We start from the raw sequence: 72089 nt of genomic DNA, 5'->3' as shown, positions 1-72089 counted from the left end.
TAAGTGTGCTCCATGTAGAATAAAAACTCTTAAAAAAGGAAGCCAAATGGAATGAATATCAGTAAATAGTGAAAAATAAATATCTGGAAAAATGGTTGATTAGGAAGCACCAGAAATCTGTTTTCCTAGCTAGATAACAATTGCACTGGCAGAATCTGTCTGATGTAACTCTTTTGGAACTCTGGAGTCTATTGAGGGCTTGCAACCTCCAGGGGAAGGCTTGATCCATAAGTTGTGGTTAATTTCAGGCAATTCCAGCTCTTACTATAGTAGCAGCTACCCATCCTTCCTCCCCAAATGGAGGCAGGCAATTGTGCACATGTTCATGAAGCCACCTAAGCATACTTTGTGGGAGCCAGAGTAGGCAAAAAGAACCATATCCTCCAAATAATAGGAATCTGTGTCCTGATCACGGACTGCATCTTATGATCACAGATTCAGACAGAGTTGGGCTGCCATTGATGTTGCACCTGCCCCCATTGCTGCAAGCCTCTCTCCCTGCAGCTGAAGTGACTGCCAGGAGATTTAAAGGAACTGTGCTCCTTTTACCTCTTTCTTTCTTTCTTTCTTTCTTTCTTTCTTTCTTTCTTTCTTTCTTTCTCTTTCCTTTTCTTTCTTTCTCTCTTTCTTTTTTCTTTTGAGATGGAGTCTCACTCTGTCTGTCTAGGCTGGAGTGCAGTGGAGTGATCTGGGCTCACTGCAACTTCCACCTCCCTGGTTCAAGCAATTCCCCTGCCTCAGCCTCCTGATTAGCTGGGATTACAGGCACACACCATCAGGTCTGGCTAATATTTTTTGTATTTTTAGTGGAGATGGGGTTTTACCATGTTGGCCAGACTGGTCTCAAACTCCTGACCTCAGGCAATCTGCCTGCCTTGGCCTCCCAAAGTGCTGAGATTACAGGCATGAGCCACTGTGCCAGGCCTCTTTCTTTCATTTTATAAAATTTTTTTGACACCTCCCCATCCACCTTTATTTCTATCATTTTCTACTTCTAGCAGCCAGAAATTAAAGAAAAACACGTTAAGACCAGGCATGGTAGCTCATGCCTGTAATCTCAGTACTTTCAGAGACTGAGGTGGGTGGATCACTTGAGGTCAGGAGTTCGAGACCAGCCTGGCCAAGATGGCAAAACCTTGTCTCTACTAAAAATGCAAAAATTAGCTGGGAGTGGTGGTGTGTGTAGGTAGTCCCAGGTACTTGAGAGGCTGAGGCAGAAGAATTGCTTGAACCCAGGAGGTGGAGGTTGCAGTGAGCTGAGATCATGCCACTGCACTCCAGCCTGGGCAACAGAGTGAGACTGTCTCAAAAATAAAAACAAAAACTAGGACATTCAAAATCAACTGTATTCATGGGGTAAATTAGAAAGTACCTGTGCATACCCAGAGAATGGCACAGGCTCATAAAAAACCTCCAGTTTATAACTCAGGCTGATCCTTGGCACAGAGACAGCAGACAGCAGACAGCAACAAAACAAAAACAATAGCAAAAATAATAACAAAAAGTAGCAAACTCTGGGGAAAGGGGAAAATCTGATTTCTAGAGTTATCATATTATTAGATTCCAGTATTCACTTTTCAACAAAACATCACAAGGCATACAAAGAAACAAGAAACTATCTATTCAAAGGAAAAAATATAAATCAACAGAAACTGTGAAGAGGGCCAATGGAAGATCTTCTGGATGAAGACTTTAATACAATATCTTAAAGATGCTCAAAAAAACAAAAGAAGATGTGGTAAAAGTCAAGAATGCCATATATGTAATATAAATATTAATAAAGAGATAAAAAACTTAAAACCAAAATGAAACTCTGAGCTGAAAAGTACAATAACTAAAATGAAAGATACATTAGAGGGGCTGGGCACAGTGGCTCACAGCTGTAATCCCAGCACTTTGGGAGGCTGAGATGGGTGGATCATTTGAGGTCAGGAGTTTGAGACTAGCCTGGTCAACATGGTGAAACCTATCTCTAGTAAAAATACAAAAACTAGCTGGGTGTGGGGGCAGGCACCTGTAATCCCAGCTACTTAGAAGGCTGAGGCAGAAGAATTGCTTGACCCCAAGAGGCAGAGGTTACAGTGAGCTGAGATCATGACACTGCATTCCAGCCTGGGTGACAGAGTGAGACTTCATCTCAAAAAACAAAAACAAAACATTAGAGGGATTCAAAGACAGATTTGAGGAGGGAGAAGAAAAAAAATAGTGAGTTTAAATATAAGACTGTGCAAATGGTCAAGTCTGAGAAAAAGAAATATTGAGGAAAAGTGAACAGGTCTGAGAGCAGTGGCTGATACCTGTAATCCCAGCACTTTGGGAAGCCAAGGTGGGTGGATTTTATGAGCTCAGGAGTTCGAGACCAGCCTGACCAGCATGGTGAAACCCTGTCTCTACTAAAAATACAAAAATTAGCTGGGCATGATGACACATGTCTGTAATCCCAGCTACTTGGGAGGGTGAGATAGGAGAATCACTTGCCCAGAAGGCGGAGGTTGCAGTGAGCAGAGATTGTGCCATTGCACTCCAGCCTGGGCAACAAGAGCAAAACTCCATCTCAAAAAAAAAAAAAAAAAAAAAGAATAGAAAAGTGAACAGAACCCAAAGGACTTGTGGAATACCATTTTACAGATCAATGTATGCATTGTGGGATTCCAAGAAGGATTAAAAAAAAGAAGCCGAACACATATTTGAAGAAATAATGGCTGAAAACTTACCAAATTTGGTGAAACTCATGAATATAAACATCCAAGAAGCTCAATGAATTCCAAATAAAATGAACCCAGATATGGACAAAGGCACATTATAAACAAACTTTTTAAAGAGAAAGGCAGAAGATAAGTAAGAGAAGAGAGGACTTCACAAATCTACTAGATGTAACAGATGTATACAGAACATTCTACCTAACAACACAGGATAAACCTCAAGTGCACATGGAATATTTTCCAGAATAGACCGTATGTTAAACCACAAGTTAAGTCTTTTTTTTTTTTTTTTTGTGAGATGGAGTCTCACTCTGTCGCCCACGCTGGAGTGCAGTGGCACAATCTCGGCTCACTGCAAGCTCTGCCTCGCAGGTTCACGCCATTCTCCTGCCTCAGCCTCCCAAGTAGCTGGGACTACAGGAGCCCGCCACTACGCCCAGCTAATCTTTTATATTTTTAGTAGAGACGGGGTTTCACCTGTGTTAGCCAGGATGATCTCGATCTCCTGACCTCGTGATCCGCCTGCCTTGGCCTCCCAAAGTGCTGGGATTACAGGCATGAGCCACTGCGCCTGGCCAACAAGTTAAATCTTAATTGATTTAAAATGAAAGATACCATACAAAGCATTTTCTCTGTCCAAAACAGGTTAAAATTAGAAATCCCTAACAGAAGTAAAACCAGAGTATACACAGATGTTAAAGCAACGTTTATCAAAGAAGACATCACAAAGGACATTAGAAGGTATGTAGTCTTCAGTAAAGTTTCAGTGTTTAAAATCAATATACAGAAATCAGTAGCATTTCTATACATCAATAACTTTCAAACTGAAAGCCAAATCACTAACACAACCGCTTTTAAAATAGCCACAAAAAATACTAAGGAATATATCTAGCCAAGGAGGTGAAAGATCTCTACAAGGAGAACTACAAAGCACTGCTGAAAAAAAAAAAAATCATAGATGACACAAACAAATGAAAAAACATTCCATCTTCATGGATTGGAAGAATAAATATCATTAAAATGGCCATATTGCCCAAAGCAATCTACAGATTCAATGTTATTCATATCACACTACCAATGTCATTTTACACAGAATTGGAAAAAAATGTTCTAAAATTTCTATTGAATCAAAAAAGAGCCTGAATAGCCAACACAATCCTAATCCAAAACAACAAAGCCAGAGTCATCACATTATTCAGCTTCAAATTATAAGGCTATAGTGACCAAAATAGCATGGTACTGGTGCAAAAACAGACACGTAGACCGATGAAACAGAACAGAAGACCCAGAAATAAAGGTGCAGACCTGCAACTATCTGATTTTTTGACAAAGCTGATAGTAACAAACAATGGGAAAAAACTTCTTATTCAATAAATGATACTGGGATAATTGACTAGCCATACGCAGAACACTGAAGCTGGACCTCTATCTTTCACCATATACAAAAATCAATGCGGGCCGGGCGTGGTAGTTCACGCCTGTAATCCCAGCACTTTGGGAGGCCAAGGTGGGCGGATCACCTGAGGTCAGGAGTTCGAGACCAGCCCAACCAACATGGAGAAACCCCATCTCTACTAAAAATACAAAACTAGCTGGGCGTGGTGGTGCATGCCTGTAATCCCAGCTACTCGGGAGCCTGAGGCAGGAGAATCACTTGAACCAGGGAGGTGGAGGTTGCAGTGAGCCGAGATCACTCCATCACACTCCAGCCTGGGCAACAAGAACAAAACTCCATCTCAAAAAAAAAAAAAAAATTAATGCAAGATAGATTGAAGACTTAAATGTAAAACTTAAAACTATAAAGACTCTAGAAGAAAACCTAGGAAATAACATTCTGAACATTGGCCCTGGCAAAAACTTTATAACAAAGACTCCAAAGCAATAGCAACAAAAACAAAAATTGACAAGTGGAACTTAATTAATCTAAAGAGTTCTACACAGCAAAAGATCAACAGAATAAACAGACAAACTATAGAATGGGAGAAAATATTTTCAAACAATGCATCTGAAAAAGGTCTAATATTCAAAACCTAGAAGGAACTTAAGCACATTAAGAAGCAAATAATAAACTTTTTCATTTAAAAATGGGCAAAGGACATGAACAGACACTTCGTAAAAGAAGACATGCATGCAGCCAAAGATTATATGAAAAAATGTTCCATATTACTAATCATCAGAGAAATACAAAATAAAACCACAATGAGATAGCATCTCACACCAGTCAGAATGGCCATTATTAAAATGTCAAAAAACAAAAGATGCTGGTGAGGCTTGCAGAGAAAAAAGAATGCTTCAACACTGCTGGTGGAAGTGTAAATTAATTCAGCCTCTTGGGAAAGCAGTCTGGAGATTTCTTAAATATCTGAAAACAAAACTATCATTTGATCAGCAATCCCATTACTGCCTATATATCCAAAAGCAAACAAATCATTCTCCAAAAAGATACATGCACTTGTATATTCATTGCAGCATTATTCACAATAGCAAAGATGTGGAATCAATCTAGGTACCTATCAATGGTAGATTGGATAAAGAAAATGTACATGTACACCATGGAATACTAGGCAGCCAGAAAATAGAATGAAATCATGTCCTTTGTGGCAACATGGATACAACTGGAGGCCATTATCCTAAGTGAACTGATGCAGTAACAGAAACCCAATATCGCATGTTCTCACTTTTAAGTGGGAGCTAATCACTGGATACTCATGGCAGTAAAGATGACAACAATAGAAACTGTGGACTATTAGAAGGGACAGTGAGGGAGGGAGGGAACGGGTTGAAAAAATATTGAGTAGTGTGCCCACTACCTGGGTGATGGGATCAATCATCTCCCAAACCTTAGCTTCACACAATATGCTCATGTAACAAAACTGCACATGTATCCCCTGAATCTAAAATAAAAGTTAAAAAAATATGAGTAGAAAAAATTAACAAATACAAATTAAATTAAATTAAAAAAGAAAATTTTTAGATACAAATGAAGATAAAAATGCAACATACCAAAATTTATGGGATTCAGTGAAAGCAGTGTGAAAGGAAAAACTTAGAACCATAAAGACTTACATTAAAAGATAAGTAGAATCTCAAATCAGCAACCTAACTTTACATCCTAAGGAACTGGAAAAAGGGCAAGCAAAACCCAAGGGTAGCAGAAAAAATGACATAATAAAGATTAAAGCAAGATAATAGAGAATAGAAAAACAATAAAGAAAAATCAATGACCAAAAGTTGGTTCTTTGAAAAAATCAACACAATTGACAAACCTTTAGCCAATTGAACTAAGCAGAAGAGAGAGAGGCCTCAAATTGTAAAATCAGAAATGAGAGTGGGATATTACTGATTCTCCAGAAATAAAGAAGATTATAAGAGAGCAATTATATGACAACAAATTGCAGAACTTAGATGAAATGGACAATTTTTTAGAAACACAAAACCTGCTAAGTCTAAAAAACAAAGATATAGAACATTTTAATAGACCTATAAGTAAATATGTAAGTAAGAAAAGGAAAGTAAGAGAAGAAAATGAATTAGTAATCAAAAATCTGACAAGGGAAAGTCCTGGATCTCAGGGCTTCACTGGTGAATTTTACCAAACATTTAAAGAGCTAATATCAATTCTTCTCATACTATTTCAAAAAATTGAAGAGGAAGGAACACTTTCCAACTCATACTGTGAGGCCAACATTACCCTGATACTAAAGCCAAAAACACTACAACAGAACAAAACTGCAGACCAATATCCCTTATGAACATTGATGCAAAAAGTTTCAACAAAATACTTGCAAAATTGAATTCAGCAGCAAATTGCAAGGATTATCCACCATGACCAAATTGGATTTATAGCTGAAATGCAAGAGTGTTTCACATATGAAAATCAATCAATGTAATATGGCACACTAACCGAATGAAAAAAATAAAAACACACCTGATAACCCCAATTGTTGCAGAAAAAGCAGTCATAGTATTCATGTATTTTCATAATAAAAACACTCAACAAACCAAGAATAGAAGGACATTACCTCAACATGATAAAAGCCATATATGGAAACACGCAGCAAATATTGTACTCAATGGTGAAAGATGGAAAGCTTGGCCAGGCACGGTGGCTCACGTCTATAATCTCAGCACTTTGGGAGGCCAAAGGGGTGCGGATCACGAGGTCAGGAGTAAGAGACCAGTCTAGCTAACATGGTGAAACCCTGTCTCTACTAAAAATACAAAAATTAGCCAGATGTGCTGGCAGGCGTCCATAATCTCAGCTACTCAGGAGGCTGAGGCAGGAGAATTGCTTGAACCCGGCAGGCGAAGTTTGCAGTGAGCTGAGATGGTGCCACTACACTCCAGCCTGGGTGACAGAGGAAGACCCCATCTCAAAAAAAAAAAAAAAAGAAAAAGAAAAAAAGACTGAAAGCTTTTCCTTTAAAATCATGAACAAGGCAAGGATGCCTGTTTCTACCACTTCTATTCAATGTTGTACTGGAAGTTCTAGCCAGAGCAGTTAGGCAAAATATAGAAATAGAAGGTATGCACATTGGAAAGGAGGAAGTAAAATAATCTCTGTTCACTGGTGATAAAATATTATGTGATAAAACCCTAAAGATTACACCAAAACCCTGTTAGAATGAATAAATGAATTCAGCACAGTGCAGCACAAAGTCAATGCACAATAAATCAGTTGTATTTCTATACACAATTAGCAATCTCAAAAGAATGTAATAAGAATAGTTTCATTTCAAATAGCATGAAAAATACTGAAATAAAAATTATCCTAACCAAGGAGGTGAAGAACTTGTATAATGAAAATTTTAAGACACAAATTAAAGAAATTCTAAGACATAAATAAATAGAAATACATTACATGTTTATGAATTGGAAGGCTAACTATTGTTAAGATGTCAATACTACCCAAAGCAATCCACAAATTCAATAAAATTCTTACCAAAATCCCAATATATATAAATATATTATATATAATACAGAAATATATAATATATACATATATTATACAGAAATATACAATATATACATATATTATACAGAAATATACAGTATATACATATATTATACAGAATTATACAATATATACATATATGATACAGAAATATGCAATGTATACATATATGATACAGAAATATGCAATGTATACATATATGATACAGAAATATGCAATGTATACATATATGATACAGAAATATGCAATATATACATATATGATACAGAAATATGCAATATATACATATATGATACAGAAATATGCAATATATACATATATGATACAGAAATATGCAATATATACATATATGATACAGAAATATGCAATATATACATATATGATACAGAAATATGCAATATATACATATATGATACAGAAATATGTAATATATACATATACAGAAATATATAATATATACACGTATTATACAGAAATATATAACATATACACGTATTATACAGAAATATATAATATACATACACGTATTATACAGAAATATATAATATATACACGTATTATACAGAAATATATAATATATACACGTATTATACAGAAATATATAATATATACATGTATTATAGAAATATATAATATATACACGTATTATAGAAATAGAATATATACACATATTATAGAACTAGAATATATACACGTATTATAGAAATAGAATATATACATGTATTATAGAAATATGTAATGTATACATGTATTATAGAAATATGTAATATATACATGTATTATAGAAATATAAAATATATACATATATTATATGTACATATATAATGTACATATCATTGGACTACACATGCAAGGCTGTATTTCTGGCTATTTTATTCCATTTGTCTATATGTCTGTCTTTGTGTTAGTACCACACTGTTTTGATTACTGTAGCTTTGTAGTAATTTTTGAAATCAGGAAATGTGAGTCCTCTAGCTTTGGTCTTCATTTTCAAGATTGCTTTTGACTATTTGAGATCCCTTGAAGTTCCATATGAATTTTAGAATTAGTTGTTCTATTTCTGCATATATATATAATATATATGTATCTATATAAAGCATATGTGTACATATCATATATATATGATATGTACATATATCATATATATGATATATGTACATATATAGATATATGTACATATCATATATAGATATATGTACATATATCTATATATGATATATGTACATATATGTATATAGATATATGTACATATATGTATATATGATATATGTACATATAATTTATTTACATATATTAATATATAATGTATATATAATATAATATACATATATAATATACGTATCTAATATAAGTATATTAATATATTTATATAATATACGTATATATATTTATATAATATATGTATATAATATAAATATATTTATATAATATATAATATATGTATATATAATATATAATATATAATATATGTATATATAATATATAATATATAATATATGTATATATAATATATAATATATAATATATGTATATATAATATATAATATATGTATATATAATATATAATATATGTATATATAATATATAATATATGTATATATAATATATAATATATGTATATATAATATATGTATATATGTACATATAATATATGTATACATATATACATATGTACATATATACATATATTATATGTACATACATCATATATACATATGATTATATGTACCTATGTTATATATACATATATTATATGTATATATAAATATATGTATATATGTATATATAATATATGTATACACATATATTATATAAATATATTATATATACATATATTATATTATATATACCTTATATATTAATATATATACATATATATCATATGTACATATATTATACATACATATATATCATATGTACATATATATTATATATACATATATATCATATGTACATATATAATATGTACATATGTCATATATACATATAGTTTATATGTACACATATACTTTATATGGATACATATATATTATATATATATGCAGAAATGGAACAACTAATTCTAAAATTCATATGGAACCTTAAGGAATCTCAAATAGTCAAAAGCAATCTTGAAAATGAAGAACACAGCTAGAGGACTCACATTTCCTGATTTCAAAAATTACTACAAAGCTACAGTAATCAAAACAGTGTGGTACTGACACAAAGACAGACATACAGACAAATGGAATAAAATAGCCAGAAATAAACCCTTGCATGTGTAGTCCAATGATTCTTGACAAAAATGGCAAGACCATTCAATGGGGAAAGGATTCTTTTCAACAAAAGAGTCTGAGGAAACTGAATATTTATATGTGATAGCACGAAGTTAGACCCTTACCTAATACCATGTACAAAAATTAACTCAAAATGGATCAAAGACCTAAATGTAAAATCTAAAACATTTAGAAGAAAATAAAAAAAGCTTCTTGACTTTGGATTTAGCAATGATTTCTTGGATATGACACCAAAGACATAGGCAACACACAAAAACAATAGACAAATTGGACTTCACAAAAATGAAAAAGATTTGTGCACAAAAATACAGTATCAATAATATAAAAAGGCAAATCACTGAATAGTAGAGTATATTTGCAAATCATATATCTGATAAGGGATTAATATCCAGAATATATAAAGAACTTCTGAAAAACAAATAACCTGATTCAAAACTGAGCAAATGACAAATATATATTTTTCCAAAGTAGACATACCAAAAGCCAATAAGTACATGACAAGGTGTTCAACATCACTAATGATTAGGAAAATGAAAGTCAAAACTACAATCAGATGCCCCTCACACCCACTAGGATGGCTACTATTAAAAAATAGAAAGTAACAAGTATTGGCAAAGATGTGGAGAAATTGGAACTCTTGTGTACTGTTGTTAGGAACAATGTAAAATGGTACAGCTGCTGTGGAAAACACTACAACAATTCCTCCAAAATTAAAAACAGAATTACCATATGATCAGGCAATCCAACTTCTGAGTATTTATTTAAGATTTGAAAGCAGTCTGGAAGATATATCCATACACTCATGTTCATAACAACACTATTCACAATAGCTAAAACATGGAAGCAACCCAAGTGTCTGCTTTTTAAAAATTTTAAATTATTTAAAAAATCTTTTTGGCTGGGCATGGTGGCTCATGCCTGTAATCTCAGCACTTTGGGAGGCCGAGGTGGGTGGCTCACCTGAGCCCAGGAGTTTGAGACTAGCCTGGCCAACGTGGCAAAACCCTGTCTCCACTAAATATGCAGAAATTAGTGGGGCATGGTGGCATGAGCCTGTAGTCCCAGCTACTCGGCAGGCTGAGGTGGGAGAATTGCTTGAACCTGGGAGGCAGAGGTGGCAGTGAGCTGAAATCATGCCACTGCACTCCAGCTTAGGCAACAGAGTGAGACTCCATGTCAGAAAAAAAAAAAAAATTTGTGGGCACCAAGTGTCTATGGATGGATGAATAAAAAAGCAAAATGTGGAATGAAATATTATTCAGCCTTAAAATGGAGGTAATTCTCTTTTGTTCTTGAATATTTTTAGTTTAAGTTCAAGGGGTACTTGTACTGGCTTGTTGATATGATTTGGCTGTGTCCCCACCCAAATCTCATGTTGAATTGTGGTTCCCATAATCTCCACATATTGTGGGAGGGACTTGGTGGGAGATAATGAATATAATGAGGGTGGTTTCCCCCATCCCGTTCTTGCGATAGTAAGTTAGTTCTCATGAGATTTGATGGTTTTCTAAGGGGCTTTTCCCCCTTTTGCTTGGCACTTCTCCTTGCTGCCATCAAGTGAAGAAAAATGTGTTTGCTTCCCATTCTGCCATGATTGTAAGTTTCTTGAGGCCTCCTCAGTCATGCTGAATGGTGAGACAATTAAACCTCTTTCCTTTATAAATTACCCAGTATCAGATATGTCTTTATTAGCAACATGAGAATGGACTAATACATTTGTTACATGAGTAAATTGCATGTTGAAGGGGTTTAGTGTACAGATAATTTTGTCACCTAGGTATCAGCATAATATCCATACTTAGTTTTTCAATCCTAACCCTCCTTCCATCCTCTACCCTCAAGTAGGCCCCAGTGTCTTTTGTTCCTTTCTTTGTGTCCATATATGTTCAATGTTTAGATCTCACCTATAAGTGAGAACATGCAGTATTTGCTTTACTGTTCCTACATTAATCTGCTTAGAAGAATGGCTTTCAACTTCATCCATGTTGCTGCAAAGGACATAACCTTATTCTTTTTTATGGCTGTGTATTATTCCCTAGTGTATATGTATCATATTTTCTCCATTCAGTCCACAGTTGATTGGCATCTAGGTTGATTCCATGTCTTTGCTATTGTAAATAGTACTGAGATGAATATATGCATGCATATATCTTTACAGTAGAATACTTTATGTTTGTTTGGGTATTTACCCTGTAGTGGGATTGCTGGGCCGAATGGTAGTTCTATTTTAAATTCTTTGTGAAATCTCTGGACTGCTTTCCACAGTGGCTGAATTAATTGACATTCCCACCAGCAGTGTATAAGCATTCTCTCTTCTCTGCAGCCTCACCAGCATCTTTTGTTTTTTGACATTTTAATAGAAGCCATTCTGACTGGTGTGAAACGGTATCTCATTGTGTTTTTCTTTTGTAATTCTCTGATGATTAGTGATGTGGAACGTTTTTTCATGTGCTCTTTGGCTGTGTGTACGTCTTCTTTTGAGAAGTGTCTGTTCATGTTCTTTGCCCATTTTTAAATGGGGATATGTAATTTTGCTTCTTGATTTAAGATCCTTATAGATTTTAAATATTAGAACTTTTTCAGATGCAATTATTTGCAAACGTTTTCTCCTATTCTGTAGGTTGTCTGTTTACTCTGTTGGTAGTGTCTTTTGCTGTGCAGAAGTTCTTTAGATTAACTATGTTCCACTTGTCAATTTTTGTTTTTGTTGCAATTGCTTTGAAATCTTTGTCACAAAGTTTTTGCCAGAGCCAATGTTCAGAATGTTATTTCCTAGTTTTTCTTCTAGAGTCTTTATAGTTTTAAGTTTTACATTTAAGTCTTTAATCCATCTTGCATTGATTTTTGTATATGGTGAAAAGTAGGGATCTAGTTTCAACCATTTGCATAAGGCTAGTCAGTTATCCCAGTATATTTATTGAACAAGGAGTCCTTTTCTTGCTGTTTGTTACTACCAGCTTTGTCAAAAATCAGAAGCTTGTAGGTGCGCACCTTTATTTCTGGGTCTTCTGTTCTGTTCCATTGGTCTATGTGTCTGTTTTCATACCAGTAACATGCTGTACTGTAGCCTTAAGTCAGGTAGTGTGATACCTCTAGTTTTGTTCTTTTTGCTTAGGATTGCTTTGGCTATTTGAGCTCTTTTTTGGTTCCAAATGAATTTTAGAATGTTTCCTTCTAATTCTGTGGGAAGTGACATTGATAGTTTGATATGAATAGCATTGAATCTGTAAATTGCTTTGGGCAGTATGGCCAAAAAAGTGTAGGAAATTTTGACATATGCTACAACACACATGAAACTTGAGGACATTATGGCAAGTGAAATAAGCCAGTCCCCAAAAGACAAATACTCTATAAGTCCCTTATATGAAGAACTTAGAGTAGTTCAAATTATAGAGGCAGAAAATAAAACGGTGGTTGCCATGGGCTGGAGGGGTGGAGGAATGTGGAGTTATTATTAAATAGATATAGAGTTTCAGTTTAACAAGATGAAAAGAGTTATGGAGATGGATGGTGGTAATGGTTGCACATTTTGAATGTATTTAATACTACTGAATTGTATACTTAAAAATGGTTAAGATAGTTGCTGGAGTCTGCTAAAGTATCTCAAAATTCATGTGCTGAAACTTAATCCCCATTGTGGTGGTATTAAGAGGTGAGCCTTTGGGGAAGTGATTAAGTCATGAGGGCTTTGCCCTCATAAATGGATTAGCATCTTATAAAAGGACTGGAGGGAACTAGCTTAGTTCCTCTTACCCTTCCATTTCTTCTGCCATGTGAGAACACAGCATCTGTGCCCTCCTGAGAATACAGTACCACGGCACCATCTTGGAAGCAGAACAAGCAGCTCTCACCAGACGCCAAACCTGCTTGTGTCTTGATTTTGGGTATCCCAGACTTCAAAGCTGTGCAAAATAAATTTCTATCACCTGTAAATAACACAGTTTGTGGTATTTTGTTGTAACAACATGAACAGACTAACACAATGATAAATTTTATGTTATATATAGTTACCACAATACAAAATTTGAACAAGAAAAGAACATCAATTGTTTGTGTTCACTAAAGTCAAGAGGATCATCTGAGTCTAGTAAGCAATGGTCTCCAGTCAATAAAAATAAAATGGGCATGTTTATGACAGACCCTTGGGGGGCAAGGGAACACAAAGGAGAATAATGAGAATTTACAAAGAAGATCTCACTTTTTAATATATCTACCTTGTTTCCACTTTCTCTGAAAAGAACAACAGAGAAGTTCCTTGAGCATTTTAGAGCATGATTGGCATAGGGAACAGCAATCTCCCCATAGTGAGACCACAGGGAGGTGGCAAGGTTTCCTCAAATAACCAAAAGCACAGCCCACAGTGGTTGAATGGGTGACAGAAGCCAACAAGAAGCTACCTCCCTGGGCTAAATCACTTTAATCTTTACATGGAACCATAGTAATGCTCTCTAACTGGCCATGTCACTCATCTTTCCTCTTCCTCAATTGATTCACCACAAAGCTGACAGAAAAATGTTTTAAAATTAAAATCTGATGATATCCTTGTCCTGCCTGAACACTTCAGTGGTTTCCAATTGCAGGTCAGATAAAATGTAAAATCCTGTTTCTGAAGGATCTGGCCCTGCTTACCTCTGAGGTTCATTTTCTACCTTTCTCTTCTTCCCTCATTGAGTTTCAAACTCAATGGTTCACCTACTTTTTCTCAAATAAACTGAGCTCTTTGATCCCTCACAGTATTATCACAAGGTTTTTCTGTATGTCTGAGAAAATCTTCATCACTACCCCCAGTCTGACCCAGGCCACTATTGTCTGATTGGTTCTTCCTCAACCTCCAAATCTGAACTTCAGTGGCTCTCCAGTCTAGGTTAGGTTATATGTTATTATAGTAGCCTATGCTTTGTCTTTACACATATTACTTGTTTAAATAAAATTACTCAGACCAATAGCAAGTTAAATAGAAATGTGATTTATTATGTATTTATTATTGTCTATCTTTCTCCATGAGGGCAGGGACTGTGTCTATCTTGTTTATTTCTGAATTCTATGTACATTGTCCCTGACTCATAGTTGGTGCCTCATAAATACCTATGAAATGTAAATGCAGACATGACAGGGATCAGTGGAAAATCTTGTCATTCTCTTCATGTTTTGTTTGAACCAGGACACAGCTTTTTGTTTTATGTACCAAACTTTAAGTCTAAATTATCTAAGAAATAATTAATGTTGTAGATTTTACCAAATACTTCTTGGGGAGATGAAGAGGAAAACGACATCACACACACCACACAGTAAATCTTAATTTAAAATCTCTGTTAAACATCTCTGTTCTTCCCCTCAAAGTTCCTTTTTGACTTGTTGTCTTCCCCTTGACTCTCCAGACGGCCTCTCCAGCTTTACAGATCTTAGTCTTCACCACCCTGGTCACCATACCAAGAAAGGCTCTATTTTTTTTCTTATGTACAACATTTTAGTTTTTATCTTTGTACTAGCTTGCTAGGACTGCCATAACAAACTATCACAAAGTTCGTGGCTTAAAGAACAGAAATTTATTATTTCATAGTTTTGGAAGCAAGAAGCCCAAGATCAAAGTATTGGCAAGGTTGGTTCCTTCTGTGGGCTGTGGAAAAAAAAAACTCTTTTGTGATAAATTACCATTCAACTCAGAAATCCTATTACTGGCTATATATCCAAAAGAAAATAAATCATTCTACCAAAAAGACACGTGTATTCATATAATCATTGCAGCACTATCCACAATAGCAAAGATATGGAATCAACCTAGTTGGCCATAATGGTGAACTGGACAAAGAAAATGTAGTATATATACACCATGGAATACTAGACAACCATAAAAAAGAGAATAAAATAATGTCCCTTCCAGCGACATGGATACAGCTGGAGGTCATTATCCTAAGTGAATTAATGCCAAATACTGCAAGTTCTCACTTACAAGTGGGAGCTAAACTTTGGGTACCCATGAACATAAAGATGGCAACAATAGACACTGAAGACCACTAGAAAGGGAAGGGAGGGTGGAGGGCAAGGGCTGAAAAACTCACTATGTGATACTACGCTCACTGTCTGGGTGATGGATCATTCATATCCTAAAACTCAGCATCCATGTAAAAAATCCACACATGTACTCCCTGAATCTAAACGTTGAAAGTATTTTTTAAAAACTTAAAAAGTTTAAAAAAGAAAGTGTCTCTTTGTACAATTGTGTATAATTAAATTTGGATTCTTCTGCTGATTTGCATTGCTTTGTGAAGTTACAAATTGTAAACATGTTAATTGCCCACCTTGCAAATAAGAATGTTTGCAAGATTATCTTACATAATAATTTCTCGAAATTTTTTTTCACTTTAAACCTTTACATAATTTGAATATTTGGATCACTTCATTTCGTTCATATCATTTTTCTTAATTTGTCATCTCCTCCTTTTGAATATGCATAAGGAAGAAATGCTTACTTTTTTAAAAAGGGTAAATATTGCACTAAATAGCCTTGCTTTTGTCTTTATTTTTCCTGCCATGGTAGCAAATGTCACACTTTTATAACTTTCATACATTTATGAAGAAATTTTGAATAAAATATGCTTCGTAATAAAGTATACACTTGTGTGGATAATCCTGAAATTTGACGGGACATATAGAGTGTTTCAAGTAAAAAGAGAGAGAGAGACAGAAAGAGTGACAGAGAAAGAGAGTGCACACAGTCTCCAAGACTTATTTGCTTCTTATCTGATTTTGCAGTTTAAGTGAACATGATAAATTGCAATATGATGGTAATACATCAAATCATAAAAAGCTTTTATCTTTAAGATAAATTCTGTTATGTGGTAGGCCAAATTCTAAGATAGCGCCAGTCTTAGTCTTTTATGGCCAGTATAACAAATTATGGCCTTGGTGGCTTCACCAACAGACATTTATTTCTCATATTTCTGGAAGCTGGAATTCCAAGATCAGGGTGCCAGTATGGTCAGGTTCTAGGGAGGGCCAACTTCTGGATTGCAGACAACCATCTTCTCATAGTATCCTCACATGGTGGAAGGAGAGCAAGAAAGTGTTCTGAGGTCTCTTTTATGAGGTCACTAATCCCATTCATGGGGACTCCACCATTATGACCTAATCACCTCCCGAGGACCCCACCTCCTAATAGCATCACACTAGGATTCAGGTTTTATCATACTAATTTTATGGGGACGCATTCAGTCCATTGCAGCCATCAAGATTCCTGGCCCCTGGTATACACAGGCCTTCTCTCAGTTATTCAGTCAAACACTAATCCAGGTGCTGCAGTGAAGGGATTTTGCAGATGTCACTAAATTCCCAAATCAGTCAACTTTAAAACAGGGAGATTATCCAGGTGGGCCTGACCTTATAGAATAAACCCTTTAAATATGGGTCTAGGCATCAGAGAGGAAGTTAGAGTTTGAAGTGTGAATTGACTCTGGAGAGAGTCTCTATCTGTTGTTGGCTCTGAAATTGGAAGGGGCCATGTGGCAATGAATGGGGAGCAGAGAGCAGCCTATGGCTGATTGCCAGGAAGGAGATGGAGACTTGAGTCCTGCAGCCTCAGGGGAATGGGTTCTTTAACAACCATGTGAGATTGGAAGAGGACCCTGAGCTCCAGATGAGACCACAGACTAGCCAATACCTTGGTTTCAACCTTGTCCAGCCATGTCATGCCTGAACTCTGACAGACAGAACTGTGAGCAAATACATAGGGATTACTTTAAGCTGCTGAATTTGTGGTACTTTGTTATATATCAATTTATGGTACTAATAATTCTGTAAAATTGAAAACTTTCTGAAAAATTCATTTAGAGAATATCTTGCAAAAACAATCCTGACGTCATTTGAGTGAAAAGGAAATAGAAAACCCTTGTTTATGAAAACCCTCTTATGAAATGGAAAGGAAATAGAAAACCTTTATTTATTTACAATATATTGTTACAATATTCCTTTGACTCATCCATTTTATGAATATCCTCTTCAGACTCCATGTGGTCATTTTTAAAGATATGATTTTGGAGGGGAGCAGAACAATATGGTGGAATAGAAGGCTGCACCAATTATCCTCCCACTCAACAGGAACAGCAAATTTAACAACTATCTACAGACAAAAAAGCACCTTCATAAGAACCAAAAATCAGGTGAGCATTCATAGTACCTGTTTTGTTTTTTTTTTTCTTTTTGAGACAGAGTTCTGCTCTTGTTGCCCAGGCTGGAGTGCAATGGCATGATCTCGGCTCACCGCAACCTCCACCTCACCTCCCAGGTTCAAGAGATTCTCCTGCCTCAGCCTCCTGTGTAGCTGGGATTACAGGCATGCACCACCACACCTAGCTAATTTTGTATTTTTAGTAGAGATGGGGTTTCTCCATGTTGGTCAGGCTGGTCTTGAACTCCTGACCTTAGGTGATCTGCCTGCCTCAGCCTCCCAAAGTGCTGGGATTACAGGCATGAGCCATCGCGCCCGGGTGGTTTTTAATTTCATATTACTGAAAGAGGCACTGAAAAGCATAGGAAAGACAGCCTTGAATTGCCAACAATGCCCCTCCCCCATACCATTCCCCCTACCCCTCCAACCGCTGCATGGTGCAGAGAATCTGTGTGCTTGGGGAGGGAGAATGCAGCAATTGTGAGACTTTGCACTTAACTCAGTGTTGCCTTGTCACAGTGGAAAGCAGAATAGGGCTGCACTTACCTGATGCCACCCCCACTCCACCACAGAGGGAGCATTTGGACCGGCCCTGGCCAGAGATAAATTGCCTATCCCAGCAGTCAGAACTTGAGTTCCCTCAAGCCTCACCACTGTAGCCTGGAGTGCTCTGGGGCCCTAAATAAAATTAGGCCACAAAGACTGCAACTTCTAGGCAAGTCCTAGTGCTGAGCTGGGCTAAGAGTCAGTGGACTCAGGGGCATATGACCTACTGAGACATTAGCCAGGGTGGTTAAGGGCGTGCTTGCACTGCCCCTTCCCCAAAACCAGGCTGCACAGCTCATGGGTCCAAAAAGACACCCCTTTCTTCTGCTTGAGGAGAGGAGAGAAAAGAATAAAGAGAATTTTGTCTTGCATCTTCCATACCAGCTCAGTCACAGTAAGATAGGGTGCCAGTTAGAATCATGAGGCCCCATTACCAAGACCCAGCTCCCAGATGACATTTCTAGTCACATGGAAACCCATTACCTTGAAGTGAAGGGCCCAGTTCTGGCAGAACCTATCATGTCTGACTAAAGAACAGTTGGGGGTTGGCCCGGTAGCTCACGCCTGTAATCCCAGCACTTTGGGAGGCTGAGGTGGGAGGATCATGAGGTCAGGGGTCTGAGACCAGCCTGTCCAATATGGTGAAACCCCGTGTCTACTAAAAAATACAAAAATTAGCTGGGCGTGGTGGCATGCACCTGTAATCCCAGCTACTCGGGAGGCTGAGGCAGGAGAATCGCTTGAACCTAGGAGGCAGAGGTTGTAGAGAGCTGAGATTGTGCCACTGCACTCCAGCCTGGGTGACAGAATGAGACTCTGACTCAAAAAAAAAAAAAGCCCTTGGGCCCTGCATAACAAGCAGTAATACCCAGGTAGTACACTGTGGGCCTTGGGTGAGACTCTGAGACTTGCTGGCGTCAGGTGACACTCAGCACATTTCCAGCTATGGTGGCTATAGGAAGAGACTCTATCCACTTGAGAAAAGCAGAAGGAGGAGTAAAGGGGACTTTGTTTTACACTTTAGGTACCAACTCAACCACAGGGCATAGAGCATCAGGTGGGCTCTTGAGGTCCCCAAATCTAGGCCTTCGTTCTTGGACTGACTTTCTTGGCCTACCCTGGGCCAGAGGGAAGCCTAATGTCCTAAAGGGTGAGTCCCAGGCCTGGCGATATTCATCACAAGCTGACTGAAGAGCCCTTGGGCCTTAAGTGCACATCGGTGGGAGCCTGACAGTACTTGCTGTGGGACTGTGGTGGTGGTGGCCATGGTATGAGGCTTTTCTGTTTGTGGAGGAACTAGAGGAGGGAGGGAAGAAGAAAGGGAAGACTGCATCTTGTGCTTTGAGTGCCAGCTAAGTAACAGTACAATAGACTATAGGTAGATTTCTAAGGTTTTGAATCCAGGCCCTGGCTTCTCATGGTATCTCTGGACTCACCCAGGTCCTGACTCACTGCCTTGAAGGGAAGGACACAAGCCTGTCTGGCTTCACCACCTGCTGATTGTACAGCCCTAAGGTCTTGAGCTAACATAGGTGGTAACCAGATAGTGGTTACCTTGGGGCTTGGGCAAGACCCAGTGCTATGCTAACATCAGGTCTGACCCAGCACAGTCCCAGTGGTGATGGCAACAGGGGTGCGTGTGTCATCCCTCTGTCAGCTCCAGGTGGCTCAGCACAGAGAGAAAGACTCTGTCTGTTTGGGAGAAAGCAAAGAAAGAGAACAAGAGTCTCTGCCTGGTAACCCAGAGAATTAGGATCTTATCCAAGACCACCAAGGTGGTACCTCTATGAATCTGCAAGAACCACAGTGTTACTGGGCTTTGGGTGTCCCTAATGCAGATATGGCTTACATCACAACAGTCAAGTCCTTTTGAATACCTGGGAAGCCTTCCCAAAAAGGATGGGTACAAATAAGCCCAGACTGTGAAGACTATAATAAATACCTAACTCTTCAATGCCCAGATGCTGACAAACATCCACTAGCATCAAGACCATCCAGGAAAATATGATCTTGCTAAGCAAACTAAATAAAACACCAGTGACCAGTTCTGGAGAAACAGAAATATGTGATCTTTCAGACAAAAAATCCAAAATAGCTGTTTTGAGGAAACTCAAAGAAATTCAAGATAACACAGAGAAGGGATTCAGAATTCTATCAGAAAAATTTAATGAAGAGAATGAAATAGTTAAAAATAATAAAGCAGAAATTCTGGAGTTGAAAAATGCAACTGACATACTGAAGAATGCATCCAAGTCTTTTAATAGCAGAATTGTTCAAGCAGAAGGAAGAATTAGTGAGCTTGAACAGAGGCTATTTGAAAATACGCAGTCAGGGAAGACAAAAGAAAAAAGAATAAAAAAGAACGAAGCATGTCTGAAAGATCTAGAAAACAGCCTCAAAAGGGCAAATCTAAGAGTTATTTGTCTTAGAAAGGAGGTAGAAAAAGAGATAGGGGTAGAAAGTTTATTCAAAGGGGTCATAGCAGAGAACTTTCCAAACCTAGAAAAAGATAACAATGTCCAAGTATAAGACAGTTATAGAACACCAAGAAGATTTAATCCAAAAGAGAACATCAAGCCATTAAATAAACTTCTAAAAGTCAAAGATAAAGAAAGCATCCTAAAACAGCAAGAGAAAAGAAACAAATTACATATGAAGGAGCTCCAATATATCTGGCAGCAGACTTTTCAGTGGAAATGTTACAGACCAGGAGAGAGTGGCATGACATATTTAAAGTGCTGAAGGAAAAAAACTTTTACCGTAGAATAACATACCTGGTGAAAATATCCTTTAAGCATGAAAGAGAAACAAAGACTTTCTGAGACAAGAAAAAGCTGAAGGACTTCATTAACACCAGACCTGTCCTACATGAAAGGCAAAAAGGGTACTTCAATCAGAAAGAAAAGGATGTTAATGAGCAATAAGAAGTCCTCTGAAAGTACAAAGCTCACTGGTAATAATAAGTACACAGGAAAACACAGAATATTATAACACCGTAACTGCACTGTGTAAACTAATCTTATCTTAAATAGAAAGACTAAGCAATGAACCAAAACCAAAATAATGAAAACAACTTTTCAAGACATTGACTGTACAATAAGATGTAAATAGAAACAACAAAAAGTTAAAAAGCAGGGAGACAAAGTTAAGGTGTAGAGTTTTTATTAGTTTTCCTTTTTTTTGTTTTTGTTTATGCAAATGATGTTAAGTTTTTACGAGCTTAAAATAGGTTATAAGATAGTATTTGCAAGCCTCATGGTAACCTCAAATCAAAAAACATACAACAGACACAGAAAAAAATAAAAAGCAAGAAATTAATCATATACCAGAGAAAATCATCTTCACTAAAAGGAAGACAGGAAGGAAGGAATTAAGGAAGAGAAAACCACAAAACAACCAGAAAATAAATAACAAAATGGCACAAGTAAGTCCTGACTTGTCAATAATAACATTGAATAATGCACAGTCTCTGCCTCTCTGCCTTCTCCCTCCCTAAGCACACAGATTCTTTAATAAATGGACTACACTTTCCAATCAAAAGACAGGGTGGCTAAATGGGTAATAAAAGAGATCTACTGATCTGTTGCCTACAAGAAACAGATTTTACCTTTAAAGACACATATAGACTGAAATAAAAAGATAAAAAAAGACATCCCATGTCAATTAAAACCAGAAAACCCCAAGAGTCTCTGTATTTATAACAGGCAACATAGATTTCCAGACAGAAACTATAAAAAATGAACAAAGAAGGTCACTATATAGTGATAAAGGGATTAATTCAGCAACAGGATATAACAACTGTAAATATATATGCACCCAACACTGGGGCACTTAGATATATAAAGCAAATATTACTATAGTTAAAGAGAGAGATAGACTCCAAAACAATATTAGCTGGATACTTAAGCACCCCTCTTTCAGCATTGGACAGACCTTCCAGACAATCAACAAAGAAACATCAAAGTTAACCTGCACTATTGCCCAAATGGACCTAACAGTTATTTATGGAACATTTCATCTAATGACTGCAGAATATATTTTGTTTTCCTTAGCACATGGATTATTCTCAAGGATAGACCATACGTTAGGTCACAAAACAAGTCTTACAATATTCAAAAAATTAAAGTAATATCCAGCCTGTTCTTTGACCACAATGGAATAAAACTAGAAATAAATAACAAGAGGAATTTTGGAAGCTGTACAAGTGTGGAAATTAAACAATGAACTTCTGAATGACCAGAAGTGAAATGAAGAAATTAAGAGAAATGAAGAAATTAAGAAGGAAATGGAAAAATTTCCTGAAACAAATGAAAATGGAACCCTAACATACCAAAATCTGTAGATTCAGCAAAAGCATAACTAAGGGGAAAAGTTTATAGCTATAAGTGCCAATATCAAAAAAGGAGACTGGATTAAAAATATGTTATAGATACACAATGGAGTACTATTCAGCCATAAAAAGAATAAAAACCTGTCTTTTGCAACAACATGGATGGAAGTAGAGGTCATTATGTTAAGTGAAGTAAGTCAGACACATAAAGACAAACATTGCATGTTCTCACTTATTGGTGGGAGCTAAAAATTAAAACAATTGAACTCATGAGGATAGAGAGTAGAAAAATGGTGATATGGTTTGGCTCTGGGTCATCACTCAAACCTCATGTCAAATTGTAACTCCCAGTGTTGGAGGAGGAGCCTGGTGGGAGATTATTGAATCATAAGAGTGAACTTCCCCCTTGCTGTTCTCATGATAGAGTGTTCATGAGATCTGATTGTTTGAAGGTGTTAGTACCTCCCTCTTCTCTCCCTCTCTCCTGCTCTGCCCTGTGAGGATATGCCTGATTTCCCTTTTGCTTCTGCCATGATTGTAAGTTTCTTGAGGCCTCCCAGCCATGCCTCCTGTATATCCTGCAGAGCTGTGAGGCAATTAAACCTCTTTTTCAAAAAAAAATAAATTACTCGATCTCAGATAGTTCTTCATAGCAGTGTGACAATGAACTAATACAGAAAATTGGAACCAGAGAAGTGGGGCATCACTATGAAGATAGCTGGAAATGTGGAAGTGACTTTGGAACTGGGTAAAAGGCCGAGGTTGGAGCAGCTTGGAGAGCTCAGAAGAAGACAGGAAAATGAGGGAAAGTTTGGAACTTCCTAGAGACTTGTTAAATTGTTGTGATCAAAATGCTGATAGTGGTATGGATAATGAAGTCCAGGCTGAGGTGTTCTCAGATGGAGATGAGGAACTTCATGGGAACTGGAATACTCTTGCTATGCTTTAGTAAAGAAACTGGTGGCATTGTGACCCTGCTCTAAAAATTTGTGGCGCTTTGAACTTGAGAGAGAGGATTTAGGATATCTGGCAGAAGAAATTTCTAATCAGCAAAGTGTTCAAGATTTGGCCTGGTTGCTTCTAACAGCAAAAAGATTATCAGAAACTGGAACTTATGTTTAAAAGGGAAGCAGAGAGGCTGAGCACAGTGGCTCATGCCTGTAATCCCAGCACTTTGGGAGGCTGAGGCGGGCGGATCTTCTGAGGTTGGGAGTTCGAGACCAGCCCGACCAATGTGGAGAAACTCCATCTCTACCAAAAATACAAAATTAGCCAGGGGTGGTGGTTCATGCATGTAATCCCAGCTGCTTGGAAGGCTGAGGCAGGAGAATCATTTGAACCCAGGAGGCAGAGGTTGCAGTGAGCTGAAATCGTGCCATTGCACTCCAGCCTCAGCAACAAGAGCGAGACTCCATCTCAAAAAAAAAAAAAGGAAAGCAGAGAATAAAAGTTTGGAAAATTTGCAGACTGACTCATTTTCTGGGAAGGAATTCAAGGCTGCAGAAATTTGAATAAGTAATGAAGAGCCAAATGTTAATAGCCAAGATAATAGGGAAAAAGCCCCTGGGGCATTTTGCAACAGCCCCTCCCTTCACAGGCCTGGAGGCCTAGGAGGGAAAAATGGTTTCATGGGCTAGGTCCAGGGCCCAGCTGCTCTGTGCAGCCTCAGGACATGGTGCCTTACATCCCAGCTGCTCCAGCTCCAGGCATGGCTAAAAGGGCCGAAGTACAATTCAGGCCATTGCTTTGAGAGTATAAGCCACAAGCTTTGGTGGCTTCCATGTGATGATGGGCCAGGGGGTGCACAAAGGGCAAGAATTGAGGTTTGGAAGTCCCCACCTAGATTTCAGAGGCTATATGGAAAAGCCTGGATGTCCAGGCAAAAGTCTGTCATGGGATGGAGGCCTCATGGAGAACCTCTACTGGGGCAGTGCGAAGGGGAAATATGGGATTGGAGCTCCCACACAGAGTCCTCACTGGGACAATGCCTAGTGGAGCTGTGAGAACAGGGCCACCATCTTCCAGACCCCAGAATGGTAGATCTGCCCACAGCTTGCATTGTGCCCCTGGAAAAGCCACAGTCACTCAATGCCAGCTCATGAAAGCAGCCACAGGGGCTGTACCCTGCAGAGCCATAGGAATGAAGATGCCCACACTTTTGAAAACCATCCCTTGCATCAGTGTTGCCTGGATATGAGACATGAAGTCAAAGAAGATTAATTTGGAGCTTTAAGATTTAATGACTACTCTGCTGGGTTTCAGACTTGCATGTGGCTTGTAGCTCCTTTGTTTTGGCTGATTTCGCCCTTTTGGAAGGGGAGCATTTACTCAATGCCTATACTGTTATTGTATCTTGAAAGTAACTACCTTGTTTTTGACTTTACAGGCTCATAGGCAGAAGGGACTTGCCCTGACTTAGATAAGACTTTGGGCTTGGAGTTTTGAGTTAGTGATGGAATGAGTTAAGACTTTGTGGGACTGTTGGGAAGGCATGATTTTGTTTTGAAACATGATAATTGGGAGGTGCCAGAGGTGGAATGATATAGCTTGGTGTTGTGTTCCTACCCAAATCTCATGTCAAATTGTAATTCCCAGTGTTGGAAGTGGGTCTGGTGGGAGGTAATTAAATAATGGGGGTGGCTCCACCCCTGCTGTTCTCATAATAGTGAATGACTTATCATGAGATCTGGTTGTTTAAAAGTGTGTAGCACTTCCCCTTTTGCTCTTTCTCCTCTGCTGCCCTGTGAAGACATGCTTGCATCCCCTTTACCTTCCACCATGGTTGTTAGTTTTCTGAGGCCTCCCCAGTCATGCCTCTTACACAGCCTACAGAACGGTGAGTCAATTAAACTTCTTTTCTTCATAAATTACCCAGTCTCAGATAGTTCTTTATAGCAGTGTGAGAACAGACTAATACAGATAGTTACCAGAGTCTGGGAAGGATAGTGGGTATGGGGGTGGGAGAGAAGTAGGGATGGTTAATAGGTACAAAAATTTAATTAGATAGAATGAATAAGGTCTGGTATTTGAGAGTACAACAGGGTGACTACAGTCTACAATAATTTATTGTACATTTAAAAATAGCTAAGAGTATAACTGGATTGTTTGAAACACAAAAGATAAATGCTTGAGGTGATGGATATCCCATTTACCCTGATGTGGTTATTATACATGCATGGCTGTATAAAAATATGTCATGTAACCTATAAATATACACACCTACAATGTACTCATAAGAATTAAAAACAAATAACTTTTAAAAAAGAGAAGAAGGCATGAATTTGAATTACTCTGCCTACATTTTTTTCTCCACTTTAGAAAAGATTGAATGAAACATCCATGTAGAACTAGTTTTAGTTACTCCAAAGGTCGATAATTATTTCCCAAGATTTCTATATTATTGTTCTCATTCTCAAACCAAATTAAATCCCACTGATTACTAGTTTGTCTCTGTTTAACTATAAAAAGCTTACATTTTTAAAACAGATATTTTGGCTATTCACTTTATATATTTTCAGACATTTAGATCTTGAATTCCAATTAGATTTTCCTACCTTAAATCTTTATCATTGATTAAATTTCTACCATATATTTCCATTGTCAAAATGTATAACATGCCTATCCTTTGACAGAAATTACAGTTCTAGGAATTAATTCTAATATGTATATCTACATGAATATGTATATATATTAGAATATATATTCTTTCCTATTTGAAGCATCGTTGTTTAAAATATCAAAATACTGGAAACAATCTAAATGTCTAAAAATAGACTAAGTTGTGGTACATCTATGCAATTTAACTATGTATCTTTATGTTAAAAATAAGCCAACTGCCGGGTGCGGTGGTGGCTCACGCCTGTAATCCCAGCACTTTGGGAGGCCGAGGCAGGCGGATCACGAGGTCAGGAGATCGAGACCATCCTGGCTAACACAGTGAAACCCCGTCTCTACTAAAAATACAAAAAATTAGGTGGGTGTGGTGGCGGGCGCCTGTAGTCCCAGCTATTCGGGAGGCTGAGGCAGGAGAATGGCGTGAACCCAGGAGGTGGAGCTTGCAGTGAGCCAAGATCGCGCCACTGCACTCCAGTCTGGGCAACAGAGCGAGACTCTGTCTCAAAAAATAAATAAATAAATAAATAAATAAGCCAACTGTATACTGATGTGGAATAATCTGTATGATATAAGAAGTATCAAAGCAAACTGTACGATAGAATATCTAGTATGTTATAATTTATGAAAAACAAACGAAAATATAGTTACATGCTTGCTTATGCACTGAATATTTCTGAAAAATATACAGAAAACTGGTACCATTAGTTGCTTCTGGGGAGGAGAACTTGATGGCCAGGGCCTTGGGGTAGGAGAGAAACATACTTTCTCTTCCCTACATATTCTTTTGTTCCTTTTCAGTTTTACAGCCATGGTATGCATGCATTTCATATCAAATCAATTGGCCTTCTTTTCTTTCAAATAAGTGCTTATATTTGGTGATTTTAAGAACACAATATACAAATAACTCTCAGCCTAGGGTGGGAGGAGGAGCAAAGCTCTTCTATTTTATAAGAATGTTGTCTCTTTTAAACACAATTATGCTTCCTTAAAATTTTTATTAAGAGCAGGGAGCTTTCTATGATATGCGGCTTCTAAATACAAGTTGTTTTTTTTTTCTTAACATTTGCAACCTATAGTCTTAAGGCTATGTTAATCTGAAAGCATGCTTAACTATACTTACTATAAGAAACAATGTAATAGAATATTTGTTATCCGAGTTATGTTTATTTACTTGGTTTTAAATGTTTGCCTTAGCAATGTGAATTTACTAACCTATCTTGTGATAATTAACACACTGACTATGATCTTACTGACCCCATTATAGTTTTTCTTTTTTTTTTTAGATATGGGGTCTTGGTCTTGCTGTTTTGTCCAGGTTGACCTGAACTCCTCCAGCCTCCTGAGTACCTGAGAGTACAGGCATACACCACCACAAAAGACTTTCTCTCCATTAAATAAATAGGATAAGTTCCTTTGTTAATTAAAAAATGTAGCAGATTCTGAGTCTAGAGTTCTCTCCTCAGTTGTGCAAGAAAATAAAATGTGCTTATAGCAGATTCATTATCAAAAACACAGCAGAAAACTTTTGCTTTCAGACAAATTGGTACTGTGGTCCTGGAAACAAGTCTGAACACGGGGTGGTGGAATAGATTGCTTCAGCCCTAAAATCAGAGTGTGCTAATAAAATGGCTGAAGAGGACTCATGAAATCTCACTTTGGTTTTCAGTGGAACTCACCTGTCTTTACTGCCTATTTCCTATCTGAGAAACTGCTGTACTCTCTAAATTAGATTAAAAAAATGCAAACATTCAGATGTATTGGGTAAGGATTCAACATTTAGAAGCAGTGTCAGGAAAAGTGGTGTTTTTAAATGGTTTGAAATGTGGTGGATCAAATTGAGATGCAGTCATATCGGGTTGTGGTGGAGAAATGATTTTCTTCCTTGGTGTTTTCTCTCTCCTTTTTCCTATATGAATTAAGGATTGATCAACCAAAAATCAGGTCTGGATAGGAAGTCTTAGATGGCTTCTCTGTCAGGCGCGGTTCTGGTTGGAAAACAGAATTCACCCTAGATAGGCTAGGAAGAACCCACAGTCATGGCTGAACTACTCACAGAGGTGTGCGCTGGGGTGAGGGGGTAAAAAAAGGGATGTTTCCCTAGAAAGGAAAGGATTGGTGTGGGGGTAAGGATGGGCGGGGACAGAGTTTCTGGAGCTAAGAGAGCTGGGAACCTGTAGATAAGGCCACCATGCTTTTCCTGGGTAGTGCTGGAAGAAGTCAGCTACTATTAGAGAGGTGGTGCTGAAGAAGAGAGGGAGAAAGGAGTCAGTCTCTTACATCCCTAGCTTCCCATGATCTGCTCTCTTCTCAGCAGCCTGGCCAAATCTAGATGGAAACCAGCTCCCATGGGGGTATGGGAGATGATGTGTCCAGGGCTCACCCTTCCAGGGCATGGAGGAGGAGAGAGAAGGATGGAGAATGGATGGGGAGTGGAAGTGCAAAAAATAATAATAATAATAATAATCAGTGCACACAGCATTGTACTACATGTATTAAAATCCTCTGGGCAAATCCCCACGTGGTGCAATGTGTATGTGTTTCTCTGTCATGTAAGCTGCTAGTAACCTTGGTCTGTCTGAACCCCAGCTGGCTTTGGGTGACAGAGGAGCCCTATATGAACTGATGTGGGGTTTCAAGGAAAGATTATCTCTGGATATCTGTTTGTTATATATGCATATGCATCATTGCTATAGTATGTGGCATATTATATCTGGAGATATATAATTAATATTCTAGACAGACAACAAAGTGTTTGCATAAATTTTCAACTTCTTTTCATCCCAGAGGAACTAAATTAACAAATTAAAATCTGAAAATAAAGTGCACATTCAATTTTAAACAATAAGAATATGGATAAGATTGGAGAATATTGTGAAAGATTGTGTTCGGGAGAAAATACATAGTTAACTCTTTACTCCACCCACATTTTGAAAGGAAAAGCTGCAATTAAAAAATTGTAATTTGTGAAAATAATTTAAATTAGTAAAACAAAATTAACATTCAGATGATAGAATCTAGTTTTCTACTTAGTTTCTAAGTGGAAAATAATACATTCTTATTTTAGGTGTGAAAATTTTTCTTAAAGAAAAAATAATTTGCTCTTATCAGAAAAAATGAAGGTATATAAATATATTTGCAAAACAGTTGTATTCTTTTCCATTATGAAGTAGAACAAGTAAAACTAAAGCATTACTGTAGATTGAAGTGTTTTACAATAATAATTTTCTTTTCCATTATCGCTTAACGCACAAAAGGGAAAAATGAAATTTTGTGTGATGAAACTTAGCAGCACACCAATAAAAACATTGAATATAATAATTAATTGCCTCCAGACTGACAGCCAGGTGGGACCAAAATTATTTTCTCTGCTTTGGTAAAATTTTCATATGACTCTGGTATGGTAAAGGCTTTTAGGACAAAAATAGTATATGATAAGACCCAGAAATTTATCATTTCCCTAGTTTGAGAATTTTTTTAGTGATGCTAATGGAAGAATGTGCTTTGGTAAATTAAGTCTTTTTTCCCTAGAATCCTGACTTCTTTCCCCACCATCTCTGTGGTAATAGTGCACTTATTTCAGTACTGTTACAGTAGGTAGCTAGTCAGACATGAGCAGGGCAGGAGAGGGCCCCCCTTACCCCCCATCACCACACGGAATGTCAGGTGACCATCTTCTGATGGTCAGGCAGTTGTTAACTGTCTCTCTAAAATAATAATTGGTCACGCTGGAGCCAGGGAAGGGAGTCTCCCAATAGTTAGAAGACACCTGAAATAGTGGTCAGCAGCTTCCCGATGAGATCTCAGGAGCTGGCAAGAGGGCTCAAGCACGTGCATTCAAAGGCAAAATGACAGAGTTTAACTGGTATATGACCTCCTAGGAAGATTCGACTGGCAAGAGAAGAACACCTCAAGTGAGCATGCATGCAACTCCAAAAAACATGCATGCAACTCCAATAAACACCCAAGTGCTAGTAGACCACTGTCCATGAGGACAGCCCTTCCCAAGGGAAGAATTAGGGGAGAAGGAATGCAAAACCCCAGAAGCATGCCAACATATAAAACCCCAAGTCAAAAGGTCAAACCATGCACTTGATCTCTTAAGGTACCCGCTTGACACTCTTCCAAGTGTACTTTACTTTTTTTCTTTCCTGCTCTAAGGCTTTTTAATAAACTTTCACTCCTGCTCTAAAACTTGACTCTGTCTCTCCTTTTGCCTTACGCCCCTCAGTCAAATTCTTTCTTCAGAGGAGGCAAGAATTGAGGTTGCTGCAGATCCCACACAGATAAGGATTTGCTGCCAGTAACAGAACCATCACTGCCATTGATTTTAGAATGTATTTATTGTCCTAAAAAGAATTCCTGTACCTGTTAGTAGTCGTTTACCATTTCTCTCCCATTCTTTTAGCTCCTGGAAACCTGGAATCTTCCTGTCTCTATAGACTTTTCTATTCTGGACATCCAGGTGAATTTTTTAAAATGTAGTCTTTCTCTGACAAATTCTCAATTTTACATTGACTTATTACATGTTAATATAAATTTGTTTATATTTTCCTCCTAATTGACTATTGAAATTTTACATTAATACTGAGGTCCTGTATAAGAATTCTGAAAATATTACAGTTGATCCCCCAACTCCTATTATAAAACATAAATAATGACACCTGTGAGTTTTTGTTTAGGTGTAATTTGGCCCATAAGATGTAAAAGCACTTCAGGAAAATTTTGAATGGTAAATAATCAACTAATTAATCAAACAAATAACCCTCGTGATGCTACATTAGTCTGTATTCATTACCTGTTCCTACATAATAGTGAAGGAAAATGTTTAGCCTAATCTGGTTCTTTGTCTTTTTATCATCTAGTTCTCTGGCATATGTCATTAGCACTGGAGACCTGATTTTCCCATATAAGGTTTTTTATTATTATCTGAGAATTCTTACTTTTCTAGCCTTTGCTTGAGGTTACCTTGACTCCTCAATGATGTGTTTGTAAACACTAGCTCCTGCACTGATCCACTAGAGGCTGGAGTTCAGGAAGCTTTTGTTTACACAATATTCTGCCAAATGCTGATTGCTTTTGTTTGTTATTTGGGAGATTGCTTCTCTCTGTGTTTTCCTGCTGTTGCTGTTCTCTGCTCTATTTGTCTGTCTTCCCCATGTTCCTCTGAATTGTGTTATAACAATGCATCATTTGGAGGTGGCTGTCTTACTAAATGGAGCATTTGGCTTGTAGTAGATTGTGAATGGCTTCTGGTTGTTGTATGCTCCTGAGAAAATACCCTTGAACCTATTGATGAATTTTGTTCTTTCTCTTTGGCTGTGGCCACTTGCAGTCTTACCTTTAACCACTTAATCCCTATTTTGTTTTTGTTTGTTTGTTTGTTTTTTGAGCTAGGGTCTTGGTCTGTCACCCAGGCTGGAGAGTAGTAGGGCAAGCATACCTCACTGCTGCCTCCAGCTTCTGGGCTCAAGCGATCATCTCACGTTATCCTCCCGAGTAGCTAGGACAACAAGTGTGCATCATCATGCCTTGCATATATATATATATATACATATAAATATATATATATAAATTTTTTTTTTTTTTTTTTGTAGAGACAAGGTCTTTCTATGTTGCCCAGGCTGGTCTTGAACTCCTGGCCTCAAGCAATGCTCCTGCCACAGCCTCCGAAAGTGCTGAGATTACACGTGTGAACCACCATGCTCAGCAATACTTATCTTTTATTTGGTTCATCTAGTAGTGTCTACCTATCACTGTGGCTGCCAAGATCTTTGGGACACCCTTCCTACAATGTTTTACTTCTCTATGCTGAATCTCACCTCCCAATTTAGAATTTAGGTAATCTTACATTTCCCAGCTACCCTTGTAGGAACTTAGCTGCATCAGTCAGACGTACTCCCATAAAATTTTGATTTGGAAGGAATCTTTGTGGGGAAACAAGCAACGTAAAGGGCATTCGTTAGGCAGAGGCAGTAGGTTCTGTGGGTCTGTTGCAGAGGTGCAGTTTCCTCATCATAGAAGTGTGATCAGGCCTGGCGTGGTGGCTCACGCCTGTAATCCCAGCACTTTGGGAGGCCAAGGCGGGCAGATCACGAGGTAAGGAGATAGAGTCCATCCTGGCTAACATGGTGAAACCCCGTCTCTACTAAAAATACATAAAATTAGCCGGACGTGGTGTTGGGCGCCTGTAGTCCCAGCTACTCGGGAGGCTGAGGCAGGAAAATAGAGTGAACCTGGGAGGCGGAGCTTGCAGTGAGCCGAGACTGCACCACTGCACTCCAGCCGGGGCGACAGAGCAAGACTCTGTCTCAAAAAAAAAGAAAAAAGAAGAAGTGTGATCAATAAAATACCAGGATTGGTCATAGAGATCTGCACTCTCTAGCATATGGATTTCATTTAAACACTTGATTGTATTTCTATACTGAGACATACACAGAAGACTCTATAGATTGAAAAGTGAAGGAGTGGAGAATGCAATTCTTTTTTTTTAATTATTTTTTAAGTTTTAGGGTACATGTGCACAACGTGCAGGTTTGTTACATATGTATACGTGTGCCATGTTGGTGTGCTGCACCCATTAACTTGTCATTTACATTAGTTATATCCCCTAATGCTATCCCTCCCCTCCCCCCACCCCACAACAGGCCCCAGTGTGTGATGTTCCCCTTCCTGTGTCCATGTGTTCTCATTGTTCAATTCCCACCTATGAGTGAGAACATGCGGTGTTTGGTTTTTTGTCCTTGTGATAGTTTGCTGAGAATGATGGTTTCCAGCTTCATCCATGTCCTTACAAAGGACATGAACTCATCATTTTTTATGGCTGTATAGTATTCCATGGTGTATATGTGCCACATTTTCTTAATCCAGTCTACCATTGATGAACATTTGGGTTGATTCCAAGTCTTTGCTGTTGTGGATAGTGCCGCAGTAAACATACGTGTGCATGTGTCTTTACAGCAGCATGATTTCTAATCCTTTGGGTATATACCCAGTAATGGGATGGCTGGGTCAAATGGTATTTCTAGTTCTAGATCCCTGAGGAATCGCCACACTGACTTCCACAATGGTTGAACTAGTTTACAGTCCCACCAACAGTGTAAAAGTGTTCCTATTTCTCCACATCCTCTCCAGCACCTGTTGTTTCCTGACTTTTTAATGATTGCCATTCTAACTGGTGTGAGATGGTATCTCACTGTGGTTTTGATTTGCATTTCTCTGATGGCCAGGGATGATGAGCATTTTTTCATGTGTCTTTTGGCTGCATAAATGTCTTCTTTTGAGAAGTGTCTGTTCATATCCTTTGCCCACTTGCTGATGGGGTTATTTGTTTTTTCTTGTAAATTTGTTTGAGTTCATTGTAGATTCTGGATATTAGCCCTTTGTCAGATGACTAGATTGCAAAAATTTTCTCCCATTCTGTAGGTTGCCTGTTCACTCTGATGGTAGTTTATTTTGCTGTGCAGAAGCTCTTGAGTTTAATTAGATCCCATTTGTCAATTTTGGCTTTTGTTGCCATTGCTTTTGGTGTTTTAGACGTGAAGTCCTTGCCCATGCCTATGTTCTGAATGGTATTGCCTAGGTTTTCTTCTAGGGTTTTTATGGTTTCAGGTCTAATGTTTAAGTCTTTAATCCATCTTGAATTAATTTTTGTATAAGGTATAAGGAAGGGATCCAGTTTCAGCTTTCTATATATGGCTAGCCAATTTTCCCAGCACCATTTATTAAATAGGGAATCCTTTCCCCATTTCTTATTTTTGTCAGGTTTTTCAAAGATCAGATAGTTGTAGATATGAGGCATTTTTTCTGAGGCCTCTGTTCTGTTCCATTGGTCTATATCTCTGTTTTGGTACCAGTACCATGCTATTTTGGTTACCGTAGCCTTGTAGTATAGTTTGAAGTCAGGTAGCGTGATGCCTCCAGCTTTGTTCTTTTGGCTTAGGATTGACTTGGCATTGCAGGCTCTTTTTTGGTTCCATATGAACTTTAAAGAAGTTTTTTCCAATTCTGTGAAGAAAGTCATTGGTAGCTTGATGGAGATGGCATTGAATCTATAAATTACCTTGGGCAGTATGACCATTTTCACAATATTGATTCTTCCTACCCATGAGCATGGAATGTTCTTCCATTTTTTTGCATCCTCTTTTATTTCATTGAGCAGTGGTTTGTAGTTCTCCTTGAAGAGGTCCTTCACGTCCCTTGTAAATTGGATTCCTAGGTATTTTATTCTCTTTGAAGCAATTGTGAATGGGAGTTCACTCATGATTTGGCTCTCTGTTTGTCTGTTATTGGTGTATAAGAATGCTTGTGATTTTTGCACATTGATTTTATATCCTGAGACTTTGCTGAAGTTGCTTATCAGCTTAAGGAGATTTTGGGCTGAGATGATGGGGTTTTCTAGATATACAATCATGTCATCTGCAAAGAGGGACAATTTGACGTCCTCTTTTCCTAATTGAATACCCTTTATTTCCTTCTCCTGCCTGATTGTTCTGGCCAGAACTTCCAACACTGTGTTGAATAGGAATGGTGACAGAGGACATCCCTGTCTTGTGCCAGTTTTCAAAGGGAATGCTTCCAGTTTTTGCCCATTCAGTATGACATTGGCTGTGGGTTTGTCATAGATAGCTCTTATGATTTTGAGATATGTCCCATCAATACCTAATTTATTGAGAGTTTTTAGCATGAAGGGTTGTTGAATTTTGTCAAAGGCCTTTTCTGCGTCTATTGAGATAATCATGTGGTTTTTGTCGTTGGTTCTGTTTATATACTGGATTATGTTTATTGATTTGTGTATATTGAACCAGCCTTGCATCCCAGGGATGAAGCCCACTTGATCATGGTGGATAAGCTTTTTGATGTGCTGCTGGATTCGGTTTGCCAGTATTTTATTGAGGATTTTTGCATCGATGTTCATCAGGGATATTGGTCTAAAATTCTCTTTTTTTGTTGTGTCTCTGCCAGGATTTGGTATCAGGATGATGCTGGTCTTATAGAATTAGTGAGGGAGGATTCCCTCTTTTTCTATTGATTGGAATAGTTTCAGAAGGAATGGTACCAGCTCCTCCTTGTACCTCTGGCAGAATTCAGCTGTGAATCCATCTGGTCCTAGACTTTTTTTGGTTGGTAAGCTATTAATTATTGCCTCAATTTCAGAGCCTGTTATTGGTCTATTCAGAGATTCAACTTCTTCCTGGTTTAGTCTTGGGAGGGTGTATGTGTCGAGGAATTTATCCATTTCTTCTAGATTTTCAAATTTATTTGCATAGAGGTGTTTATAGTATTTTCTGATGGTAGTTTGTATTTCTGTGGGATCGGTGGTGATATCCCCTTTATCATTTTTTATTGTGTCTATTTGATTCTTCTCTCTTTTGTTCTTTGTTAGTCTTGCCAGCAGTCTTTCAACTTTGTTGATCTTTTCAAAAAACCAGCTCCTGGATTCATTGATTTTTTGAAGGGTTTTTTGTGTCTCTATCTCCTTCAGTTCTGCTCTGATCTTGGTTATTTCTTTCCTTCTGCTAGCTTTTGAATGTATTTGCTCTTGCTTCTCTAGTTCTTTTAATTGTGATGTTAGGATGTCAATTTTAGATCTTTCCTGCTTTCTCTTGTGGGCATTTAGTGCTATAAATTTCCCTCTACACACTGCTTTGAATATGTCCCAGAGATTCTGGTACGTTGTGTCTTTGTTCTCATTGGTTTCAAAGAATATCTTTATTTCTGCCTTCATTTCGTTATGTATCCAGTAGTCATTCAGGAGCAGGTTGTTCAGTTTCCATGTAGTTGAGTGGTTTTGAGTGAGTTTCTTAATCCTGAGTTCTAGTTTGATTGCCCTGTGTTCTGAGAGACAGTTTGTTACAATTTCTGTTCTTTTACATTTGCTGAGGAGAGCTTTACTTCCAACTATGTCATCAATTTTGGAATAAGTGTGGTGTGGTGCTGAGAAGAATGTATATTCTGTTGATTTGGGGTAGAGAGTTCTGTAGATGTCTGTTAGGTCAGCTTGGTGCAGAGCTGAGTTCAATTCCTGGATATCCTTGTTAATTTTCTGTCTTGTTGATCTGTCTAATGTTGACAGTGGGGTGTTAAAGTCTCCCATTATTATTGTGTGGGAGTCTAAGTCTCTTTGTAGGTCTCTAAGGACTTGCTTTATGAAACTGGGTGCTCCTGTATTGGGTGCATATATATTTAGGATAGTTAGCTCTTCTTGTTGAATTGATCCCTTTACCATTATGTAATGGCCTTCTTTGTCTCTTCTGATCTTTGTGGGTTTAAAGTCTGTTTTATTCGAGACTAGGATTGCAACCTAGTCTGTTTTTGTTTTCCATTTGCTTGGTAGATCTTCCTCCATCCCTTTATTTTGAGCCTATGTGTGTCTCTGCACATGAGATGGGTTTCCTGAATACAGCACACTGATGGGTCTTGACTCTTTATCCAATTTGCCAGTCTGTGTCTTTTAATTGGAGCATTTAGCCCATTTACATTTAAGGTGAATATTGTTATGTGTGAATTCAATCCTGTCATTATGATGTTAGCTGCTTATTTTGCTCATTAGTTGATGCAGTTTCTTCCTAGTCTCAACGGTCTTTACAATTTGGCATGTTTTTGCAGTGGCTGGTACCGGTTGTTCCTTTCCATGTGTAGCACTTCCTTCAGGAACTCTTTTAGGGCAGGCCTGGTGGTGACAAAATCTCTCAGCATTTGCTTGTCTGTAAAAGATTTTATTTCTCCTTCACTTATGAAGCTTAGTTTGGCTGGATATGAAATTCTGGGTTGAAAATTCTTTTCTTTAAGAATGTTGAATATTGGCCCCCACTCTCTTCTGGCTTGTAGAGTTTCTGCCAAGAGATCAGCTGTCAGTCTGATGGGCTTCCCTTTGTGGGTAACCTGACCTTTCTCTCTTGCTGCCCTTAACATTTTTTCCTTCATTTCAACTTCGGTGAATCTGACAATTATTTGTCTTGGAGTTGCTCTTCTCGAGGAGTATCTTTGTGGAGTTCTCTGTATTTCCTGAATTTGAATGTTGGCCTGCCTTGCTAGATTGGAGACGTTCTCCTGGATAATATCCTGCAGAGTGTTTTCCAACCTGGTTCCATTCTCCCTGTCACTTTCAGGTACACCAATCAGATGTAGATTTGGTCTTTTCACACAGTCCCATATTTCTTGGAGGCTTTGTTCATTTCTTTTTATTCTTTTTTTGGAGAATGGAATTCTTAGCTTACTTGGGAGTCAAGAAATGTGGATAAGTGAAGCAAACCAGCAAAGGACAAAGGGAGAATGATCAGTGCAGTGGACTTGGGGGGCACTTACCCCATCTAAAGAAGAGAGCTGCTGTTTCCCTGCTCCTGGGGATTGTGCCTGTGTCATTTCTCAGGTTCAGTGATGCCCAGGTTTCAGATTTTTTCAAGAGAAAGTAGAAGTCCAACTTTTTGGGTGAAATTTCCTGAGTTTTAAATATTACCAACTAATTCAAAATTATTTTAGAGATTTGAGTGACCTAATAAAATATAAGTCAGGTATAGTCCATGGGTTGCCAGTTTTTGATCCCTGCTTCACTGGAGAGAAGATGAGGTCATCAAGAAGACCTGTAAGAAATGGAGAGATATGAGGGAGTGGGAATACAAAAGTCAGGGAAATTGACAAGAGGGAAGCCTGGTTAACACTGTACAATTCAAAGGGTGGTCTTGTTAGATGAGGATCAAATAGTGTCCTTTGTGTCCATTATATAGGGTCGCTTGGAAGTCGTTGGTAACCTTTGTCAAGTCTCTTCCGAGGAATAGTAGGAGAAAAAACCAAATTGCAGTGGTTTGAGGAATGAGAGAGAGTTGATGCAGTGAATACAGAGAGTGGAGACTACTCTGAGGGTCGTGTCTAGAAGAAGATAAAAGAAACTTTTTTTTTTTTTTTTTTGTGATACAGAGTTCATTCTGTCACCCAGGCTGGAGTGCAGTGGTGTGATCATGGCTCACTGAAGCCTCGATTTCTCAGTCTGTATTACTCAGCGTTCCCCATACAGACAGAACTAATAGGATACATGTATACATGAAAGAAAGTTTTTTAAGAGGAATCAACTCACACAATCAGACGGTGAAGTCCCACAATAGGTCATCTACAAGCTGAGGAGCTAGGAATCCAGTACTGGCTCAGTCCGAGTCCTAAAACCTCAAAAGTAAGGAAGCCGACAGTGCAGCCTTCAGTCTGTGGCCAAAGGTCCAAGAGCCTCTGGCAAATCACTGGTGTAAGTCCAAGAGTCCAAAGGCCGAAGAACCTTGAGTCTGATGTCCAAGGGCAGGAAGCATCCAGCATGGGGGAAAGATGAAAGCCAGAAGACTCAGAGCCGGCTTATCCCACCTTGCCCACCTCGTTCTGGCGGCCTTGGCAGCTGATTGGATGGTGTCCACCCACATCGAGGGTGGGTCTTCCTCTCCCAGGCTAGTGACTCAAATGTTAATCTCCTTTGGCAACACCCTCACAGACACACCCAGAAACAATACTTTACCAGCTATCTAGGTGTCCTTCAATCCAATCAAGTTGACACCTAATATTAGCCATCACATGGGCTCAAGTGACCCTCCAACCTCAGCCTCCCAAGTAGCTGGGACTACAGGTGTGCATCACCATGCCCAGCTAATTTTTGTATTTTTCATAGACATTTGGTTTTGCCACATTGCCCGATCTGGTCTCGGACTCCTGGGCTCAAGAGATCCTCCTGCCTCTGCCTCCCAAAATTCTGAGATTACAGGTGTGAGTCACCACACCTGGACAAAAGAAGCTTTTTTTTTGAAGGTCTAGCCAAGGCTGAAGTATATATATATTATAAACATGTTTTATATATGTAACATGTTTATATATAACAAGTATATATATAATAAACATGTTTATAATATATATACTATATATGTATGTATATATTATATATGTATATTTATATATACATGTATATGTTTTAATTAAGCAAACTTTAATAATTATATTATTTCAATTTTCTATAATCTTATTTTTAAAATTCTGTGAAGTATATTTATAAGCTCAGATGAATAAAACTACTCTGGGGGGAACTTAAAAATGATGGAGGTGAAGTCTGTTAATAGAGTGAGTTTCTGGAGAAGAAGGGAGAAGGTGTGGTGGAAAACACAATACGAAATGGAAGATTCTCTGAGATTAGAGTGAAGGAACTTAGAAAAGTTATGGAATTGGGCAAACTTACAGCTAATGATGACAGTGGAGGAAGTTGAGGTAATTCTTTTCTAGTTCGGTAGAAAAGCTAAGGCTCATTGATAGTGAGTGGAGTGGGAGTGAAAAGGCTGCTTGAAGAGAGTGGAGAAGGTTTAACGATACCAGTGAGGGAGTTGGGATGAAGATAGATATATATATAATTATATACATATATTTTATATATATAAAATTATATATGAATAAAACTACTCTAGGGGTAATTATATACATATATTATATGTATATACATATATACATATATACATTATATATGTGTATATATACATGTTATATATAATATATATTATATATGTATATATACATATATGTATGTAATATATATGTATATATACATATATGTATGTAATATATATGTATATACATATATACATATGTATATACATATATATGTATATAATTATATATATTATATATATATATATCATATATATGTATATATTTATAAAATACTGCTCAGGAGGCTAAATAACCCAGTTGAGACCAGATCCCATACTTGTGTAGTGGCACTGAAGGATTTCGTTGTTGCTCTGCAGCATAGTATAGGTGTGAAGAAGGTGGATTTCACTCATTAGTAGTTAGGATTTCAGCCAGAGGGTGTGGGAAAATGGGTAGGTATTCAAAGACCCAAGGTTCTGGTGAAGAGGATGGTTGAGGTGATTGAGGTGGAAAATGATACAAGACCAGGAAGGGTGGAATAGCAAGAAAATGGAGAGAGAGGCCCTTTCACCTCTTAGTTCAGGCAATGGACCTTGGGGCATTGTTATTCTGCATGCATCCCTTGGAAGGTTTCACTTACCATTGCCTGGAGCCTATGTTTCTAGTGCAGCAGGTTACTTAGATCTCCCTGTCCTTAGAAGAGGTGGTAAGGCAAATAGCAGTTTTGGTTTCCTGACCCATGGATGAGGCTGAAGTAGTATCCTAAGGGATAATGCAGAACTCCAAGAAATTGTAGGTGAGTTCCAGAAAAGGGAAGTGGACCAAACGCCAATTAGTGAAAAACCAGAGTTGGAATGTTACTACCCTTCATTCAAAGTTCTAGTCTCTTCTTGACAAATATACCACCTAATTAATATGGCTGGAAGCGATGGTGAAGGTGCATCTACACCTCTTAGTCAACCCAGCTTATGTCTCACCGGGAAGATGGTAGAGAATGACAATATTCTGTCAGGAAAAATACGCCTTGTGATTTTTATGGCCAAATGCCTTTGCCACCACCAGGTACATCCCTGTAGCACAGGACCAAGTTATATGTGAGAATTCTGCCAAGGAGACATTGGGGGAACAGGGCTTCCCTGAAGCCCTACCAGAGGCATGGGTATTCTGGCTGCCTTTGGAACATCAGGGAACTGGGGCTCACGTGGAGCTTGAAATGATTCTAGAGTAGTGGTCCTCAAACCTTAACACACATTAGAATCATTCGGAGAGCTTGTTAAAACATAGATTCCCGGACCCTACCCTAGTGAATTAGGTTCAGTGGTTCTGGGATAGTGCTCAAGAACTTGTGTTTCTAACAAGCTCCCAGATCTTTCTGGTGTTCTTGGTCTAGGCACTACACCTTCAGCAGCACTGTTTCTATTTGGGAATTGTATTGACTAGGCTCTGGTTCCACATGCCCAATGAACAAAGTGCTCTGAGTCCGATTTGATGACTTCTCCTGGGGCACTGACTCTATCTTAGAAGTCCCAGGTGTTGCTGCCTTTTGAGTAATCTAACACCTCTGCAACCTGCTGTCATTGAGCCATAAGCCCACAGCAATCTCCAGAAACTATAGAGACTGGCCTTTATCTCAGTCTTTTGTTGTTATCATTGCTTATGAGTTGTACTATGACCATTATCATCCCATTGGTTTTTTTTGTGTGTGTGCTGAAACAGAGATTTATCAAGATCTTTTTTTTCCAAACTGGAATCAATGTAGAGCCCCCTCTTTCTCACCAGGATTGTGACTTTTGCCTCTAACTTCTTCTTAGGGCCCAATATTCTTAAGAAAAGTGTACACTTGCTCTTTAGACAGAGACTTGAGTCCTTGGGGAATGAGTACAAGAGATATTTGGTAGGAGTATATCTGGCTCCCAACATTGCCAGTTGGTTCCCTGGCCATTTTCTTAAAATAGAAAAATGACACAGCACTGCCAGGACTACATTTGGTCTAATCCAAAGAGTATGTGTCTGAAGGACTCTGCCACAGGAATCTTGGTGATACCAGCCAAGATATCTGAGGTCTAAGGATGGCAAACCCCAGGAACCATCCAGTATTCATGGGGGGATTCCAGCAAAATAGAAGCTGGGATTTGGACATGTCTGGGCAGGTCCACTGACTACGTAGGGCAGGTTTGCCTGGTGTTTATTTACACAACAGCTTTTGGCTGAAGAAGAATTGTGTGGCTGCTCTGAATGGAAAATGGAATGGGAAGAAGGGAAACATGTTACTCTTAGGACCCAGGTTTTGAAAACTCTAATAAACAAGTTTGTTAATTGTATAATATATGCATTCTTTCATATCTGGCAACTGCACAATTTATACTCGGATTTTTGAGACAGTTTGGGAATAGTTTATCCTATTATTATCTTCAGGGGTCTATAGTCCTCCTACAGGAAATTGTATCAAAATTAAAGAAGACTGATTTAATTTATTGTACTGCCAGGAATTGTGCTGAGAGTGTGAATGAAAGGACAAAAGACACATTTTGTGGCTTTGAAAATTTCAGATGGTGAGTGAATTTTTTCTAAATTTCATGGGAAATAATATATCTAAACATTTTATTTTGAAAGGTACACTTTTGCCATACCACCTAGAACTTCATGAAGTTTTATTAAATATTAACATGGATAAAATACTTTAAAAGTACGCTTATCTTCCATTTTAAAAATGGCTTCCGCTTGGGCTTCTGGTCTCGATTGATACATGTTATATGTTGATACATGTTATATGTGAGAATTCTGCCCAGGAGATGCTGGGGGAGCAGGGCTTCCCTGAAGCCCTAACAGTGGCATGGGTAGTCTGGCTGCCTATGGAGCATAAGAGAACTGGGGCTCACTTATCATTATACAAACTGTCTACTGAAGAGGTTCCTGTACCATTTCTCATTCATTGCATTTTCAAAGTAAGGTTTGATTGATGAGTTATTATACCACTTTTTCTTTAATTATAGTTATTATAATATTAGAGGACACTTATTTTCTGACTGTTTTTTAAGTGCCAGGCACAAATCTAAGCACTTTACACATTATATCTTTTTTAATTCTCACAACATTGTAATGAGAGAGAGACTTTCCTTGTTGTGATTACATAGATGAGGAAACTGAAGTACACAGGGATTAAATTGCTTGTCAAATAATATATAGCAAGCAGTGGGGAGAATGAGGGTGTTGGGTGTTTGGAGTGTTACAATGAAGGTACTAATCATTCCAAATTTTAAGATGATGATAGAAAAGGCTGTTTCTCAGTTTGGGTATGATTTAGGTGTTAGAATGCTCTCATTGCACATGTGAATTCCCCAAGTAGTCTTGTTAAAGTCACTGAATTGTTTTCCAGTCTTTTTATCATACAAAATCATTTTTTTTAAATGACTCTGATATTTCATTCTTTTCCCAGAGAATGGGGAGAAGCAGTTTGCTGTGCACCTCTCCTTCTTGAGAATGACTTTTTTAAAAAAACATTAACTTTTTATTTGGATATACAATATTTTCAAACTCATAGGAAAGTTGCAAAGATAAAGATAGTGCTAAAAATACCCTATAACTTTTATTCAGATTCGCTTATTGTTAACATTTTATTCCATTTCCTTTATCATTCATGTACTCTCTCTTTGCATACATGCAAAAAAAAAATAAAACCTATAATTTTTTTTCTAAGTAATTTAAGAGTAAGTTTTATACATTGTGGCCCTTTTTCCAAAATACTTCAGTGTGTATTTCCTGAGTCAAAGAGTATTCTCTCACATAACCACAACACGCTAATCAAATTTTAGTAGATTTAACATTGATGCAATACTTTAATCTTTGGACAGTATTCTGATTTTATCAACCGGCCCAATATTGTTATTTACAGCATTATTTTCCTTAGGAACAAGATCTGATCAAAGGTCAGGTACTGCATTTAGCTATCCCATTTGAGAATAACTTTAATTAGCCAGATTTTATTTTTGCTATACTTGAGGAATCATATCCCATGTAGCATATAAACATTTTAATTTAAATTAGGCTTTTGACAGATCTTTTATTATTAATCTATATTTTGTAATTCCATTCTATTAATTACACTATATGCATGTGAATTAGACTTTTTTGGGCCATAGTTGAAATTCTAACAATAGTCTAAAGATATTAATCTACTTTTAATTTTAAAAGAGATTTCTATTTTTTTGGTACTAATAAGTGTAATGCTAGGTGACTGGAAAAGTGGAAAACTCCAAGGAGGAAAACTAGATACTGTCTAGTGTTTAAGAGGAATGATTGAGGCTGACAAATTTGGAATAAAAATTTTAAATAAATAATCTGGATGTTTTCTAAGGCAAGCTGTTGATTTTATCACTTCCCATTGCCAAGACACACATCGGTGCTTGTTAAATTTGACGTTTTTACTCTGATCGTCAATGGCAGCTTTAAAGCATCTGTAGCATCCCAGGATCAAGCAGCAAATCAACTCCAGGAAGGGCTGTGAAACTATATCTGCCTGTTTCCTTTCCCGAGAGCCTCTCTCTAGTGGCAAGCCAGTAGCTAATCTACACTGAAGAAGTTACGACCCTTGTCTTTTGCAGTTAATGACAGCCTGTTTGTTTTCTGCACCTCTCTTTTCCTTTTGGGGAACACAGGGCTGAAAGGTAACAAGATCCAACAGGGCCCTAATCATTATACAAACTGTCTACTGAAGAGGTTCCTCTACCTCCACCAAATTTCTCATTAGGTGGCCACAGTTGAGAGCCAACAGTCTTTGGCAACAATTTTGAATAACTATTCATATTAAAGAGGCTTTTCACAAAAGGGATAAACTTTTAAGAAGAACTTGGGTCATGGTGTTTGAAAGAAATGATATATTTATTATTGTTTAGCAATGCTGGTAATATTCACTATACTTTGCCCTTTCCCTCCCATAGTCCTGATACTTCTTTACATCTTGAATTTCTGATATTTTAAATATAATTAGGCGTTGAATATGTAAGTACATAATTGGAATTGGAATTGAATCGGAAACTTGTGTTAATGCTCCAGTTATGTATTCCTGTGCATTATATTATAGGGACTACTGAATGATGGCCCAAATGCCAATCTGAGGCTTGCATCTTGTACTTCTTTGATATTTTTAATATATTTAGGCTTTGAGTATGTAGCACACAAAGAACTGGAAACTTACATTTACGATCTAGTTATGTATTCTCATGTATTACAGGGACTGTTGACTGATGTCCTAAACACCATCCTGAAGCTCTAATAGTGTCTAGTGTAAACTGTGAAATATTGATACATTTCCTCTTACAATGAGTGACATTATTTGATCCCTATAAACCATGGACATCATTGTGGAAATTCACCTCCACCCCATCCTCACCTCATCAAGTCCCTAGCATTCCAACACTATGTCTACTTCTGCAGCTGATATTCTGATTTCTAGAATGTGCTTGTCAAATATTATATCTGTTGTCACCTTTCCTTGTGATGTGTGTTGTTTTTTAAAAGACTGAAACTGCACTGGATTTATGGGAAAGTAAGATGAAGGGTGTCCCTGGCTATGGTGATGAGCTTGCAACAAGGACAGCTAAAACGATAGTGTTTTTAAAAAGGAAATATTAGCCTTGGTATATTGCAGGAAAGAACCCACATCTACAGTCTGTTCCTTCTGTGGTTAGTGACAGGTATATGCCACTCCTACAGTGGGGTTGCTGGACCTCAGATCCCTTTATCTTTCAAACTCCAGTGAAGTGATCTGTACTGCCCTGGCCATGTAATTTCAGAGATAGCTACATTCCTCAGCAAAGGTATCATACACATTTTTACTCAAAAGTCCAAATAACTTCTTTGTATCATCAGGAATTGAAATCATCGGCTTTTTAAAATTTTTTATTTTTTCACTCATCATTTATTTACAAATACACATTATAACTTTTATATACATTGCACATTTACATGGTAGAAAAGTACAAAACTATATATTTAAATGAATTTATATTTTAACTTGCCATGTTTGAAAATATAAAATTGCATCAGAAAAAGGTATTATGAAAAGCAAGAAACTTGAACTGATAAAGCTTTGATATAACTTTTAGTGATACATTGGTTGAAAAAGAACTAATTTAAAAGGTACAGCTGAGTAGCTTAAAGGAAACACCTAACAAAAGGTTGAATGTGTAGCCTTCAACATCCTTTAGTCTCCTGACACCCACATCATTTCTTTGTATCTGTAACATCTTAAAAGTACATTACTAGAATTCTAATCATCTCCTCTCTCACAAATGTCTTCGTCATAACAAAAGAACTGAAGTAGGAGTTTCCCCAAAAATGCTTATCTTCTGTACCTTGTATTTGAGTCAGAGTTATAATGCCTTTTGGTCAGTCAAGGTTCCTTGTAAACAAAACCCGAGGGATCATGTATGTACAGATCAGGCAGCAGAGAATCCAATAAATAAACATGACAGAAACTGACATGCAAGTTTGTTGAAAGTGGAAAAGAGTCTAACAGTGAAATGAAGGGAGACAGATGAGTCAGTGAATAGTAAGGAATGGACTTAAATGGTTTACAAGGAAAAAAAGCTTTTACTTTACAAGCAAGAGACCTCACAATAAATAACAACTGCTCTTCCTTTCACGAATAAATTTCTTCAAAAACAAGGTATACAGTCAACCAGACATTTTATGTATAAATTATAAAACATGACACAGTATAAATAAATGTCTACAAGTCTCAACTATGGGCCTCATCCAGTAGACCTCACAATGAGTGCCTCTCCGTGTCCAATGAGTAACAAGGTGGCCTGGGAGAGAGCTTTAGGACAAAGGTCCTTTAATGTATAGTTTTCCCCCCAAATAAATAAGCATACACTTATTTACAGTATGGACAATATATTTTTCTTTCTTTTTCTTTTTTTTTCTTTTTTTTCGCGCAAAGGCTATGTCAACACTGAACACTTGTAGAGAGTTTACCACTCTAGAATAGAAGATATAGGAAAGCTGTAGTCCTGGTCTTCATCTTCCTCCTCTTCCTCGGTGTCTTCCGAAATGGCTAGATGGGGGAATACAGGGGAGCTGTTGTTTAAATACGGACAACAACAGCGCAGAAGCAGCTCAGTGTATGTTTTCAAAGCCCTCTGATACAGCCATATTACAGCGTTGCATTTTTATGTGACTTGCAGTGAGATGCTTTTTTTTTTTTTTTTTTGGCATCTGCTGTTATGCAATAAGTTAAAAAAAATTTTTTTTAAAGCATAATCTATGAAGTCAAAAACTGCAGAAAGTTCTGAAGAATCAATGGCTCAGGTTTTACGGGCAGATTCCTGAAATTAGATAAAAAGCGCTCTTGTGTTCTAGGTATAACTGCTTTGGATCCTTAATTCAGAGTTAGTAGAGGCAACTGCAAAAAGCAGCAGCCCATGTGTGATAATATGAAGCTGTCATTGGAAAAAAAAAAAAAAACTTTTGAAGCAGTTAGTTTAGACTCAAATGTTAATAAAGCAAACAGCAAAGCACACTACCAAAGCACAAGAAATAGGGGAAAACAACTGGAAATAGATTTTTAGAGGCAACCCCATTGATGATCACCAGATAAGTCCTAAAAGCCAAGAAACATTGCAGAGAATTTTCCGTGGATTATTGAATTGCTGGTGATACTTAGCAGCTACCTAATTTGAACAGAAATGGATTTATGGGAGATCTGCGTGCTTTTTAAGTGTCCATTCCCTAGGGATTGCCTGGGAAAGCCTTAAATGGCAGCAAGGTTAAAAATCGCACTTACAGTTGCAAGATCCGGAGTGCTTTACTTCCAGTAGCACACCTGAGGAGCAGGCAGCTTCCTTCATGGCACACTCGCTGGCATAAGTGGCATTGTCACTGGCACAGACAGGCTCATCCGACTTACTGTCAGGGCACAGCTCATCACAGAGGGAACACCGGCCTCTCCCAACCTTGAAATCCCATAAACATTTTTTCCCACCAGTGCACTGGATATCTTCACAGGACTTTGCTTCTAGGATATAATATATCTGTGATGAGTAAACTGACTTCCCCATATCCCCCTTTTCTCCCTTTCTCTAGTCCTCTATCAATAAATATAAACATAATTTATTTTATATAAACATAATAGTAATATCTTATTACTAATGGGGGTAATGGAGACATTATGCAAAAATGCTGGATAATAAAACTGAAACTCAAATGCACACACACGTACACACACACAAAACCCCTGCAGTTTCTTACATACTACATTAGTACATTAAAAGAGTATTTTTTTTAAGAACAGGATTTTACAATATTCTCAAGTTAAATATGTATCTTATTATTTCCCACAAGTGGGATCTTTTACAAAAGAAAGAATTCCATTAATTACTAGAATCTGACAACAGATTTCTGGAACTGCTAAGTAATTATTTTTCGCTTCCAGCAAGTCTGGCACTTAAAAAAATGTGTAAAATTGAGTGAGTTCTAAGTTTTCTAAGACAGAATACTGTTCCTTGCTTCCTGCTGGCATTTGAATATATGTGTCAATACCTCCAGAAGACAATGGTTTCCATGAGGAATGCTGTGGTCACAACAGTTTCCCCAAATTGCAGCGTATTTCTCCCTATGGTGTTTGGGGACGCCTTGGGCTTTACTTATTAGTTAACCCCACAATTCAATAATAGAACTAGCCTGTTTTCTCTTTTTCCTTCCTCAATCCAGAATACCTACTGATACACTTTCCCTCATAGGCTAATCCAATAGATCTGCCCAGCAGGCAGGTAGCCTTTCTCAGGTGGCAGGCACTGGAGTAGGTGACTCCATCATTCCCACAGAGATATTGCTCAGAGGAAGTGGGCTCTGGGCAAATCCGATTACAGGTCACACAGTAGGCATTATTGGTCTGGTCCACCACACATGTGGAGCTGCCTGGACAGAAAACATCCCGACAAGTCTCTGGAACAAAGAAGGAAACACACATGAATAGGTACCTTCTAGTCCTTAGGGAGTGAGCACTTGAAGTTACCAAGGAAAGCATGACACTGAAGCATCCAGCTTTCAAAAGGCACTTTGGGAGCCCTGTAGTTTTCAAGAGAGAATCTATGACTCTAGGTTGGTCCCCTCAGTGTTCTTAATGAGTCTCTAGAGGTTAGAAAACGACTCCTTTATTTGGTTTCAGTATTACTATTATCAGGCTCTTACTGCGGACTACATCATCCCCCAACGGTCTTCTAGAGGGTCTACTTAAGGTACAAAGCTGGAGGAGGGGACAGATTCAGTCTTGCTCAACAGGGTAGGACCTACTTTTACATCTGCCTTGGTACTGGACTTCCAGTTCTGGCTGCTCTTTACATCTTGCCTTTAGGAGTGCACATTCATTGCGGTAGGTTTTCCCATCCAGCCCACAGACTGGACCCTTCCAGGTGATGTTGGAACAATCCGGGGCGCAGACGCAGCGGGGTTTGTTCTTCTTGTTCATTCGGCATTTTTTCCCAGGTCCACAGTCCACGTTCTCACACGTTTCTGTGAGTTGGAAACAGGAACGGATTAAAACCAGAGCCAGGCAGTCTGCAGGTCAGCCAGGAGGGCTTCGGGTGCCTTGCGCAATCATGCAGCCCTGAGTTTGCGCTGGAGGGGCTCTAGGCTCTCTCCTAGAAGATTGGGAGTTGGTGAAAGAGTGTGGACCTTGGGCTGTGCCCCACACCCAGATCTCTCTCATTAAGGAGCACAGGTTGGCGGGTTTCACCACCACACTTGGCTAAGAAGTCTGGCGTGTATTACCTACAGCCTGTAACAGGCAGAATTCGAGTCTGCACGGCTTACCAGGGCAAGGGACAGGAAGGGGAAGCCCACGAACAAAGCTCTCCTACTCCCAAACCCCAGTCAGGTAGTGGGGAAGCTAAGAGTAAGACGCCCTCTACTGAGGGCCTGCAAGTCGGGAAGAAGGAGTCCTACCTTTACAGGGGATGCAGTTGGGGGCGCCTCCGTTGAAAATCATCCACTTGAAGAGTGTGTTGTCATTCACGTCCTCCTCGGTCCACGAGGTGCTCAGACGGCCGGTGCTGCAGCACTCCTCCTTGCTCAGTTCGGTCTTGTACAGGACCTGGCAGCGGCCGTTCTTCGCTTGACGGAGCCAGCAGTTCCCAGCTGTGAAGAGACAAGGGTGGGGAGGTGGGTGAATGAGCAGTGAGCGGTGGCGGGGCAGGGAGAGCGAGGTGGCTAGCGAAGGAGACCCGGCGGGGCTGGGGAGGGGGTGAGCGTGGAGGAGGGGAAGTGAGAGAGACGCGGGAGAAAAGTAGGAAATAAATCGAAAGGGGTGGAGGGGTGGAAAAAGAAGGTGGGGGGAAGCCCTGATCACAGAGATGGGAGGTGGGCGAGAGGGAGGAAGGGAGAGAGGGAGAAGACAGGGCGCCCCAGCCATATCAATGTCAGTTACCAGTGACCCAGACACAACACGTGCAGCTTGCATTGACTTTTACTAGACTGTTTACTTTTATTCGTCCCATTTCATAACCTGCAGAGACTCGAAGGGCAGATTAAAGAACCTGACAAAAACAGGATGCGACGGATGTTTTTACATGCTGGTTTCATGTAGGCGGTACAGGAATTATTTGTGACAGGGGTTAAGAAAGTAAGAGAACGGGAGAGAGGAGAGATGGGGGGGAGAGAGAGGGAGAAGGAAAGAGAAAGGAAGAAAGAGAGAAAAGAAGAGAAAGAAAGAAAAGAAAGAGAAAGAAAGGAAGAAAGAAAGAGAGAGAGGAAGAAAGAAAAGAAAGAAAGAGAGAGAGAAACAGATCAAGCAAAAGGCACTTCTGAAAAATGAAAGCAAAAAAGCAACCCGGCCCAGCCCGGAGCTACCCCGCGCGGCCTCCAGGCGCAGCCAGCCCGACGGGCCCGTTTTGCAATCCACCAGAGCGGAGCACGCCCGCGGCCACCGCGATCTTTCGAAATCTCCGAGGGCTGCTTTCCTCCGCGCCCACGTCCGGGCACCAGGCAGAGCCTCTCCCCTAAAGGCGGGCAACCCAGCGCAGTGCCGTGCAGACGGCGAGGGGCAGTGCCCAGGAAGGCAGTTTACAACATACTTAAAATATTAACGCTGAAGCAGGGAAAGCAATGCCTTAAGGTGGGGGGAGGGGGGAGTCTTCCTACCATTTCACGGTTATATGTATCTATCTCACACCTAGCAAGAAATATTTGCAAGTGATTTCTCCCTCTTCCCCCTTTTTAATGTTCGGATTTGGGTCCAGAAGACTTCTCATGAATCACCAATATGACTTCAACAATCATTGGATCGCAAGCTGCTATTATTATTTTAAACATTCTGCCCAGACTAATTGAAATAAACAAATCTATTTTTAAAAGGCAAGCTTCAGAAATTTGCTCTTAACCCATTTCAGAATTTAAGTCAGTTATGGGCTGCTCACTGTTTTACAGAAAGCTAAGAGTCAGAAAGAAGAATGAGGCAGAGGGGAAAAAAACTGTAAAGTGCTCAAAGCACTTTGGGGTAATAATTTGGCTTTTTTTTTTTTTTTTTGCGAGGATGGGGGATGGGGTTGGAAGAAGCATCCACTAGGCAGAAAGCTACTTCCCTTGAAAATTTTCAGCACCCACATTTCCAAGTTTGGGCAAAGTTTCTGAAACCACGTCCCCCAGCCACCAAATAAAATTCAGTATCTCTCCCCCAAATCCCTAGGTTTTCTTTTCTTTCTTTCTTTTTTTTTTTTTAAGTATCCGAAAGAAAGATGTGGGAGGGAGACAGATGAGACTGCAAATGGGTCGACTGAAATCTCCAGGCTACTACTGATACTTGTTCCCTTCTTCAGAGCCAAACAGAGGAGATCACATCTAAAGTTATCATGGCCAGAACTTGGAGCATCTAACCCTAACTACTGAGACCCCAGCTCGCTCCCTTTCCTTTTTCAAGATAACCGAGCTCCAAACTCAGTTCCCAGTCCTAAAGTGTCATTGCCTACAATTTTCCCACTCCTCTCCATCCCAGAGTCCCCAAGTTGGTCCAACATCTTCCGAGAGCAGCGTTGCTCAGAACAGACCAAGTGGAGACCACAGAAAAGTCGACCCCCCCTGCCCTCAGCCGAGCCTCCCCAGCGCGTCCCCACTCGCTTACCCTGGGCACTGCGGTCCTCCATGAACTGGCAGAGCAGCAGCAGCAGGAGGCAAAGCCCACCCGGCTGGTGCCTCGCGCGGACCATCTTGGGGGCAGGCGCGGGGCGAGGAGCGCAGGGGCGCGGGGAGCCGGCGCGGCGGCGGGTGGCTCGGGCGAGCGGCGCGCGTCGCAGAGGCCAGCGGCGGAGGGCGCAGCGATCCCGGCGCAGCCCCGCGCTCGCCGCCGGCCGCCCGCGCGATTCAATGGACGTCAGAAGCCGGGCGCAGCCGCGCTTTAAATCTAGACGGGGGTCTCCGCGGTTTGCGGTGGGCGGTCTCCCAGTGTGTGGGGCTGTGGGAGGGCGGCTGCAAGCGAGGGTGTGCGCGGCTCCTTGGGGGTGGGGAGCTTTTAAAAGTTCAGTGTGAATCAGGTGACATTTCCCACCTTCTGGAAACCCTTCCCAATTATCTTTCGGAGGTGCCCGAAATCAAAACGGCTGGAGGGGAATCGTCGAGTTCTTATTTGCGTAGGAGCGAGAGGGAGGGGGAAGGCGACCGGGGCGGGGGTTGGGGGCTACGCGTCGGGGGTGGGGAGTGGGGAAGAACACCCACTTCAAGTCCTGCTCGCCGCCGCTCGCCGGCAGCGCCGGCGCGCCCGGGGTGGCGGGTGTGTGTGTGAGTGTGTGTGTGTGTGTGTGTGCGCGCGCGCGCGAGTGTGAGAGGGAGGGCGCGGTGGGGGCGCTGGAGGCGGTGGCGGGGGGAGCGGGGGCAACCCGGGAGTTTGTCTCCGTGCTGCCTCTCCTCCGCTCCAAAGAGACTTTTGCAAACGCCCGGAGAGCCCCGGGTTGCCCAAATATCCCGCCCCGGGTCGGGTCGGAGCGCGCCGGCCTCGCGGCGGTTCCGGGCACCCGCAGCCTTGGCGCGGGACCCGCGAGGTTTTGTGTCTGGGTCTGTGAATGCCTGACTTTGCAGCCACCCCCAGCCCAGAGGTGTTGCTAGGCACCCCGGCCCCGGCACCTTTCACTCTGGCAGAGCGCTACCGAGACGCGGCCCTTCGTCTGGACTAGTCAGAAGCAAACAAAAATGTTTAACACCTCAGGCCCGGTCTCCCCCCCGCACAGCCTCGCCCTCTCCCTTTCTTTTCTCCCCTTTCACTTCGCGGCGTCTGGAGTCGGAGCCCGGAGCGGGGGCGCCGACGTAGGCGGTCTGGCCCCCCCTTCCTCTCCGGCCTGGAGACTCCCCAGTTTCTGTCCTGTGTGCCTCTGTCTCTCAGTCTCCTTGGCTCCAATCTCTCTCTCTCTCTCTCTGTCTCTCTCTCGCTCTCCCTCTCTCTCTCTCTGTCTCGTCTTCTCTCTTTTCGCGGAATAAAAAAGATTGCAACATCCATAATGAACTTCTGTAGCCTCAGTTTATTAAGTACAGTGCCTGGCATTCTTCGCTGAAAGTTGGCGGGTCTCTCATTTATAACATTTTTGGCACCGCTGAATGAAACTGAGGAGGCGATATTTCCTTTTATATAAAACGATTACTTCACGGAAAATGCTATATTGTTTATTCCAACGCTGCCTTTTAAATTTGTTCTTTTCGCTTCTGAAGCCCGAAGGACAACAGATAGCGAAGTATGCAGACAAAATTCTTGGACATTCGCAGGTCACTGGGATTTGTTCTACGAATTTCAAATCCGCCCTTCTTCCCCCCCAACCCCCTGCAACTGCCCTCCCCCCGCCAGACCCTCCCCCAGTCCTCCTCTCGCCCTCCCACCCCCCATCTTCCATCAACCTTCCCCCCTCCACAACTGCAAATAACTCAGTGATAACAGATTTTTTTCCACCAACTGCAGGAGATAGTGCTAATCTTTTAATAAAAGATCCCATTACAATGGGATCTGTCTGGACAGACTATAATAGATCCCGAAATACAGCCGTGCTAATATTAGAAGACAGTTGTTTGGGTGCCTCTCAGACGGGCCCAAGCCCCCCTTTGAAAGTGGGCATGAATCACAAAGCCCCGCGGCCGCCGCACCTGCACCGCGCGCATTCGGTGCAGCAGGCTGGTAAAAACCGGTGACCTCGCCGCCGCTTTTCGCTTTATAATTACCGTCGTGAGGACGGGAGGGGAGGGGCTCGGGCGGCCCGGGGGAGACTGGCTTTTTGCTCACTTCAGACGGCTGTGGGGGCTCCACATCCTTCTTAATCTTTCCAGAATCATTCTCTCTGTTTCTGTCTCGCTGTCTCTCTCCCCTTCTCCCTTTCCCTGCAGTCCTCCCACCCATTCCCTCTGCTCTCTTTCCCCTACTCCTTCCCCTCTTCTCTCCTTCCCTCCCTCTACCCAGACTCTACCCGTACTCTCCCTCCCTTTTCTCTCTCTTTCTTTTCCAGTCTCCTTTTCTCTCTTCCCTCCAACTCATTAATGTAGAGTTGTTTAGTGCCCTCTAATGGCAGACGACATTAACAATTAATAGCAAACTGTCCCCTTTGCAGGAGCCGCCACTCAATGGCAGAGTTCCAAAGCTGAATTTATTTCTTCTTCTTTATTCAGAGAAATGGTATAGTCCTTATACAATGATGTGCTGGAGGGAAAGTTTGTTTTCTCTGCTTCAAGGTTCCCCCACCCCTGCCTAGGGAAAAGTTAAAGGAAAGAGAAGCTAACAAGTATTGTTACTTGACTTTTTCCCCCTACCCTGTCTTTTAATGACAGCAAGAGACACAGCTTCTTTTTAAGTTAGGGGTATCAAACCGTATATCCAAGGTTGAAAAATAAACATTCCAAATGCATAAAAGATCTTAGATGGTAAGTAGTTGGATCTTATAGCAATGCTATCAATGATCATACATAATTACATGATTTTATATTTGTCTCCAGTTTAAATATATTTATTGGTCCTGAATTGGCCAGTAGCCTCTGGAAACTGGGGTCTTTTTCTTAGACTTTCCACCCTAGGACTATACAAAATATTTAAATTTTACTTATATGCCTAGTTGTATATGAAGTTATCATGCCTGGAGAAATATAGAATCACATTTTAATCCATATTTATTTTCTCAATATCTTTGGGAAGATTGTTTTAAGTTCATAATCTCATCATATTTTATAACCGCATAGCAAGGAGAAGAGTGATATAACTTGTATGTTCTTATTAGATTTTAATTTTGTTCATTCCTATATGTACATATAACATGTTGACGTAAAAGGGTCATACAAGTATACACAAAGATTACCTTTTTGGGGGAGGGTCTATGTAGCTAAATAAAGATTAGAATAGAAGCAATTTGGAGGGGCTAATCAAAAAATGTTCCATGTTTGAGCAAAACTATTTAGTTTATTCAGATACTTAGTTTATGTATATTGAAAAAACTGATGTCACAAAAACTTTCTAAATTAATTTAAGTTGTATCCTCACAATTCCAGTATGATTGGGTAAAAGTAAAAATTTCATTTCTATTTCATTTTTTTGTCTATGTAATGCCAAATACTCAGACCAGTCATTTGACTAAATTGACTGCATTGACTAGTTGTTTTGGCATCATGTAATTGTCTTGGCTAAGCCAAAGCAGACACAGTAGCTCTCATTGTAAAAAATGCCACCACAAATAGGAGTCCCTCAGTACCAGAGGGTGACCCAACACAGGATTACTTCTCGTCCCAGAGAAGGTGACCCTGCAGGTCAGGGTTGAGGTCACTGGCAAACACACTGTGGAAAACACAAGCGCTGTGTTGCTTTTGCCCTTTTGAATAAGCAGCTTGTTGTTTGTTTAATGATACAAGCTCATCCTGTTTTTCAGCTGCACCTTGGATAGTATTGATCTGTTTGGGAGAATGTCTGCTCCAAATCAGCACAAATCAGTCACCATGACTCTTGCCATCTAGGGTTACTTTCAGATCATAACTGAGGAAATGAGATACAGGTCAATACTGGTTCCATGTGGGCTTTCTGTGGGCATCAGCAAGAGATCCATCCCATATCTGTGGTATGAAATGGTACCACACCTGTTCAGTGACATCACAGAAAAACAGCTGCTATTTCTTTTACTGTTATATCGCCTGTAAATGTTAAATATTGGGTTTGTAGATATCTAAATGTCAAGGGGACATTTTAAAATAAAAATGTCGCCTTTCATTTTTGTTGTATGCCTCCAAGTTTGACTTCTTATTTTTCCTTTCTGCTCTGCCAAATAAAAATGTAAATTATGAGAAACACAATAGGACCACTTTGTAACTGAATTTCTGGGCAGCACACAAAAAGACTACTGTTTTCTGATTGGTCTTTTGTCAGCTTCAAAAGCTATCTTCCTTCTGAAGTTTATAAATTTAAAATATTAGAGTTTAGCAAATTAGAGTTTAGCAATCTAACTCCCTAGATAGCTATTTAAACTCATATGACATTGTTATTTGAGACCAGAACTGACCTGGTTAAATTTCAGTACCTAAAAAGAGAATATGGAGGGAGTGGGGTGAAGTTATGTAGAGACAATTTGAAAGTCATGAACTGAGTAGCTTTTTTTTTTCCTTAAGATTAAATGTCAAGCTTTTTTTGAAGTTAGGTGTTTTGCAAAATGAATATGTTTTTAAGTGCAAATAATCTTGATTAAACAACAAAAGTTAAGCATTTGAAAAATAGGCTAAAATGATTTTAAAATCAGATTTTGTTCTAGGTACAAAACAGTTACTTAATGTGTCATAGTCTTTGGCATTATGCAACTTCATAGGCTAGCATAAGGATTTGAGTAGGGGGATGGGGGCAATAGTTCTGTATTGGTTGAATCATTGCAGAACTAAAAAGTTAAGAAATGTGAGTACGTAGAAGCAATGTTTACCCAAGATATCCAAACTACCGGTCAATTAAGGTTTTAAAAAATCATTAGAAAAATATGTTTTATGTATATTTTATATATATATATATATATAGTACTGAGAAAACAACGGATTACTTGAACTTTTCTCTTTTCAGTGTTGCTTTGGTGTTATACAGAGCTGATCAATCATAGATAGCTCTTCCTTTTTGATACACTTGTTTCTGTGTAACATTTTTATTGCCTTGCTTTCCCCTTTAATTTTAGAAATGTTTTTGGGTTTCTAGAAGTCAGCTAAGCTACTTGTCACATAGTCACTTAAACTAGCCATATTAGTATATTCAAGTTCAACATAATTAAGTAGTTAAAATAAATCTTAGTAAATAATTCAAATTATGCCTTAGGATGGGGATGTTACATTGGATTAATAGAAAATCCTAAGGTATTTTAGGTCACTTTGACAATATAAATGATTCATATATTTGGATATGACTGAAAATATCTGTGTGTGACCTTTAGCACTTTTAACCCTGATTCCATTTACACTTTCAACTGCATAGAAGGTGTGAGGAGGGCAAACCAGGATTTGCTGTTCAGTTTCCCCTACTTTATGTTGGAAACAACGTGTCAATCAAAGTAAGAGCCACCTTTCTGGATTATTCATTGGCTGAAGGTGAGTAGCATGCTGTAGTTACTTTGGTATATTTTATTTTCTCGTCCCTTATTTTAGCTTTCCATAGAGTAGCAGTGGTTTGCACACTTAATAACTAGTTCTTCTCTAGGTATATGCCTATTCAATATTACAATCAGTAGTTGATACAATTGCTGTTTGATCATCCATCATATTGTCACCCCACTTTTTAATTTGACATGAATCCTGTCTCATTTCTGATGCTGAATGGTAAATTAAGAAGTGAAATACTGTTGCCAGGCGAGATGTCAGAGCCCTGGCATTGAAAAGTGGTCAGCCTGTGGGTTGGTAAGAAGAATTTACTGATGACAGTGTAGATTTGAAAAAAGATAGTTTTGTTAGAAAGAAAGAATGCTGCAGAAGAAGTGCAGCAGAGCCTCTCAGCAAGAGAGGACCGAGAGTGTTTTGGTAGATTTTTCCTTAGGGGTATTTATGGACCTTAAAGCAGGAGCTTAAGAGTAATTTGGACCACATTAGCCATGTAGGTCATGTTAAACAATAATGTTTGTAGATACCTTGGTGCCTTAATGTCAGCAAAGTTTGCACAATGAGTTTCAATATGCATACAAGTTACTTAACAAATTTTTGGGAAGGAAACCTGGAACCATATGCCTGGTTTAGGTAATGGGAAAGTCGAATTACTTCTGAATTCCTCAGATAAAGAATTTTGTCTCTGGATGGCCTGCTTGATAGTCACCAGGTGATCTTTGCTATCCTCAATTACGTTTACAATAAATCCAAATTTTACAAGTTAGTAGAACGTGATTTTGAATATCCTATTGCATCATCTTGCAGAATTTTCAGTTAGTCTTAGAAGCATCTTGGAAGCAGAGAGTGAGTCTTACCAGACACTGAATCTGCTGGCACCTTGATCTTGGACTTCCTAGCTTCCAGAATCATGAGCAATATATTTCTGTTGTTTATAAAATTATCAAATCTAAGATATTTTGTTATAGCAGCAGCATGAGCTAAGACAGTCATTGTTCCTCAATGGAGAATTCATTCCAAATCAATTTTGCACTTTTCCTTTGCACCTTTGTAAAAAATCAAACAACTTCATAAGTGTGTATCTATTTCTGGACTCTCTCTTATGTTCCGTTGATCTATTTGTTGATCCTACGCTGGTACCACACTGTCATGATTACTGTGACTTTATAGTAAGTCATGAAGACAGGTAGTGTAATTCCTACAACTTTTTCTTTTTTTTCAAGATCACTTTGAATATCCTACTTGTATTTTTATATAACTTTTAGAATCTGTTGATTTTGCAAAAAAAGCTCGATGGGATTATGATTAGGGTAGATCAATTTGGCGAGAATGACATTTTAACAATATTGAGTCTTCAAAACCAATAACATGGTATATCTTTGCATTTACATAACTCTTCTTTAGCTTCTCTCAACTGTGTGTGTGTGTGTGTGTTTTTAATTTTGGCTGTCATTGAAAAACATGCTGAAGTAGGATATTATATGTCATTTTAAGCTCTGTGTCTCAAAGGACCTCAATAGGTTATGAAGATTTCCTGGTGCATGCTGATACTTGTTTTCAGACTTCCCCAAGCTGATTGTCTATGGTCAGTCAGAAAGAGTGTATTGAGCACACTTACCAGGAGTAGTGTGCTGACTCATCAAAATCTCTGGCAGGCACTCTTTTGGTGTTTCTTTTAGACCATAGTCACTCCTTTAAATGAATAATCTTCATCACCATGAGATTTACACTTAGTGAGTGTTAAGAATAATTCTCTATTGGTTAGTGTTTTGTTGAGTATTATTTCATCATGTTCATGCAAATAGACTCCTCCTCAAAACTATCCATTATTGTGTTTAAGTTCTGAGAGATGGAAACATGCAGTTTCCATTATGCCAACATTTGGGTGGCAGTTACTTTCTGCCTTTATTCTTTATTGGAGGGTTATGGCATCTTTTTTGTTGTTATTGCTCTCCCTGACCCATTCATCCTCTCTGTAGTTTACTTTCCCCTTGTATCTCGTTTTGCATCCACCAGAAGGGCTAGTGCTATACCCTAAACTTGTACCTTTTGTAGCATGTATTGGCTTATTTGGTTTTTCATGTAAATGCCACATTCAAAAGTAAACAATACTTTGTATTATTTATCCAACAGTACTATTAAATATTTAACAATGGGTTGAGGTCAAATGGTGATGACACAACATGTGGAAATACGGGACAGGTGATGCATTAAGTGTTGAAATAAATTATTTCAACACATGGTGAGACTTGCTATTTTTTGAACTAAACATATATGTACATACATATATATAATGAGAACTACTAGATGAATGAGTTAAAGGCAGTCTTGGTCAATGTGTGCTTAATCTCCCATAAATAGTGACTTTTTAGCAATATAAAATCATGAGTATATATACAGGAAGTTCATTTATTTGGTTTTTCAATACATTAAATAAATGATTCTCTTGAACTGGTCTCAGTGCAGTTTCCTTGCAAATAAAGATATGAAAATCATCAACAGGAAACGTGTTAATGGCTCACATGCTGGGCAGATGGAAACATAGTGTAGAAGAACCGTTTAGTTGAGATCATTTTGGCCCCAATACTTCTAATTTTTGCTTTAGCAGAAAACATTGCTTTGGCCAGCCAGATGACACAACAATCACATTGTCAACATTTTCATTTTTGCCAGAGCACCAGATTTCCTGAATAAAACCATTAGGCAGTATTCTTAACTTTTTCTTGTTCCCAGTGCCCTTGAGAAGCTATTGAAAGATATGGACCATCTCCCCAGAATAGCACACAGACACAAACACATACACAGCCACACAAAATGTTGCATTCATTTTAAGGAGGTCACAGGCACTCTGAAATCCATGCATATATCTATTATTTTATTCTTTAATAATAGCTACCATGTTTTAGTGCCCATTCCATGCTAGACATATGAAATACATCATCTCTATTTTTCTTAACTGCTCTGCCAGGTAAGTGTTATTATCACCATTTCCTAGATCCCTCCACAAAACAATAGGGCAAGGCTGAGTCAGAAGTACTTTACCGCCTAGCTTCTAGGAAGTGATTGTAATTTAGGCTTCCCAAGGATTAATGAGAAAAAGAAACAGATCTGTAATTACTCCCATATTCTAAGCAACTTAAGATACTTTTAAAGATAATGTTTTTTTCTACTGTTATTCATAAAAACTAAAGCTGAAGAACATAAAACATGCAAGCATAAAAAGTCAATTACATTTTCTAAATTCTCTGATGAAGATAGAGAAGCAAACAAGACTAATCTAGTTGTAGCTTTCTTGGAGATTTTAGGATGAAAGAGAAGGCAGATATTAAATAAGTAAGTACTATTCAATACATTATGAGGAAGAGGGTCAAGGAAAGTCTTCTTGATGAAGTGACCTTTAGCTGTGATTTTTGGTTGAGGAGGGGTTAGCCAGGAGAAGGCAGTGCTTGTGGAGAGATGGAAGAGTATTTGCAAAGCCCAGGAGACAATAAAGGAATCATCTGAGGAACCAAAAGTAGTTTAGTAATGACCAAAGCACAGAGTTTGAGAAGGAGAGTGGAAATTGAGGAAAATGAATAAGTGGATGATCTAGATTATACAAGCTCTTGTAAAATCTTGGGCTTACTGGTATTCCAGAGGAAATCCATGGGAATATTGTAAGTAGAAGGTGGCATGGGTCCCTTTTCACTTAGAAACTCTCTCCCTACTTGAACTGTGGAAATAAATGGGAAGGCATTAACGGTGGTAAAAGGGTTACCTTCAAGATATAATTATCAGGTAGAATTGATAGATTCTGTTGATTGATTGAATGTAGGGTATGAGGGAAAAGGAGGAAACAAAAATGACTCTTGGGTTTCTGGTATGAATCAATGAGTGGATGGTAGTATAGTTTTCTGACATAGGTAATAATGGAGGAAGGATAGGTCTGTTTGGGACTTGGATTCAATGAGCCTGGGGGAATTAAGAAATTTTGAACGCCCTAAATTGCCAAGGTCACCTTTATCGAGAAATGTTTTGTGGATAACACAGTTCAGCCTTCCTTGCTGACTCTGGAAACAGCCAGCTTTACCTAGATATGACCGATTACAACCAAGAATACAAGGCACTTTGAAATGAATTGATCAAACAAATAAACAAGAATAGGTGGTTGTTTCACTAATACCCAAGATAACACATGTTCCTCCTTGCACTTCCTAAGCACTAACTTTAAGGGACAGCAGCAGCTCAAGATATAAAACTTACATGACGACAGGATGAAAGAGGTCTGGCCAGGCGCCAGATGCGGTGGCTCACACCTGTAATCCCAGCACTTTGGGAGGCCGAGGCGGGCGGATCATGAAGTCAGGAGTTCAAGACCAGCCTGGCCAACATGGTGAAACCACTTCTCTACTAAAATTACAAAAATTAGCCAGGCATGGGGGCTCGCACCTGTAATCCCAGCTACTTGGGAGGCTGAAGCAGGAGAATCGCTTAAACCTGGGAGGCGGAGGTTGCAGTGACCCAAGATTGTGCCATTGCACTCCAGCCTGGGCAACAAGAACAAAACTCCATCTAAAAAAAAAGAAAGAGGTCCAAACACTGTCTCATGATACACCACTGTCTCGGAATCTTTGTGTTGTGTAGACCAATCTCAGTCTCCAGAAGGCCACCTAGGATCCAATGCCTGGAGTGAGGGTGAACTGAGTGGAAGATGAGAAATCCATCCCCAGCGATCGCTGACATTTAGTCATACATTAAACAATATTTATTAAGTATATATAGTATTTATAGAGTGTAATTGAGTACCAAGTGATATGAAAACCATTAGGAAAATGTTTGCTGGGGAATTGACATTTATATGGTTCCAAATAAATCAGATGACTCTATTGTTTCAAGGGGAAAATCATAACAACATAGTGGAAGAATCATCATGCAAATCCAGTGGTCAATCTTCATATTGCTGTGGTGGAACAACCAGCTATAGCTGCAACCTGATGTGATGGAATGCAGAGAAATAACCTTACATCTGATGAATTTTAGCCACAAATGTGTAAATGGAATCTAATCAAGATGTTAGCTCTTACTTCCCATTTATAGGAAATTCAGGATGTAGAAGAACTACCCAATAGAGAAGCAAACAGACAAATCCAGAAGGTGAGTCATTCTACAGAACTAACCTGATATTATCAATAATGGAAGCCTATGGATAAATGCTTCCTCTTTCTTTCTGAAAAAAAATTTGGGGTTTTCTGTGCAGTTGAGCAAGCAGTCACAGTGAAGGTGGCCAGCTCAGTAATGCACCTTTGTATTGGTTCCCTTTCTTTCTTCTCTCCTCCATTTCTCAATATTTTCCCCTGAATCACACACTCCAATCAACAGCTTACATTTGACCTAAGCCCTCCTTTTAGGCTTTGTTTCTGGGGAAGCTGCACTAAGTGGAAGTGAAATGCTGCTGATAGGTTTAGGGAACCAATGAGGCCACAAAGTCATGTAGTATTTTTCATACAACATAGACTTTCTGGATCAGTCAGGACAAAGATTACATGTGTATACCTCTTAAGATTATAGGACAGGAATGACAGGTAAACTTGATCTAATGGGAGCGGAAAAGGATTCTAAAGCTGTAATCAATTAATAGTACCTGTGGTAGGCACCATAGAAAGGTGTATTATCCACATACGTTTGTCACCTTTAGACTAAAAAGCTGAAGGTGATTAAGGGGATATAGGAGGTAATTACATACATTACTGGAGGGGGAAAAAGAAGGCTTTCATTTCCAGATGATTTAGACAGATCATTTATGAACCCTAGACAGTGCTCCTAGGCATTTCCCCCGTATCCCCATTGAACTCCTCTTTGTTCTTCTTCTCCGTAACCTTACTGATCTCCAAATGTGCTCCTGCCTCAGAAACTACATTTATTGCTTCTTTGACTTGGAAAGCTTTTCTTTTAGATGCAAGGATGACTTGCTCCTTCACTTCCTTCAGGTCTCTGCTCAAATATATTTATCACTGGGGCTATTTAATTACTTTGAAACCTAATCTCTACTGAAAAGGCGAAATAAATGTATATTTTCTCCCCCTTTACATGGTTTTAAAGTAAGATGTAGGTTGAACGGCTATTTCAAATGATGTTGACAAATGAGGTTTCTGTTGTTTGCTCTTGTTTTTCCTTTCTCAAAGACTGGTTCTCAAAAGATACCATTATGGACTGATGGGTATTCATAGATTTTCAATTAACTGTAACCAAAGTTCTTTTATTGCCTAAATCATTATAATCTTGGCCAGTGGAAGTCCCTTCAAGGTAGCCTCTGTATCTTTTTCACACAATCCTGTTAATCTTGGAAAGTTTGCTTGCTTTTGGTGCAAATTGTCCTAGACTGACCTTATATCTTTGCTGACCCGGGCACAGAATTAGCCTTTCTCCAAGAAGACCTGATTTTTTTTATAATTGGGGAATGGCATTAGAGGTGAAAATCTGGGTGCTGGTGCTAGAGGTACTCCTTGCTACTAGACATTGCTTTTAGGATATTTCAATTGTACAGAGCTAGAAAAATATATTTTTTAAAATCACAAATTTATGTTGATATTTCCAGTTCCATTTCTTTAAAAAGATTACAGCTTTGGCTGGGCGTGGTGGCTCATGCCTGTAATCCCAGTACTTTGGGAGGTGGAGGCAGGCGGATCACCTGAGGTCAGGAGTTCAAGACCAGCCTGGCCAACATGGTGAAACCCTGTATCTACTACAAATACAAAAATTAGCCAGGTGTGGTGGTGCACACCTGTTAATCCCAGCTACTTGGGAAGCTGAAGCTGGAGAATTGCTTGAACCCAGGGGGCAGAGGTTGCAGTGAGCCGAGATTGTCCCATTGCACTCCAGCCTGGGCAACAAGAGCATGACTCTGTCTCAAAAACAAACAACAAAAATTTTTTACAGCTTTATTGAGGTGTAATTCAAGTACCATAAAATTCACTTTATTTTTTGAGACAGGGTCTCACCCTGTCACCCAGGCTGGAGTGCGGTGGCATGATCACAGCTCACTGGAGCCTGGACCTCTGGGCTCAAGGAATCCTTCTACCTCAGCCTTCCGAGTATCTGGGACTACAGGCATGTGCCACCATGCTTGGCTCTTTTTTATTTTTTGTAGTGATGGGTTCTCACTGTGTTGCCCAGGCTGGTCTCAGACTCCTGCAGTCAAGTGATCCTTCTGCCTGGGCCTCCCAAAGTGCTGGGATTATGGTCATGAGCCACTGTGCCCTCCAAAATGTACTTTTGAAGTGTATAATTTAGTGGTTTGTGGTATATTCTCAAAGTTACAACTGTCATCACCAGCTAATTCTAGGACATTTTTATTACCCAGAAAGAAAACCTTTACTCATGTCACTTCCCATTCCTCCTTTCCCCTAACCCCTAGCAACTACTAATCTATTTTCTCTCTGTATGGATTTGCTTATTTTAGACATTTCATATAAATGGAATTATATAGTATGTGACCTTTTGTATGATTTTGCATCTTTCACTTAGCATAATGTTTTCAAGTTTCACCCATGTTGTAGCATGTAGTATTGGTACTTCATTTCATAAAAATGGCTGAATAATATACCATTGTATGGATATACGACATTTTGCTTAATTGTTCATCAGTTGATGGACATTTGGGTTGTTTCCACCTTTTGGCTATTGCAACGAATGTTGCTATGATCATTCACGTACAAGTTTTTGTGTGAGCATATGTTTTCATTTCTCTTAGGTATATACCTGGGTGTAGAATTGCTGGGTCATATGATAGCTCCATGGTTATCTTTCTGAGGAACTATCACACTGTTTTCTGAACAGTATTTTGGAAACCATTTGTACCATTTTACATTCCCACTGGTAATATACGAGTGTTCCAGTTTCTCCACAGCCTCTATAACCTTTATTATTAATCATCATTTTAATTACAGCAATCTTAATAGGTGTGAGGTAGTATCTCATTGCATTTTTTTCTTTTTTTTTATTTTTGAAAGTAAATTCTACTTGAAGCTAAAATCATATAAAGAGATTTTATAGGGAAGAAACACAAAGCAGCAACCTGTAAATTTCAGCCTAAAGAAATTCAAATGCACAACCGTGAACTTTGGTACTGATAGACATAAGAGAGGAAAGTGACCTACAGAGCCTGCAGCACAACTTAAGGAATCTGTTTTGCAAGGAAACACATTTCCCAGGTAGGGTGCCAACTCCGTGGTTATAAGAAGGCAGCTCTCCATCAGCACAGAAGGATGGACATCCTGCAACTAAACCATAACAGAGGTGAGGGAGTGGGACACTTATTCACAGCTGAATGTCTTTTGCATAAAACGTGCTGGGCATAATTCCCTGGGTCTTGCTCTCACCTCCGTGGCTTTTTTTTTTTTTTTTTTTCTGGAGTCTCACTCTTTCACCCAGGCTGGAGTGCAGTGGTGCAATCTCGGCTCATTGCAACCTCTGCCTCCCAGGTTCAAACAATTCTCCACCTCAGCCTCCTGAGTAGCTGAAATTATAAGCGCCTGCCACCACGCCTGGCTAATTTTTGTATTTTTAGTAGAGACGGGGTTTCACCATCTCGGCCAGGCTGGTCTTGAACTCCTGACCTTGTGATCCACCTGCCTCGTCCCCCCAAAGTGCTGGGATTACAGGTGTGAGCCACTGAGCCCAGCCCCTCTGTGTGGTTTTGATCTACATTTTCCAATTCAGTTTTAACTTTATATTAATTTAATTTTTTATCTTATAATTTTTAACAGAATTTTACTTTATCATTCTCATGGTGCTATGAAAATCTCGATTCCTGATATCATTAATAAATCACTTATTTTTTCTATGCTATAAAGAATCTGATTTCAATACCTTGCTTTTTTACGGTATAACAGATTTTAAAACCCTTTAAAAGATATTTTCTCTTAGAATTTGGTCTTTAGATTTGTCCTCCTTTGTAGAGAGAACACTCTTTTCAACAGGCTGGATTTGGAAAAGAGAAAAAGAGAATTTACTGAAACAGAAACACAGGGGAAGGATAATGGTATGTCTTGGTAAGTTTTAAACAAAACAAAAAAAGAAAACCTTTTTTTTCCTCCTGTGTAAAAAGGTAATATGTGTCACTGCAGAATATTTGGAAAATATAGTAAAAGGGAAAATATAGTAAAAGCGAAAATTGAAATCATGTGTTTTCTTACCACCCAGAGATAGCCATGATTAATGTTTTGGTGCATATCCATCCAGAGTTTTTTTCTAAATCTAAGGAGACCGCCAATACCAGTCCAACAGGGCAAGCAGCGTCTTACCAGCAGAGATCATGGTATTCTGCAAAATGTAGGAGTTAAAAACACTTTTCACTTTTCAGGATTCCTGCCAACATTCAGGGTCTAGCTTTGAGAAGGAAGGCAGGTAGGAAGTAGACAAAGGTTCAGGGTTCTCAGCCTGCAGATTGAGTTTCAGGCAGGGTTCCAGATCAGGTTGTCAATGAAGATATAGGTGACAGGACGGAAGGTTCCTGGGTCTGGGGAAAGTTACCTGTTGCCAAGCTCTGTAAAAATACAGAGTGGGGTGATGGCTACTGTGTGCTTCCTTTTCCTGTTCGGACTATCTCAGGAAAGGAAGTAGACTTGGTTTCTGCAGATCAAGTGCAACAGAAGCTCCAACCTTGGGTTCTGAGGAAGAGAAAGGCAGGGAACCAAGACAAAGGCTAACAATGTGCAGCTTGAACGTGAGGTCAATTTATTTTCAATTATATCACACATGTTTTGGGAAAAAAAAAAACCTTTACAAATATGTTTTAACATAGTGATTTTTTTTCAGCCTGAGCTACTAGCAAATGTAACTAAATGTTTAAAGAAGCACTATAGAGTTGGGATCGCTGAGTATATCATGTTAATGACTGTTCTTAATGGAAGGAGCAGAAAATTGTATTGTTATGAAAAGCAATTAGAGATATTTGAGAAATGTGTATTCTTGTTGCTCTTACAATAGCTCAACAGCTTTTTTTTTTTTTTTTTTTTTTTTTTTTTTTAAATAGCTTTCAGTCAAAGTGATGTTTTTCCCCAGAAAATTCTAATAAGATGCAAGCTACACATCGGTAGAGTGCCTGGTCCAGTTGTGGGTGTTCAATAAATATTAAACACCAGCAACAATCATTTAAATTTCCTATGTTATGTTTGCCCTAGAAAGGATCTCTTCAGCAGAGCTATGGATTAAGGATAGCCTAGGGCTGCAAGAAAGAGAGACATAGTAACTTTGCCCACAGCCCAATCCCACACATCAATGTGTCAGAACAAAAAGATCAGTATATGGTGGTAACTCCTGCAATCTTTCCTGCACACTGAGCTGCCTTTTCTTGCTATTGGCTCTTTATGAATAAAGAGTTGAATCAGCCTGTGATAAGGCAACTGAAAAGTACTGGCATTTTGAAAGGGATAACCTGTGTATATGGTCTTTGGTTTTACTTACATATTTACATCTCCCCAGGTCTAGCTGCAACTTGAGAAGTTGGAAATAAGGAGATAAGTATTCTTTGGCCCAAATGAAGGGCAGAAGTCAGTCTCCCCTCTGATCTGCAGTCTGGATCTCGTATCTGTGAGTTGAATCTCTGTTGCATGAGGAACAAGTGCAGATTGTGCAACAGAGGGCCCCCTGTGTGCATCTGACAGGAGAAGTTTGTTCCGAGTGTCATAGTGTTGTTTTCATCTTGATAGACTAGCACAGTCTGGTGAAATGGTTGGGGGAGGGTGCCGGGGAAAAGAGAAATGCCCAGGTAGCTGAACAATGAAAGCTTACATGTTACATGTCAGAAATGAAAGGGAGCTCAGTGAAACCACTGGTTAGCTGGGGCAACTGAGAAAGTGGAGTGGGGATTTCAGGAAGAATAACATTTGCAAAGACTGAAAATAATCAAGGGAATCAGAAGCATGTACTTGAAAAGTGATGGGAAATACAGTGATATGTCCATTAACCACAGCACTATCACCATCAATCATCTTTAGTCTATGATGAGAATTCAAAACTCAAGAGAGACCTGTCTTGGCCTGTGTCTGTACTTCATGTTGAAGTATTTATTTTTGTCCTTGGTGCTGGTAGATGCTGCTGCTGACAGCATTACTATTTATGTGTATGAATGGGGCTCAAAGCTGCCAGGTTAGTGACGCACAGTACAATCTCATCTAAGCACACATGTAGACAGGCTGTCACCATTGGTGGCTTTGCCTGTTCACCTCTGGGGTTGCATGAAATCTCAGTTAACAAAAAGCTCCTCTAGGTTTGAAATATGCAGCATAGATCTGTTGACTGCTTTGGTTTCCTAGGAGTCAGAGTATATGCCACATTACTAACTGTTCAGCTTCTACACATTCTTCCCACTCCTTTTAACTTGGCTCTGCCTCTAATCAAGCCCCTTTGGCCTGTGGTTGGCACAGCTGCTGTGGTTTAGTGCACATGTCTGGTGACAGAGATTCAATGAGTAGAGCTTAAATGCTGGTGGAGTGACTCTGGAACTGTGTTTTTGGAACCCTTGTGTTTCCACTCATGTCAGTTCTGGCACATGGGTGTTGATGTGGAGACTGCTGGGAACGTGGGTGGGGATCCAAGTTACTGTTGTTTGTCCTTTGAACAGGTGCTTACAAGGCACAGGTTTAGTTGACTGCCTGGTGTCATGTCTTGGTCCTTTTGGGGTGATTTCCACCAGAAGGGAGCTTCTTGAAACAAGTGTCCTATTTTTTTAGGCTGCCCAAGCATCTCTGAACAATAAGTTTCCTAGGTGGTGGAATTTTCATTTAGTTCTCTCCTCAATGGATTTGTGAAGGTTTCCTCTGTGAAGGTGGCTACACTACCTCAGGTTTGGATTATATTTTTGCATTGGGATTATTTTGCATCATCTAGGACAGAATCCCGTGGGATCTCATGTTGTTTCTTGTGCTTTGGTTTTAGAAGTAGAGTCACTGAATATATAGAAGTTCCTGAATGATTGCACCAACGTTACATGATACTGCCTTCTGTGCTGGCTTGATTTTTAAGAGGATGCTGGGCATAGTCTGATTCTGGCTTGTAGAAGCACGGTTTTGTCTAGCACACTGCACAAATAGATGTACCCGAATTCAACTGGTGGTAGAGAGCAGATTTCATACTTTAGCAAAGTCTGCCATCGAATCTAACATACTGGCTTCATAATTTTAGGAGTTTAGGGAAATTCTCTTGTCAAGATACCTACTTGTTAGGAATCTGGCGTAAGGGTATGAGTTGGGTTAACAGAATATTGAACCAATAATATCAAAGATGTGGAAATAAAGTGGGCCAGGATTAAGTTTAAATTTAAGAATTAAGTTCTGGGCTTTTTAAGGATTGTCTCTGATACCACAGAACTTGGTCCCCTTGGTTCACTGAGAAAACACATATGTCTGTAAGACAGATGTGAAATTTGGGCACTTATTTTCTTCACCATATTCTATATTCAAAATTTCTGCTTCTCATCAAAACTTCTCTTTGCAAATAGATTTATATGGCTTGGTCAAAATAAAAATAAAAGAAGTGAAGCATACACATAAGAAAATGTCTCTTATTTGTTAAGTTGAATGGTTGATATAAATTTATGTGTGTAAAAATTAAATAATGTATATATTTAATATATACGAGATTTTTAGTGTATATAGAAATGAGAAGTATACACATTATATAATAAATTGCTATATTGGGGGATTAGGGAGGGATTGATCTTTCTACTTTTTGGTATTATTTGAATTTTCATTCAGTATGTTAATTTTGTAAAGAAAAAATATATATGTTTATTGGTCAACTTTGGCTTTTTCTGAGGAAACCCTAGTCCCTCTATAAAGTGAAGCAACATTTTTTAATGTATCCCTAGCTGCTTAAGGATAAAAGAAAATTCAGGCAGGTTAAGTACTGGCAATTCCCAATGATAAAATTGAAGACAATCAACACTAAGAATTAAACTAGCTGAATAAAGAGTGAAGGTTGCCAAGTATTATAAATATGTGGCTATTCACTTTAGTATGTACAGCTACTGTGACTGATGGTTTTGACTCTCAAGAGAACAAAAGAAGAGAGAGATGCAATTGTGTCTCTTAAGGAGTGTCTAATTAAGGTATAGACTAAACACATTAAACAGCTATGCACTAATTCCAAAGCAACCTTAACCTATGTGAGTGACAGTGTAGCATAGATGATATATATCATGTCTAAGGGATTTCAATATAGAAACATGTTCTGTGTGAATTTGTTGGCTTAGCTAGTCATGGTCATTATGTTTCCATGAAAGGATCCTTTGAAATCAGTAAATCCAATTCAAAAAATACACATGAAAATGAATAAATCATATTTTAGTGTTCCCCAGAAGATTAAAATTTTTATAATCATTATGGGTAAAATGCTGTGGAAGAATGGAGGCATCAATAATTAATTTTTTTCTGAAGAAATAGGAGAAGTGCTCATAACATATGGAAAAGATGTCAAAGGATGAGAATTATTTTATTATAAGAAGAATGAATAGATAAATATTCCAGGAAAAAGCACAAGAAAAAGCATAAATGCATGAAGAACATAGGATTGTGGGGCAGGTGATCGATTAATCTGTGAAGATTAAATTATACAGGTCCTAGAATGACAAATTAGGACATTTATACTCGATCTTGTAGATAATGTAAAGCTGTTAAAGGGCATGAAATGACTAGATTTGTACTTGTTACTATGAAATACACATGATAAATTATAATTCAGTAATTAAAAGAACATGTGAAATGGAAACCAATGGAATAAGTTTATAGCTTCTCAAACAGGTGCCGTTGACATTTTGGGTGTGCCTATTTATCTAATCATACCGCATATGATTATGACCAAAAGACATGATGATGAATAGTCTTTGGCACTAAACCCATTCCTACATAATGCTGAAATAATAAGATTGAAAAATTAAATAATAGTTTTGTTCACAGTTATAGCCTTTTGCTAAATGTTGTACAAAAAATAAAACCTCAAAAGCAACAACAAAAACAAAAGAGAAAGCCTAAGGGAATTAGAAATCAACAATTTTGCTTAAAAGCTTTTGTTGGCTTCACAGTACCATTACTAGCAGTACTCCTAACAGTTGCTACTTACCTTTTAATGAGTGCCTACTATGGGCCATGTAGTCTTCGAAATGGTTTGCCTTTATTAACATTTAAAGTTTCTCCTAATTCTAATTTTTACTTTTTCAATAAACCTTATTTGAAAGTAGATTTAGATTTACAGAAAAGTTGTAAAGAAAGTTTCACATACCCTATACTCAATTTCCCTTATTATCAATATCCTACATTAGGCTGGGCACGGTGGCTCACACCTGTAATTCCAGCACTTTGGGAGGCCGAGGCAGGCTCATCACCTGAGGTCGGGAGTTTGAGACCAACCTGGCCAACATGGTGAAACCGTGTCTCTACTAAAAGTACAAAAATTAGCTGGGCATGGTAGCACACGCCTGTAGTCCTAGCTACTTGGGAGGGTGAGGCAGGAGAATCACTTGAGGTGGGGAGGCGGAGGTTGCAGTGAGCCGAGATTGCGCCACTGCGCTCCAGACTGG

At 39.0% G+C, this 72089-nt stretch overlaps 1 protein-coding gene and 2 long non-coding RNA genes across 9 annotated transcripts; 2 read left to right on the top strand and 1 right to left on the bottom strand.

Moving 5' to 3' along the window:
- Positions 1 to 17070: 17070 nt before the first annotated feature.
- Positions 17071 to 28030, top strand: LOC129037238 (uncharacterized). The gene is made up of 3 exons (XR_008502754.1): positions 17071 to 17298; positions 17932 to 18088; positions 27852 to 28030. It is a non-coding gene; the product is annotated as an uncharacterized LOC129037238 (long non-coding RNA).
- Positions 28031 to 30995: 2965 nt separating this feature from the next.
- Positions 30996 to 45459, top strand: LOC129037239 (uncharacterized). Its single transcript, XR_008502755.1, has 3 exons — positions 30996 to 31049; positions 42460 to 42525; positions 45204 to 45459. It is a non-coding gene; the product is annotated as an uncharacterized LOC129037239 (long non-coding RNA).
- Positions 45460 to 45855: 396 nt separating this feature from the next.
- Positions 45856 to 53341, bottom strand: FST (follistatin). 7 transcript variants are annotated; one of them, XM_054489395.2, is made up of 6 exons: positions 52089 to 53341; positions 49919 to 50110; positions 49268 to 49486; positions 48695 to 48919; positions 47760 to 47990; positions 45856 to 47030 (listed from the first exon to the last, which is right to left on the bottom strand). In XM_054489395.2, exons 1-6 carry the CDS (start codon positions 52171 to 52173, stop codon positions 46948 to 46950), a joined length of 1035 nt encoding a protein of 344 aa, XP_054345370.1. In that variant the 5' UTR covers positions 52174 to 53341; the 3' UTR covers positions 45856 to 46947. The 7 variants fall into 7 exon arrangements, with proteins under 7 accessions (XP_054345370.1, XP_054345371.1, XP_054345373.1 ...); XM_054489396.2 differs by having other exon boundaries at positions 47760 to 47987; positions 52089 to 52750; XM_054489398.2 differs by having other exon boundaries at positions 45856 to 47301; positions 52089 to 52738.
- Between the last annotated feature and the right edge of the window lie 18748 nt (positions 53342 to 72089).

The sequence above is a fragment of the Pongo pygmaeus genome, chromosome 4 (assembly GCF_028885625.2).
Source record: "Pongo pygmaeus isolate AG05252 chromosome 4, NHGRI_mPonPyg2-v2.0_pri, whole genome shotgun sequence".
Taxonomy (NCBI): Eukaryota; Metazoa; Chordata; class Mammalia; order Primates; family Hominidae; genus Pongo; species Pongo pygmaeus.
This window is presented reverse-complemented; position numbering and strand designations above follow the sequence as displayed.

Bases quoted from the DNA above. Each gene is read 5' to 3' on its own strand.
- FST (XM_063664809.1), bottom strand. From the start codon at position 52,173: ATGGTCCGCGCGAGGCACCAGCCGGGTGGGCTTTGCCTCCTGCTGCTG. The intron at 50,111-52,088 runs GTAAGCGAGTGG...GTCTCTTCACAG, and splicing joins GGAGGACCGCAGTGCCCAGG to CTGGGAACTGCTGGCTCCGT. The intron at 47,991-48,655 runs GCTAGTTCTATT...ATTATATCCTAG, and splicing joins GAAGGAAAAAGAGAAAACAG to AAGCAAAGTCCTGTGAAGAT.